Source organism: Coptis chinensis, chromosome 5 (genome assembly GCF_015680905.1).
Source record: "Coptis chinensis isolate HL-2020 chromosome 5, ASM1568090v1, whole genome shotgun sequence".
In the NCBI taxonomy this organism is placed as follows: domain Eukaryota; kingdom Viridiplantae; phylum Streptophyta; class Magnoliopsida; order Ranunculales; family Ranunculaceae; genus Coptis; species Coptis chinensis.
Genome location: NC_141460.1, coordinates 83917349 through 83989437, shown reverse-complemented (window position 1 = coordinate 83989437; position 72089 = coordinate 83917349). Strand labels below are relative to the sequence as shown.

The following is a 72089-nucleotide window of genomic DNA, read 5'->3' as shown; positions in this document are numbered from 1 at the left end:
GATCCTTCAATTGCTGAGATGATAAAAAGATATTCCATCCTGTAAGCCTTTTTCAATTTTCTTGTGTATTTTTTTTTTTCGGTTATGCTATTATAATTTGTGAGGTGACTATAATCTTATATAAATAGACAAGTTCCCTTTGTGTGTTTCATATTTAGAGGAGCAGGAGTCTTTAAGTATGATAGATACAATAATTAAACGTGACCTAAGTAAGTAATTTAGCCAATTATGTTTCAAGTATCAATATCTTCCTTAAGGGCTGCAATAATATGGTCTGTTGTACTTGTCAAGTATGTGGCATTCTCCTCTATGAGACAAAATAAAGTAAATGCCGCAGTAGCGTTACAATTATGTACTTAACAACTATGTGCAATGGATCTTTAGCTTAAATGGAAAAAGCGCTTGAGAATTGGACCATGTCTCCAATGTATCTCAAGAGATGGTGGTTCAAGTCCACCAAGATCCTTCAATGATTTGTAGAAAGATTGTCTAACTAGCCAAGGCGTGGAGCTAGGGACTGTGCTTCTTGATAGCTCGCGTTGAATTGTTAGTGGTTCTGTGTTGCTTTGGGGTCCTCGCAGTGAATCTCGGCGATTGTTGCAAAGCATTTGAGAATCTAAAATACTGCCATACCGCATTCTTCTAGAAAAATTGCAACAAGTTAGATTAGTCTACTCTTCATGTAAACGCGTTGATATGATATGTTTACAATTTTCCCCTCTTCACTTGGAATAGGACCACGATTGGGAAGATGCTTTCGAGAAAACTGGCCGCACGTTTTCTTTGCATTTCTTGCCATCTTAAGTCTCTCTCGCCATTGGCAACCTCGGAAGTTGGAGGATAGCATCAACATACTCATCGACATCTGAAAGCAAGGAAACACGCGTCTGCTACCCATCTTCTTCCAAAGCAATGTCCATTTTAGGGCCTGCAGACTTATGAAGTGGAGAGAACACCAAATAGATAACCGTAAAGTGGAAAAGAAACGTTTGCATTTGATACTCGAAATGTCCCTACCCTCCACTTTTTAGGTAAAAACACTAATTAGCTAGTAGCATCCCAAGGCAATATAATAACATCATCGGCAAGTCATATTTGTCCAAAATACCATTGTTATAATTCAAGAACACAAGAGTTAGAGTGAAAAACTTTCGGTTTACAAGTTCTGAATTTTAAACAAACAACAAATAAAACAAAATGTAAGTACGTAAGTTTTCTCATTTAACTACAAATCAAGACTTCCTACATAAATGAAATATAAAGCAAGCACTATTTTTTTTTTCTTTCCAACAACTAAAACTAATCTAGATAAACATATTGTAGCTTCTGCATATTGGTCGGAACTGATCCAGCCCACTTGTCCAACTTTCCTTTTAGAACAGTTTCCCACATTGTTGCTTCTGGCCATCTAACAGACTGCCAACCTGGGCAAACCGGAGGTAGAGGAGCATTATCCTTTAGCACAATTGGCACAAAATGTGTTCCTTCATTTATGTGGCAAACAGCGATTATCCGGAACATTTCTTCTGGACCTGTCCTCAACGGGAAATACGTAACACATAATTTTGGTGGCGCTATAGTGACAAAAACAACATTAAAAGCACTTGCAACTAAGGAACCTATGTCCGGGAGATCAAGCCATTCTTTCTCATTCATTGTAGAAGACTTGGTACACTCTAAGTTTCTTTTGTGGTTTTCAAACCCGTCATTACCGTACAACTCTATATAGTAATCTGCATACTGCATCAACTCTTCCAGCATAAGACCCCTTACTGTCCGCCATGCTAAATCATCTGTATATCCTAACAGTGTAGCTATGGATCTATAACCACAATGCCCATCCGGGGTTACCTCAGCCAAATCTTTAATCATATCGCAGATCAAAGGATTAAAGTCGGGCAAAATATTTTCCCACTTATGCTCGAGGTCTTCATTTTTTAGAATTATCTCCGACCCAATATTTTTTTTTCTGTTTCTCTTCAATTTTCTTTTGGCCTCTTCTCTTTTCTTGTCGTCATTATTGCTGACAATTTGAGAGTCTTCCAAATCAAATTTTCCGTCAAGGAGTTCTTGAAAGCTAAATGAGTCAAGGTCATCAGGCGATCCACTCAACCCCAATAATACAGATTCATTATTGCTGAAGTCCAACCTTCTACGTGGTGGTAATTGATATTCTTCAAATTTGAAAGCCTATATTAGTAAAGAGATTGATATAAGCTACATTGCTACAAAATGAAAATCTAAATATTGGCACGTAAAAGAGATATCCCAACAACAAATAAAATTATATCGGGATAAACATACCATCGTAGATTGAGTTCCAATAGTATTATCTTCGGGATGAACACATTCATTTAAATCGGATAGTCCCCACATATTGGTTGATTGTGATTGCCCTCCAATTTGGTATAAACTACATTGCTACAAAACCAAAATATAAGTATTGGCACGTAAAATATTTCAGCAACAATAAATAAAATGATATAAAATAAACATACTTGATCAGTATTGAGTTCCAATAGTATTCTCTTGGGATGAACACTTTCATTTAAATCCGGTAGTCCTTGAGCAATATTTATATCACCTTGTTCTTAAAAAAAAAATAAGATGAGACAAGTTAAAATGTTAGGCAAATGTTAGATGAGAAATAAATGAGACAATATATGCAATCACATGGGTAAAATAAAAATGTACGTGAATTATGACAAACCTTTCTTGTTTCTCTTTATCTTTTTTGAAGGCACTTGTGTTGTGCTCGTTTGTTTCTTTTTCTTTTTAAGCTCCAATACGCCTTTCGGTCGAGTCCCGTTCATTGGTCTCCCTTTTTCAGATCCGGATGCAACAACCAATACTTCGTCATCATTTTCTTCAACATTTGTGGCAACACCAGATCTTTTGGACTTCGAACATTGTCTTGGATATATTTCTTTCGTTGGTACAACCTGCTCAACTTCTTCCAATCCCTTTTGGAGTGCATCTTTAGCTTTTAGATATCCATTTTCATTGACTGCGCCCTTTGTTACAAGCTTCATTGCCAAATGACATAACTCATTGTACCGCAAAGATTGAACTGCATTGCAATTTGACAAATATGGTTTGCTACCATTGTCTCTTACAACTCCGACTTTCACTGCTTTAGTCCACCTCTGTAGTATATATTGATTAGGAATCGTATGTATATTATTATGATAAAATACCTTCAATATGTGACGACAAATAAGGCCAAAGGGACTCAAACTTTTTTGCAGCTACACTCACCCGAGAAAGTTAGACATATCAATTCGCGACCTTTCTTAGGACCCTTCTCTAGTAACTTCATATGTGTATGTTGTACCATCAAAATTGCATTCCTTGATGTTATACATAAGATGTTCCTTATACTCAACTTCAAATATTTCAAAAACAGCATGTGTGTACATATCAGACGCTTGCTTTAGCATGGGTGTAGAGACAAATAACCTTTGGGACATCCGAGATGAATTAAAATCGCTTCAATTTCTGCTTTGTCGCCGAGATTGGAAGTAGACACTCAAAGCGATGAACAAACTTAGTCAAACTGTACTTTCTCTTCACATAATTTTTCAAGAGACTATTGGTACTTTCTCCACGCTGAGTAGTGGTCATGTCTGCACAAAAAATGTCTTCCCCATACACTAATGCCCATTTCTTCTTTATTTTGATCAATTCAACCAACCACTTATTTTCCAAAAGATCATAATCATGCAGCATCTTGTCCCATCTTGATAAAAAAATATCCTCTGTCTCACAATTGTATACACACTTATTGAAGTCGTTTAGAAACCCAGGAACTCTGTATCCATGGTGGAGGTGCTTTCCGGCATTTAGATATATATGCCACAAACAAAGAGGCGATCTTTGTGTTGGGGAAAAACAATTGGGATAGCCTTCGCCATTGCTAGACACCGGTCGGTAAGAATAGTCTTTGGTGGTTTTCGACATTGCTTTTTAAAAAGGTTTTAAACAACCATTTAAAAGACTTCGGCACTTTCATCTATCAAAAGCGCACCCCAAATATAATAGATCGCATATGATGATTGACACCAACAAATGGCTTAAAACGGTCGTCCATACTTGTTTGTTCGTAAAGTCGTATAAAAAACAACAACATCTCCAAAGTAATTATAATCCATCACTGACGTTGCATCTGTCCAGAACATATTTGATAGTTGATTTTCATCATCACGCAACTCATCGTAAAAGAAAGATGGATTCTCGGCTTTCTTCCTTTTAAAATATTCTATAATTGCATTCCCATCTCCGTGCTTGCCAAGTTCTTGCTCACGCTTCTTACGGAGATAATTTTTATAATCGATGTACGTAAAACCAACATTTTCTAGTCCTCCAGCTTGATGCGTCATATATTTATAACCATCAATAGGCGCAATTCCTGCAGCATCTAAACTACTAATTTATGCTCCTTGTGGCTCTTTAACACGCCTTTGAGACCTCAACAGATACGTCTTGGATGGGGTTGCCAACTCGTGGTTATGTTCATGTATCACCTCAGTAACAACCCATTCGTTTTTTACATTCGAAACAGCCATGCGAGCTTTGCAACCAATTCTTGTTTCGTTACGATCATTTTTCACATTTTCATTCCGCTTATCCTTTTTACGCACACCTTCCTTGAAACATACAAAGAACCGCCTCCTCACTGTTCTATCTGCTCTATAATATATTTTGTCCTTCCTAATACTAAAACCGATTTTACGAGCGTAGGAATTATAACTTGCATATGCCTCTTCCTCAGATTGAAAAACCAGTCCCTCATATAACAAATCTTCCATTGTTAGTTAAAGAGATTTTTCTTTTCTTTGGAGGGAGTATGAATTTTTTTTTTTTTTTTTTTTTTTTCGGATAGAGAGTTGAAAAAGAGGGCGAGATTGTGGAGATTTGCATTATTTTCCTTATTTGTAGCGATTTTGTTTTGATTTTTTTGGTATCTTCTATCTAACACCGTTAGACCTCTTTGTTATTGGTGTTAAACAAACTAGTTTTCGAACCCGTTCTATGAACGGGTGCCGTTTATACAATTATTATGAAAATTATAATACCTATGTGGAGCTATGAGGTATAAATATTATATTGGTTTTTACTTTATTTTTTATGTGTGTTGTTTTTTGTCTTTTCTAGTTCGGTTGTGTAACTGTTATCCACATATTCTATGTAAAGCTATGAGATATGCATATTATATTTTCTTTTACTTAATTTTTTATGTGGACGGTTCTTTATCTTCTCAAGTTCGGTTGTGTAACTGTTATCTACATGTTATATGTAGAGCTATGAGATATAAATATTATATTGAGTTTCACAATATTTTTGATGTGATTCCTATAAATATCATCAATTAGTATATCTCGTTGTCCGCGTAATATTACTTCAATCTAGTTATTAGATAATGATACTTGGCTACATTATGAATAAATTATGATTGAGCATTTAGTAATGGTTTCTTGCTTTCATAGGAAAAAAGTGTTAATCTTTTCAAGTTTACATCTATTATCAGCTATATTTTGTGTGTTTATGTAAATCAATTAGGAAATAATTGATTATGGATGAGTAAGTAGAGGTGTCAATTAAAGGTGGCTAAAACCGTAGGATTTGAGAAGAAAGGTTATTAAGGTTGCATTATCCCACAACTCTTTCGTTGTACATAGAACTTGTTGTTGATTGGAAATGATGTTATTTTTCAGTTTTTAATGTAAATGGTGTAAATTTATAAAATTTTGTAATGGTTGAAAGTAAGAGCAACTACTTGGCCAGGTTGCACGTGAAGAAATGTTATTAATGCATCTCTGTTGCTATTTCGATTATGTATGATCGACTCTATGGTAGAGTATTTCGTTTTATAACAAATGATATTGGACCACGCCCATGCAATACACGCATGTCCGGATTAACACCAAGACTTGTAAAAGCATTACACGCATTGTATGACCGAATGTCTCAATTTGAAATGACCTCGCATTGGCATTAGATCCTTCATACAATGATTTAAAAGGGGGGCAGTTCATAAAGCAAAGGCAATTTGATCTTTCTTTGTAACAAAAGTACAGAAGAAGTGGATGATTAAAAAAAACGATACCTCAATATTCTCAGCATTTTGAACGCGGAATTGCTCCCAAAGTCTTGCTCTATGAATTTCTACTTCCGTTTGGTGTACTAATCCTTATGAGATGGAATGTTGAGAAAGAGCTGAAGAAGTTGAATTCTGAGAAACATTGTAATCGTTTCTGTTGTTATTTCTTTCCCTTCCTGAATGCTAATAATAATACATTCGTCCAAAAAGTGACAAAAATTGATTTAAACAAACAATATAAGGAATAAGATAAATAATATAAAAAATAACAACTCATAATAAGTTTGTTACAGGTTTAGTAGTGGACCTGCATCAGTAGTAATATTCCAGATTATGGATTTGGAATGAGAAATACTAACTACTGTTTTCTTAGTTTTAAAAAGTTGTTGTTAGTTTTTATGTTTTTTGAGGGCATTTTTTTTATGTTTTGAAATGTAATATGTCTTGATACTTTGCAAGTTTGAAAAAAACTTATACCATGGCATATGCTTATATTATTGGATATAGCTTGGCTACTGGTAAAGTATATGGGAAATGGTTTGCTCACGATCTTTGAATACGAAACAGATAAAAGAGCACTATTCTTGATCTTTAGGCATTCTTTTAGGCCTATATATATTTCTAAATATGTTTTTTTATTTTTTATTGGGAGATGATGTTCGGAATCCTCAAGATTTAATTTTTCATTGCTTCCTCCAATAAATTTGGATTAATGTCCGTCTATTTTTAGGTTTATTCGTTTCAGGCATGAACTTCAGTGAAATCAGAAGACTTCTTTTGTAATGGTGTAGTTCGAATAGCACATTAACTACGAATATATTTCAAAACAACATTATTTTGCTACAAATGAAGTAAATAAATGAAATTAATGCATATCTAAAGTTTAAAATAAGCGTTTAACAGAAAAAAATACTATATGACCAACATAATAAAATTTTGGTATTCAAGTACTAATCCTCATGGTTTTCTTTTATTTATTATGGAACTTTCCATGCCCTTCATTCCTTTAATTTTTTCTTCGAGATAATATATTTTATCTTTGTTGTGTTTATCATCAACCAAACAATCTAGCATAATATTTTTGAGGATGTCAAGTTGATTCTGTTTCTCTTCAACTTCTATTCTTTTCTTCATAAGCTCTTTGAAATTGAAGTCTTTAATTTCCATATCACGTTCATCCTTTATAAACTGTATTGCGTGAAAAGCTCAATCTTCTGCTATTGCAACAGAATATGTGGTGCTTCCATCAATTTCTTTAACTATGATGTCTTCATTGTTAAAGAATAAGTCTTTCGGTACCTTTAATGTTACAGTGGTTTTGAATCGTCTGCTCTCTAATTTTGTGTTGTAGACCGGATCTTGTTGAATGTTAAGTCCTGTTTCTAGAATTTCCTTTAGCATTTTTTTTTTACATAAGCTGTAATTTTCATACGCCATTATCTGCAATAGACATAATAAAATGAAGTCAATAAATAATTGTAAATAATGGAGAAAATGAAGAAAATAGGCTACTTGGTTTTTCGATATGTGTAGTTCAATTATTTTTTTTAGGTTAATAGATTATGTTTTACTAAGTGATTGAAAGTTCACTTTTAGTAGGGTTCTAGTTTTGTATATATCTTATATTTTGATATTTTTGAACAGCGAGCTTCTCCTTTTTTCCAGCTTCCACTCTATTAGGACCCAAGATTATGACACGTGTTGGGTAATTTGAAATGTGGATTTTGAGTTTTATGGTGTGGGCACGTGTAAAACGTGAGTGGTAGTTGTGGCATTTTGAAAGGGCACAACACCAGACACACCACAATAGACGGTCAAACTTGGTAAATGATGGTTAACTAACGATAGGGTTACCTAAAGCTAAAAAATGTAAAAATGTGGATCTAACATAAATACCCATATTATTGGGAGGACCTAAAACTAAATCACCTTATTTTAAATTAGATTTTTTTTTTTTTTTTTTTTTTTAATTAGGTAGAAGTTTTTGGGTTTTAGAAACCTCTATGTTTACTATTACTGTTGGGCCTAGGCCCATCAAATTTCGTAACATATGTTTTAAGCGGGATTGTATTTCCAATTTTATTCAAATTTGACCTGCTACACTACACAGCCACTCTTACTTGAAATCGATAAAAACTTGAGACCAAAGAAATCCTATCCATGAAAATTCATTCTGTATTTTTTAAAACGTTATGACTCTTTAAGTTTCAACATTCATGGCGTTTCAAGCTTAAGCTAATGTATCGTTTCCATCTCCATTCGTTCGACATTCTAGATTCTCAGCTTCTCCATTTAAATTCAATTTTGAGAGGAAAAGCCCCATTGAATTCTAAAGCGAAAAAAGAAGACAAAGAGGTATTGGTTTTCACTCATTTTCATTATTACTGCTGTTGAAACTGAAATTGCTATTGATTTTTTTCCAGGATTATTTGATTGATGCACCTGTTTCTATTGGTGATGACTTTTCTTTCAGTGGATGTATTGCTTATCTTCATGAGGACTGTAAGCATCGTTTTTCTGATTTATAAGTTTTAATTAGTTAACCCAGAAACTTGTGGTGGTTTATACTTTATAATCCATAGGTGGAAGCCTTTACGACCTGATCCTTGGACACTGTTATTTGAACACATTTATGTTCAATTCATTATATCCATACACATTGTACTGACACAAATTAAAAAGATGGAGCATAAGAGTTATACATATGACCCAATCTCAATAAAAAAGTATTTCTTACATATGTTGTTTGAGTATAGAAAATTATATAATGGACGATTTGATCTTGTCAAGTTTTTAAGAAAAATTAATTGTGGTGTTGGATTGATTGACTCAAGTAGCTTCAACTTGAGACTTGTCTTTAATATTTTAATTTTTTGTTTTTATCATCGGTTGAATCATAAAAGAGAAATCAACAAAATTATTAAATAAGATCTCAAAAAAAAAAAATAGTTTACCTTATCCATATTTGTTAACTCTTTCTGAAGCCTTTATTGAATATCTTCTATTGTATGCAATGAAGAAAAGAAAAAGAACTTAGTTATATATGTAAAACTAATGTATCGAATTCAACATGTAAATCAGAATAAAAGAAAAAACTAAAAGTTTACCTGTGTTTTTTGTTTTGTGTTAGGAGGATCGTTGGTTTTTTATATATATAGGTTTGTTTAGGTTAATTGATTAGGTTTTCTTATGTCATTAGAAGTTTAGTATTAATAGGATTCTTATTTTTTATATATCCCTAATTAGTGTTTTTGTTTTGTGTTTATATAGATAGGTTTGTTTAGGAAGTTAAGTATTAATAGGATTCTTTTTGGTAGAGTTAGATTATTTTGTGGGAACAGAACAACTCGGTAGGCAAGGGTTTTTATTATACAATATTAAATACCGCTTTGTTGTCACAGGAACCTTGCGGTTAGCAAAACTGCTAGTTTCCCTTTGCCCAACCTCTTCTATTGTTCATAGACTATTTGCTACATAGTTATTATAGTATATTAATTGATAGGAATTGGAGTACTAAAAGCGTTAAGAACTCTCTACTTGGGCACACCCAAGGGGAGTCCTCTACTTTCTCTGAAGCTTTGAGTTAGTCCTTGTGCATCCCATTCAGCGATTGTTAATTATAACAGATCACTATACTTATTGATTGAGCTATATCAAAGTATGAAGTATCCCCATCCAAGTCTGAACCGAAGGCGACATGAATCGGTTCCGATTGAGTATCCCGCTTCAACCAACCAAATGGTAGTGTTCTTTGCATTGTTATGTGCTCTATTGCTGGTCTCGTAACTCAAGGAAGTGTTAGCTCTGTCTGCGTGTGGAAAAAGGTGGATCAATAATCGGCAAGAGCTCACGGCCTCACGCTATGTCACTTTGATAAAATTGGTATTGATAGTTACACTTTAAGCAATCAAGTCTTGGTCAATAGAATATTTAATACGTTGCCAACATTTCTCCAAAACAAAGACAAAAAAAAGAAATGAAAGACACAAAAAGGGGAAATGTACTAATGTATGCTTGGACTTTAGAGTCGAATATTTTTAGTCGATTTTGAAGTTGTGAAAGTGTGAAACCGTTGTTTCCACTTTCCAGGTTTTAAGTCTTTGTTTTATTTTTTCTTTGATGAAATTTACTTTGGCTTCATTGCTTGCAACATTTTCAGCAGCTTGTATCTGTCTATTTTGCCTTTGAAGGATCTTATAGGGTTGCCAAGTTTTATGTTTTCTTTTATGCATCCAGCTCCTGTCCAGTTGTCCGTCCATCTGTGTAAAAATTGTTCTGTTTTGAGGCACTTCCTGCTTCACGCTCGAACATGCCTGAAGAAACGGAAAAAGGGGCTGAGATTAAGGCATGTTTTGTCGCAGGCTCGTTAATTGATTGTCTCTTTGGAAGGAGTAGGCACGGAGTTGACTATTTAAGATAAGGTGCTTGTACCTTTTTTTACTTTTGTTTGTGTTCCCCCCACCCCCTGCAAATGCCAGTTTTATAAATTTCATGGCCTCCATTGAATTTATTAGGAGCACCAACAAACAAAAAAAAGAAGAGGAAAATAGTATCTTTGAAATAAACTGTACAAAGGGGGAGCACCAGTGGAAAAATTAAAATGAGGAAACTAATATTTTATTTCTAGCTCATCCCAAAAGAACACATATATCAAATTACGTCCAGAGTTACTGGTAATTCCAACTTGCGGGGTCACAACGGGCGGCGTTACTTTTGTTGAAAGATGATTCCATTGGAACAGGCAACTATAGTGTACGGCTCGACGATCTTGGGTCACCGGGTGTAAGGATCACCTTTGTGGTAGTCGATGCGAAGTAGATCCGGTGGCGGAGTTGGCTTCAGATAGGAAAGTCCGGAAGCTAATTGGTGAATCTTGTTATTTTCATCAAGACAGAATGTATGCCCCCTGTAAGCTTTTTATCTTAACCCACTCAAACTGAATGTGATTAAGCTTAAAGACTTCGAATTTCAATAGTGAAGTAGTTCTGACTCATCATCTGTCGCTGGTAAGTAACTTCCACCTTGCGATCTAGTGGAGTCCCCGTTTTTGTCAGGACATGAAATAGGCCAATCTTCTATGTCCACCATAGATTGCCCGAGTATAGTGCGAAAAAGAATTCTTTGTTGTGTGTGTATTTTTTGTGTTCCTCCATTAGAAAGTATAGTAGAGATGTGCTTCTTTGACATTGAGGTGGATTAACTTGTCATCTTAGTATTTCTGTCGATGATGTGCACTTATAATGAGGCTTTCCTTTCTGAATACTGAAAGTGAAAAGATTCCATCTGCTGTTCTGAGCTTCTGATTTTTTTTATATGCAAATGTATATTTAGGTTAAGGAGTGTCTAGGGTTCATTTAGAATTTTAGGAGTTGTGATTGGTAGCTCTTGGAGCACATTCTGATCTAATTTTCACTTAACTACATAATGTACGCAAGCAAATGTTGGCCTAGATTTTCTCTTTGATTCGGTTCTGACCTGAGTCATCGTAATCAATATCCTTCAGTGAGCACCAGGGAATGTGAAAGAGTTATCAGAAAGTATATGTGATTCTTAAATTGGTCTATAATCATTTTGTTCCCCATTTTTGTATGTGGTGAACTTTTATCCTACCTAACTGCCTTATATTATTTCTGGTGATTGCTGACTACACAATGATAGCCACAGCAACTTTTGTAAGTTAAAGTTGGCTCAGTAATTCTTTGAAATTACTTAGAATTGTTAATTTTAGTATTATTCTTATTCTTATTAATATTTGTATTTTTATTGTTATTGTTGTTGTTGGTTGTTGTTGTTGTTGTTGTCGTCATTTGAATAGGCTGTCTTGTGTTCCATTCCACCAATGTGCTATTTGCTGGTTAGACTTCCCTCGAGTTTTCTAGACTGACACAGATATCAGATGTTCTCTATTTTCATTGCTTTGCTTTGATTGAAAAAAAGAAAAGAAAAGAAATATTTTGCACAGCATCGAGTTTGTTGTTGGAGAGCAGAAAAGGTATGAATTGATGGAAACCGGGAAATAGATATGAGGTAAAATTTAACATTAGAAACATCCTTTTCGAAGATGAGGCTCCTTGTTAGACATTATACTTCAAGGGTTTAGCCTACTCTATGCTTACGGTCCTATGACAGCGGTTGTGATCTTGTTCAGGGTGATAAGGTTTGATTGTTTCATATTCATTTGGTTGGGATAATGGTTTGGTGGTAGTATAGCGCAGCTGTTTTAGTGGTATTAGCTAGTGTGGTTGTAAGTGCGACCTTTTTTTCTATTAGCAATGAGTTCCGATTGTGCCATTGTAAAAAGGGAACAAAAAATCTAAAGCTTGAGAATACAATATTTGAAAAAAAGGCAATTGAATAAAAAGGCGGGGGTTTAAACAATGATTAGGTAAAGTAGGTCGACACGACTTGAATGATTGTTAATGAAAGGGTGCAGTAGTTTATTCATTGATGCTACTTAGAGTCAATATTGTGTTTTTGTTTATTTTTTTGATCCTTAATAGTTACTAAATTAATATTGTCACACAAATATTACAACAATTCTTGGTAAGTTAGCTAGAAGCTAACAACCTAATACCAAGTATCCCAGTCCCAACTCTCAAGGTACCAAATCGAACCAAAAGAGACGAAAAAATGCAATGCTTACAAAGACAGAATAAGGGCTTAAATACAACATGGTATGTAACGAAGGGCTTCGGTACGTGGGCTGCAACATGCGATGACTCCACGTGAACTTCGGTCTTTCCAGCTTTTGCCCGGGAGGACAGTGATTCCCCAGTCTCAGAAGTGGGCCTTGTAGCCATTTCTGAAGGTTGTAAGAAGTTGTGTTCAATTCTCCATTTTTGCAATAAAATGACCAATGCAGCTGTTGTGGCCATGTCAAAGAACTATCCAGATCTTGTGGTGTTCCGTCTTTGTATAATGGGGCGACACCTACCAGACCATCTGACAGGTGAACCCATGGATATGGGCTTTGGTGCTATTGTAATGAACTGTAAGAAGCTCATAAGGTTAGCATTATCTGGTTTGCTCACCGATAAGGCCTTCTATTACATTGGACAGTATGGGAAGTTAGTTCGTACACTATCAGTTGCTTTTGAAGGAGACACTGACGTGGCACTGACTTATGTGCTTCGGGATTCCCTGAATGCGCGAAGCTTGAGATTAGAGATTGCCCTTTTGGGTATGCAGGTCTGGTCTCCGGTTTGCACCATTTTCATAACATGAGGTTCCTGTGGATGTCTTTTTGTAGATTGATTGTTTGAGGTTGCAAGGAGGTTGCTTTCGACGACAAACAAACACGTGAATTACCGAAAATTGAAGAGGATTTTGGCCAAACAGGTTGAGAAGTTATACATGTATCGATCTCTTGATAGATGGTGGAGTGATGCACCAAACTTTGTGACAATCTTGTAGACTTGCGTTTTAACAGAAGGGAGAGCACATTGCTTGTTTGTTTATATCACAGTTCAGGAGCAAATTCCGGAGGGATTTGAGCAGTGGGGTATTTTTAAAATCCACATGGGATGCCGGTTCCAGACATAATAGCCTTCGATTTTTCTTGGCAGGGCATTTGGAATGGCATTAGAGGCTTAACCATGTTGAGAATGTGCATGTTTTACCATCCGCCTTCCAAAAGTTTGTTAAAGAAAAAATTGATGTGGCTTATGGTTGTTTGAACGAAATTGGTTGGTGACCCCACTATAATCATATTTGATATTTCTCTTGTAGAGTTTCTTGTAGTCTAATGTCCGTGCAAAGGAATAATCATATTTGTGCTCTTTTGGTTTGTTGAACTGTTCTTGTTTCATTTGCTTCTCTAGGAGCAAGTCTTTGTTTTGGGATTGTTCGCCCGACTGCGGTCGCCCTTTGATTACGTTAAAAGTCAAATACAAAAGATGCGACCAAATGCGATTGGAAAGTACTCTTTCTGTGCTCTTTGATTGTGTCCTTAAAACTTGGAAAGCGGGGAGGAGCCTTAAAATTTTACATGAATTTCGTTTATTGTGTTAAGATTGCTCAAGTATGTCAAGGTAAGCTCTTCCTCATAGTATTTAAAGGTCATATAGGATTCTTTGTTGCGAAAAGGATTTCTTTATGATATTCTCCTTTCTCAAAAATTCATTCGACTTAACATCGCCCCTATATCGCCGGTAAGTGCTTTTTATTTTTCTCTTCACATATGTTAAATTTGTTTTTCATTTATAGCTATGGAAATTAAGATTACAGGGACTTCATATTCAATTGTGGTGGACTATCAAGAGCATTTGTTTTGTGACGTCTTGGGATTCTTCTTGCATGTCCTCCATCTTTAGCAGGGTAATATGTTGATTTCTTTTATTCTAACCCTTTTTCCTTGAGCTTGGTCTGAAATCATGATGTTACTTCGAGTACGTGGTGAAAGGGCAATTCAGAAATCTCTATGTGATTATTTGCCTACCGACCCATGAGCAAAATGATTCCTTTGTTCGTTCTTATTTCAAGTGAGTTGCCAATCACCGTGATCAAACCTGGTTTTACATGACAAAATTCTGTTTTGAGGAACTTGGATATGTTGGTTTGGTAAGGTATGGCATGGAGATTGGCAGGCCAACATTTGTTCCAAATCCAAGACTTATCGATTCATGCCTATTAGTCTCAGAAAACATGGGAAAAAAAACAAACATTGCTCCCAATAGTTCATGCAAATGCTCTAATGATTTCAATGTTTTTTTTTTGTAATTTCCTTCAGCACACCCCCTGAATAACATCTCAATGGTTTTAAGCTCTTGAAATATAACTGACGTTTGAATACCTCCACCAAAGCAACAATGTCTAACATTTTTAAAATGGTGTCTAATTGCTCAACGATATCCGTATTCTCTTGCAGTTCTTGCCCCATCAAGATAAGATTTAGACACCCATCATTTGGTGCTTACCTTCGCTTTATTGAGCTTTACCATTAGTTGGTTTGATAGAACACCTAGTTGATGAAAAAAATTGTCGGCTTTTTCCGATTAATCGGGTTTGTTATCTAGAGCGTGTAAAAGTTTTAAACTTTGTCAAATCCTAGTTAGCCGAGAGAGTTATTATTTTCGATATACGATACGGGTGCAGATTTTTGTTTTACTTTACCTTCAGAGATGAGTTCAAAGAATCCTCACATTTTGTCATTTATATTAGTTGCTGAATGAACTCTTTTAAGTGCAAAGACATATCACTTGTCCATTCTCAAGTTTCTTTGAACATCGAAGGAAGCAAGTACACGGTACTTTTCTTATATAGGTTTTAAATGAATTGTTATTTCAGGATTGATTGAAACTATTTTCTTTACGGTTTATTTTGGTACTTCACTGAGTTTATAAAATTTTGTCTTTTAGATTGACATCGTAAAGGGAGGACCAAGAAGCTTTAAATTAAGGATGAATCAGTCCGAGGTTGAGGCAGAAATACATACATTGCGTGATGGGGGTCTACTGATGCAGGTAGGATTTTTCTACTTAATAAATTTCATCATGAGTATAAGCCGTTTAAAAAGCAGCTTTTTGAATTCATTAATTTTCCAGCTGGATGGAAACAGCCATGTGATCTATGCGGAGATGTGATTCTAAGGTATAGCATACACGAACTGCATCAATGGCTTGTGAGATCCTGTGGAATATTGCTTTCCGAAGCTCCCGCGGACTCTGCTAGCACCCTAGCAGACAAAACTTGCCCTTCAGTGATTTCAAGAAATGCCTATATGCTCTATGTACTTTGTGCTAGTGATACATATCTCATTTGACAGCAATATAGAAAAGACTGCTTGCAAAATATGTAGTATAGCACTTAGCAGAATCACATACTCTAATATTAGATTAACCATAATACAACAATTTAACTTGACAAAACAGGTCATAAACCAAAGAAATATAACTACATGCAAATTTGAAACAAAGTCTTACTTTTATGGAGACACCGGTGTCAAACAATTGCTTGGCTTCAAGTCGATATTCATGCATAACCCAATTTGTCCTATCTCCTCGCGGTGCCCTTCCTAAATGGAAAATCAGTGTCTTCTTCATCCCCACGATTGTGCGGGCCATTACAGATGGGTCTATCTCTACCGATCGTTCCAATATCCAATTTGGTTGCACGACGATTAGTCGTGTCTCTTGGACAAAAGAAGTACCATTCCATCCCCCGCAAGATTTTCTGCATAAACAAAAAAAAATGAGTTCAACACAAAGTCGAGGACTACTAACTAAAATAAAAGTACCAAGAAGTTTCATAATGGTTTCAGAGATTAAACATTTAAGTGTCCAATGGACCAAGACCACAAATTCTTATCAAAGCATTGTTAAAACTATGGAACCCATCACAGTCTCATCCCCATCCGCCATCCCCATTGACATATCAAGTACCTTCTAGTTAAGCCCTTCAACAATAAATGACATTACAACTACCTATTGTAACACTAAGACATTTCTCAAAGTTATGTTTGAGATACACTTAAGATCCTCAATGAGATTAATTAGTCACTACTATCCTCACTACTTTTTGAAGGCAAGAGGCGGATACCACCTGTTGATACTTCATAGAAACAAGCATCGCAAGCCGATACCCCTACACACGCGTGTGTTCATTCTCGCACCAACAAAATAAACTCCCTCGGTTTTTATTTCAAAAGGCGCATCATTTACACATACAGTGGCTATTTTCTTCTTTCTTCTCAAAATATATTCATTAGACATATTTGATGTAGCTTGAAATATTTATGAGAAGCTAAACTTAAACTATAAACATTGTTATCAACAATATATTCATCCCCACGATTAATGCGGGCCATTACAGATGGGTCTATCTCTACCGCGTTCCAATATCCAATTTCGGTGTAGACGATTAGTCGTGTCTCTTGGACAAAAGAAGTACCATTCCAGATCCCCGCAAGATTTGTCTGCATAAACAAAACAAAAAATGAGTTCAACACAAAGTCGAGACTACTAACTAAAATAAAAGTACCAAGAAGTTTCATAATGGTTTCAGAGATTAAACATTTAAGTGTCCAACAGACCAAGACCACAAATTCTTATCAAAGCATTGTTAAAACTATCTGGAACCCATCACAGGTCTCATCCCCATCCGGCCATCCCCATTGACATATCAAGTACCTTCTAGTTAAGCCCTTCAACAATAAATGACATTACAACTACCTATTGTAACACTAAGACATTTCTCAAAGTTATGTTTGAGATACACTTAAGATCCTCAATGAGATTAATTAGTCACTACTATCCTCACTACTTTTGAAGGCAAGAGACGGATACCACCTGTTGATACTTCATAGAAACAGTTACTGCAAGCTGATACCCCCCTACACACGTGTGTTCATTCTCGCACCACACACCACAAAATAAACTCCCTCGGTTTTTTATTTCAAAAGACGCCATCATTTACACATACGGTGGCTATTTTTTCTTTCTTCTCAAAATATATTCATTAGACATATTTGATGTAGCTTGAAATATTTATGAGAAGCTAAACTTAAACTATAAACATTGTTATCAACAGCTCTTCATCTAAAAGCTAGACTTAGAGCTTCTATACACTCAAAGCTGATCAATATACTTCTCATAAACCTATAGTATGTATGTAACATGAGTGCCACAAACCATGAATCCCTATTTAAATTTATTCACAGAAAGTGCATAGTGAAAGAACCTAGGACCTTTCTCCGATAGTCTTAAAATAACTTGGTGAAAATATCTAACACATCATTGTGGATTATATATATAATGTAGAAATGTGGTTTTAAAGCTCTAAAGTTTAAACTAAAATGGCTAACTATAGAATTTCCCAAACATATTCATGTAAAATGGTATACTCTACGTAAATATAAAACTAAATTGAAAGCATAATTTTAGATCTAGAAACAGGCAATTAGCATTACTTGCTATTTCTAAATAGCATAACTATATGGAAGAGATGGAATTGACTTACTCTATTGCAATATTTCCACCAGGGCCTCCATATTTGCAATGCACATGGACTGCACTTCAGCCTCTCCTCTATGCATAACATAAATCAATAGAAATCAAGTTACACAAAATCCAGCAAATCAAAATTTACAAACTCAAAGAATTAATTTCGTATTTGAAAAAAATAATGTTATGGTAGAACCAATGAAAATCAGAAGAGTGCATATCCAACATGCACAATGGCGCTTATCATCAAGTGACGAAACAGAAGATCTCCATGAACGAAAAATTACACTATATCATTCTAAGGAGTTCCTTTCAGGTAGTTGGTTAGGCCGATTTCAGATACACATCTCTTCCTAAAAAAGAATTGTGAGAAAAAATAGACGAATCGCCTAGAAAAGAGAATATAAAAGCATAGCAATCAAATAAAGCACATTTTCTTGGCTTAGTAGCTACACAATACAATATCACCTCTTTTGCTTAAAAAGAACGTTAGCAAACCACAAATAATTAAATATCTTAAATCATTTCTTGAAATCTTATTTAATTTTCTAATTGGATATATCACGATAAAATGTTGTTAACCTTGACAATATCTTGGTAGTTATTATTGTTTGTTCTAGTGGACAACTCAGATAGTGGAAAACACAATTTCTTCATTTTTGGTATATAGTTTGTTGATTACATGTGTTCAGTTACCCTAACATCCCTGAATTAATAGCATCTTTTGAAGCATTCAACACTAACATGATCGAACGGACCTAAGAGAAAAAAAAAAAGGGAAAAAAGAAATAGGAAAGCACACAATCAGTCCCCGCGATTGAGTCCATAATAGTGCGATTGCCTAGGATTGTGTTATTCAAATGATAACATAATTTATGGTTGTATGAAGGTTTTGAATATAACTAAGACAAAGGACTACACAGACCATAGCATGTTTTGATATATTTCCATGTAAACATGTTGTACAAACTTAAACACTTTGGTCTATCCTATCATTCCTATGCTATATGAAGCGTGAAATCATATCGAACAAGGGAGTCCGGGACCATGGCTAGTGTACCGATGTTCTTGATCTAATTAAAATGGTCCATCCATATATAAGGAGGGTTTGCCATAGATGGGACAGTCTTAACTACTACTAAGAGTATGCTAAAAAATCTAAAGGGGTTCCCGGATCTAAAGGAATCCAAAAAGGATAGAATAGCCGATTTGTGATCATGCAACCAAGCAACTCCTCAAATATGACATGTTAAAGGTTATAAGATGCATACCTATTCGAATTACGATAACAAATTGGATTCATTGAAAGAACCTTTAGTGTCATACTATCCCTGGCACGTACAAAAGTTGTTTTTTTTAGTTTTTCAAGTTCTTTCTCTAAGCTAAGTTGCTACAATGCATGAAGTTTCATTCACAAAAAAATGTGCTTAAGTTTCCATTCTATAATAATTGACCAAGCCTGCTTTCGTCCTATCTCTTTCTAAGATACTGTTAGAGCTTATGTCTGTAAGAGGGGCCTCCACAATGGTTCCCATGTCTAATGGATATGACTTCCATTGCATGATCCCACCCTTATAGTTTCTTTCTTGCTCTGACAATAATTTTTTTTTTTTTTTTTTTTTTTTTTAAACGGCGAAGATCTAATACCTAGTAATAAAATTTCAACTTGAGTTGTGCATATTAGGAATAATAACCGATGACCAAACATTAACATTCAGTAAAATAAAAATTGCCACATTATAAACAGAGTATCAGAGAAAAAGGGGTAAAATTTCATAAGGTGAAAACACATAACTACTTGTATACCTGGAACTACATGAACAAAGTGGTGGATATATGAACATGAACTACAACAATGTATGCAGAGAAATAAAAGAACGTAGATAGAAAAACATATATACATGACTAATTACGATCAAGGGATTTCACCTTTCAATTGTGGCAAGTTCAACGAAGTGCAAACGATTCCAAGCAATATGACACTGCAGATAGCAAAATTAAATGTCGATCAATTTCAACTGATGATTTACCATAAATACTGTATTGAGATATCAAACAATGCACTTTTCCGGAACTGAAAATCATGGACAGAGATAATAAAACTTGGAGACAAAAACCAAAATTAATGCGGCTAAATTGAAACTCTTTTCGGTGTCAAAAGGTAATTAATCTTTTGCAAGAACGTGAAAAATGAGATCATCCCAATACCAAAAGCAAACCAAACCCAGTATCTCGGTGTCAAAAGGTAATTAATCTTTTGCAAGAACGTGAAAAATGAGATCATCCCAATACCAAAAGCAAACCAAACCCAGCATTCAAAAATACAACAACAACAACGACAACAAACGCTGTTTAAGAAAGAAGGCTTACCAATAAGAAGGGGTGTGATCGAAGTCTGAGATGTTCAAAGGAGACTGTTTCGGCTTCACAGCAGCAGCTTTCTTACTCTTCTTCACAGGTGTTCCAACTTTCTTCACCTTCTTCTCAGTTTTCTTCACAGGTTGTTTCTTCACCACCTTCTTCTCGAAGAATAGGAGCGAAGCCTTTGCCTTTGAAACAAACTCTTCTTCTTAACAAGTTCTTTGGTTTCACATCGCTTTGAAACTTTCTTAGCAAAGATCGGATAACTTGAATGAAGCTTTGACGTTTACGGTGTTCCTTTCACAACATTGTTCTTCAACCAAATGTGAGCCAACATCTTCTTGAAATTTCTTTGGTAGAACTTCCTTGTGCTTCTCTTCCATGTACTTTGCAATTGCATAGGGACTTGAACCACCCTTTTCTTTCAAAGCCAACGATGCTTCCTTAATCATCTACACAAATCAAACATACCCAATCAATAACTCCACAACCAAACACTAAAATTGAAGAAATTGGTAAGAAATAAACAAAGTGTACCTGGAAATAAGGTGGATGAGAAGGAGTAGATTTCTTCTCCTTTGGTGCTGCTGCTTTTGCTACCTTCTTTTCCTTCACTTGCTTTGCCATAGTTGTAGACTTAACTTCACCCCTTCATGCCCATATTGAATTCGAGACGTGATAAAAAATAGAGTAATTTAACAGTTAAGAAAGAAGAACAAATTTGAGAGAGAAAATGTTTTGGAATGGAGTTGATTAAAGATAACCGATATTGGGGTGACATCCTCTTAGCTGATCTTTGTAGAGAGAAAGATGGGTAAACTTACTTTCATTTGTTGGTCCTCACTTTTAATTAAGTGTGACTCTTAGTTTTCGTTTTTTTTTTTCTCTATTTTTTTTTTCTCCACTTTACTTTTTTAAGTGGTTCGCCAGAGTTTTTCTCCACTTTTTCTCAATCCATCCCGATTTTGAAGTGAGTAAAAGAGACTTAAAATTTGCCTACGTGGACACCCTCAGAGAGCAGGAAAAGGGACTGCTATTATATATATATAAAGATGAACAGGTGTCACTATATTTTTGTAAGGTGTAAAAGGGTCACTTTTACACCCGGGCGGAGAAGATCTGGCCTCATCTTGAAATTAGTCAGAGTCGGTGAGATAGGGTTTGGTTAGAAAATGAGAGTATAAATGTAATAGTGTCCTTGGTAAGGGTTTCATACGAAAATTAATGAGAAAATTCTCTTAAGCTCCGTTCTTCAAGTTGAAGCAGAGAGTTCTCTTCTTATTTATCTGATTCTAGTTTATTTATCGGATTCTAGTTTGTTTGAACTCCTCAAGATTCTTGTAAAACAGTACAATTGGTATCAAGAGCCTTCGAACCTTGGATTGAGATGGCTATGGAAATTGTGCAAAAGAATGAAACCCAAATCTTAGAGCTTCGGGAAGAAATAAAAAAAATTCATGCAATCACGAGAAGAAATCGATCAAAGAACTGAATCGAGGTTTGAGAAGATGTTCAAATTGTTGAACGATGGATTTCAGCAAGCCAAAGGAATGGCGATCGACGACAGTGAGAATTCAAACAATGGGGAGTATGCATAAGTTGTTATTGATACAACAAATCCCAGAATGCCAGCGGAGTTGTGACTCGAAACGCAGAGAAAGGCACAAGGTAATTTTCTAAATTCTCCTAAGCTTGATTTCCCACACTTTGATAGTACCAATCCGAGGGGGTGGATAAGAAAGTGTAGGAATTTTTTTCAAATTTATCATGTGAAAGAACACCAAAAAGTCAATATAGCTTCCCTTTATTTTGTGGGTAAAGCTGATTCATGGTTCTTAGATTATCAAGAGATACCATGGGAGCTAGGAATTTATCCTTGAATTGAGTGATAAGTTTGGTGATGTATGTCGTGACAATTATGTGGGGGAGTTTAATAAGTTGGTACAAATGTCGACGGTTAATGAGTATCAAGAGAAATTTGAAGAGCTTAAGTCCTTAATGGTCAGTAAGAATAGGCACTTAACAGATGAATACATTGTGCTGAGTTTTCTTAGCGGTCTTAAAGAGGAATTACGAGCTTCAGTACAAATGTTCAAACCCACCACTCTCAATCAAGCCATTTACCTTTCAAAATTACAAGAAGCAGCCCTTGAAGCACAGTCTAAAAAGCCGAAGACACTACGTACCACCTCTAGCTATAGACCCAACACCACTGGAACTTCTTACTTCCCACACACCTATTCAACTTCTAATACGAATCAACCCACAAGCCAAACTTTAAAAAATACACCGCCAATTAAAACCTTAACCAACGTTCTTCCCACCACCATTACACCGCCTATAAGAAGACTGACATCTACTCAGATGAGAGCCCGAAGGGAGAAAGCCTTATGTTACAATTGTGATGAACAATATAGACCGGTGTATTTTTGTAAAACTCAGCAATTTTACATGTTAGTATCCAATGAAGAAGGTCAAGAAGAGGTGGAACAAGAAAGTGAAAGCGAAAAGGAAACATTGCTACAAGAGATAGAGATGAATATGGAAATTTCCGTTAATGCCATAGCTGGAAATGTTAGTCAAAACACCATTATAATTCAAGGGATGCTCAAGAAGAGGCCCATAACTATCTTAATTGATAGTGGGAGTACTCACAGCTTCATTGATCCTGAAACCACTAAACAAGGGGGTTGTTTGGTAGTACCCACAACTCACATGTTAGTAACGGTTGCTAACGGTGACAAGATCGTAAGCCTTATGCTCTAACTTAAAGTGGACAATGCAGGGTCATCACTTTGAAGAGGAGATCAGAGTACTACCTTTGGGAGGTTGTGACATGGTTTTAGGTGGGGATTGGCTTAAGACGTGTGGAGATATTTTGCTCAATTTGAATAAGCTACAAATTAGCTTTAAGAAGGATGGGAAGATAATTACACTTACTGGAGGAGAGGAGACTGCCACCTTGACGATGATGTCAGGAAATGCTCTCAAAAGGTTTATTCAGAAGAACACCCATAGCCTAATGGGCCAACTATTCTCAGTGACAGCCACTCCCATAGAGTCCACACCCCCTACATCTGTATCCAATCTCTTGCATGAGTTCTCATATGTCTTTTTCGAGCCCAAAAAGCTTCCACCAACAAGAAACTTAGACCATCATATCCCACTTAAGCCTAACGCAGGTCCTACTAACCAAAGACCATACAAATACCCCTATGTGCAGAAAGCGGTAATCAAAAAAATTGTGCATGAAATGATGGAATCAGGCCTAATACAGCCTAGCCATAGTCCCTTTGCTTCCCCAATATTGCTTGTTAAGAAGAAAGATGGCAGTTGGAGATTTTGTGTAGACTACCGAAAGCTTAACGACATCACAATTAAGGACAAGTTTCTCATTCCGGTGATAGATGAACTACTTGATGAACTGCATGGCGCGAAAGTATTCTCTAAAATTGATCTATGGTCAAGTTATCACTAGATTCGGGTAAATGAAGCTGATATCTACAAGACGACATTCCGGATACATCATGGACACTACGAATTCAAAGTCATGTCATTTGGTTTGACAAACGCCCCTGCCACTTTTCAAGCCCTGATGAATGAGGTATTTCAACCCTATTTGAGGATGTATATACTTGTGTTCTTTGATGGCATCCTAGTATATAGCCCTAACATGGACGTTCATGTGGAACACTTGAGGGAAGCTCTAACAGTACTAAGGAAACAAAGCTTATTTGCTAAATTGTCTAAGTGTTCATTTGCACAGTCGCAATTGGAATATCTTGGACATTTAATTACACCAAAGGGAGTAGCTGCTGATCCAGCCAAGGTAGAGAGTATGGTAAACTGGACGAAACCCGCTACACAGAAGGGACTTCGGGGATTTTTGGGGCTTACCAGGTATTACAGGCGGTTCATCCAAGGCTATGGAACTATAAGTAAACCTCTTACTAATATCCTCAAGAAAAACAACTTTAAGTGGAGTGTTGAGGCAGAAAAAGCTTTTGAGCAACTTAAACGAGCGATGACCTCCACCCCCGTGTTAGCATTACCTGATTTCAAACTGCCTTTTCTGGTCGAAATAGATGCGTGTTCCATAGGAGTTGGGGTTGTCTTGATGCAAGGAGGAAGGCCTATATCCTTTTTTAGTATGGCCTTGGGTCCCAAAACCTTAGGTTTGTCCACCTATGAGAAGGAGTTGCTTGCAATAGTTATGGCGGTGACCAAATGGAGACCATATCTCTCCGGATATCACTTCATTATACATACCGACCACCAAAGTATCAAATACGTTTTAGAACAGAGAATGACCACTATGATGCAACAGAGGTGGCTGACCAAGTTACTTCGTTTTGACAATGAAATCAAGTATAAAAGAGGAACTGAAAATACTGTTGTTGATGCCCTGTCTAGAGTAGTGGAAGAACATGCTAGTTGTCAAACAATGTCGACGGTGCACCCACTGTGGCTCAAAGAAGTAATGCAAAGCTATGAGCGTGATGGCTCGATGCAAACTCTTATATCTCAGTTGGCACTCAATCCCACTGGAGTGCATAATTATTCTTACGCCTCTGGTATTGTGAGATACAAAGACAAGATATACATCGGGAATAATGGTGACTTGAGACAGAAATTGATTGCCACTATACACTCTTCTTCCGTGGGTGGTCACTATGGAATGCAGGGTAGTTATCAGTGGGCGAAGTCTTATTTCTTTTGGCCAGGTCTAAAGAAGGATGTGATGGAGTTTGTAATTGCTTGTGATGTCTGCCAAAGAAACAAAAATGAGCATGTGTTCCCTGCTAGTTTATTGCGGCCCTAACCTGTCCCAGAGCATGCGTGGCAGCACATCGCCATGGATTTCATTACATGTTTGCCAAAGTCAGAAGGAAAAGAAGTAATAATGGTGGTTGTCTATAGGCTTACAAAGTACAGCCATTTCATAGCATTGGCTCATCCATATACTGCTGCAACAGTAGCTAAGGAGTACGTTCATGAACCACATTTACAAGTTGCATGGATTGCCAACCTCGATCACTTCAGACAGAGATAGGGTGTTTATAAGCTCGTTCTGGAAGGATTTGTTTAAGGAAATGGGAACTGAGATTCATCTAAGTACCGCCTACCATCCACAAACAGATGGACAGACAGAGAGAACCAACTCTTGTCTAGAAAACTACCTTCGGTGCATGGTGGGACATAACCCGCAAAGTTGTTATAAATGGCTTCCTTTGGCTGAATGGTGGTTCAACACTAACCACCACTCCAGCTTGAAGATGTCGCCTTTTAAGGCTCTTTACGGGTATACACCGCCTCAACTCGCACTACCAACATCAGCAACAACATCAGTGGCTGCAGTTCAAAAATACCTACAGCAAAGGGCAGTCATGATTGAAGCAGTTAAGGATGGCTTGCACAAGGCATATGAGAGGATGAAATGGTATGCTGACAAAATGAGAACCGAGAGGTCTTTTGAAGTGGGAGACTTGGTTTATCTCAGATTACAACCTTACAGGCAAACTTCTGTGGCTGTTCGAAAGAACCTTAAGCTTGGTGCTAAGTTCAATGGACCCTTTGAGGTGATTGCGCTGCCAAGGTAGGACAGGTAGCATATAAATTGCGATTACCACATGGATAAAAAATTCATCCTGTTTTTCATGTGTCACAATTGAAAAAGAAATTGGGCAATGTAGTAACACCAATGCCTCACTTACCTATGGTTATTCTGAAGGACAGATGCTAGTGGAACCGATCGCCGTATTGGCTAGGAGGATGATACCGAGACACAATAAGGCAGTTGCACCAGTGCTTATCCATTGGTCTAACACAGTTCCTGAGGACGCCACCTGGGAAGATTGGACTCATATTGCAACCAACTTCCCAAATTTTAATCCTTGAGGACAAGGATGTTTAAAGGGGAAGGTATTGTCATGTCCCAAGTTAAACAAATGGAGTTATAGAAGGCAGTCTCTGTAATTATAGTATCAAGTAATGGTAGTATGGTCATTACAGTCAAATTTATTTGTATTAGTTAATCTAGCCCTTAAGGCATATTTGTTAGTCTGCTTTTAGCTTAATCTTGAAATTAGTCAGAGTCGGTGAGATAGGGTTTGGTTAGAAAATGAGAGTATAAATGTAATAGTGTCCCTGGTAAGGGTTCCATGCGAAAATTAATGAGAAAATTCTCTTAGGCTCTGTTCTTCAAGTTGAAGCAGAGAGTTCTCTTCTTATTTATCTGGTTCTAGTTTATTTATCGGATTCTAATTTGTTTGAATTCCTCAAGATTCTTGTAGAACAGTACAGTTTGTTTGTGTAGCTTTTCATCAATGTTCCATGGTGGTACCTTGCTTTCAATAGGATGATTAGCCCCTTCTTGACTTTGAGGACTAAGACCAAGTTTGTTTCAAAATATGTCGACACCCTTTTCAAGTTAGTCCTGAATTTTGAGTTGGATTTCTAATTTGATTTTTATTTGGTGGTGTGTAGAATTTGAAAATTATGATTGATGCTCATGTGTTTGTTTATTTGGGTGTTTACAGATATATTGTTCCTGAGCAAGTACCAGTACAATATGGTGGTTTGCACAAGGAGGGTGATACACAATTTAGCACTGCTGATGCAGTTACTGAGGTTATTATCAAGCCAGTAAGTAGGCAAACTGTAGAAATTCCTGTTACTGAGGTTAAATAATTTCTTAGCCCTTTTACTTATCTAATTACTTGTTCATTTAATTGCTGATGTTGTAAGTCGGTCGTTGTTCGATTCGGTTGATTGCTTTTATCGTTGTGTTTGGATCTTAGCATTTGGTATTGCTCTTGAATTCAAATGATAATTGTGCCAGTGGTAAGAGGCAGAGTTCATCAAAGGAGGTGGAATGTAAGATTGCATGTTACCATAGTTATTTGGTCTTAGACTCTTAGATGAAATTAGTAAAGCTTATTGTCGGATAAATATCAACTATGAAACCATTCGATTTGAAGTCATCCGCGTGACGCTAGGGTAATTTTCAGCCACCGGCTGTCTACTTCATTATACCCTTTTGTTAGGCTGGGATGTGTATTAGAAGGTAATGGTGCTTCTACTACTTATACTTGTACTTGAAAGTTCTGAAACAAAACTATTTTTTTTTTCCTTTTCGCTGGTTTTGATGAAGTTCTAGTGATACTAGAGCTTTGCTCACGCCCCAGTGCAATGTTGTATATTAGTAAGGCCTGGGCTACCACGAGAATATCCCTATAGGGATGAGTGTTCCGAGATCCAACGGTCCGAAAATCAAAAACAAAAAGGAAGAGAGAGAATGTGAGTTTGTTTTTGATTTTCGGACCTTTGGATCTCGGATCCAACGGTCTCGGCTGTCGTCCCTATGAGGATATCCTCGGGGTAGACAAACTCTATTAGTAATCTCTATTCGATGGGGATTCTTCCTACACCTATGAATTCCATTGGACTCAGAAACGATACATTGGAAGAATTTTTTGGGTCTTTCCAATATCAATAGGTTTATTGTTTCGCTCACACGTCCTTCATCTTCTCATTCACCTGTGACCAAAAGAACAAAGGGCCTTTAATCGTCAATAACAACCTCCTCCAAATACCCCTATACTCATGCAAAACATCTTCTATTACTTTCCACCCACAAACCCCTCGAGATTTCCAAGAATGAACATTAATGTTCCAAGGGGCTAAGAGTGTCTTCACCGAGCCTAGGCAGACATATCAAGAATTGAAGGCATTAAATTGCTTCTCCTATGTTTATAAATATCACACAGGGTAAAATACAAGGTCCAAAGAGACTCATTATTACAAAACATTATACAACGAACAAGTTGATGTACAATATCTTGTAATTTAAATTTCGATAACTCGATTGGTTGACATTCAGATCTTTCAAATTCCTTGATAAGAGCAGCATATCTAGAGTTGAACGAGTTAATAGATTTGGGAGGTTGATCTCCGCCACGCCTGTGAATTTCATGGAGGACAACCCCTACTGCATGGATTAGAATATTATTCGAAGAATGTGGCTCCCTCCTGACCCTACACTCCAGTGCCAGTGGTTGTCGTTGGAGTGGTGGAGATTTTTTCGTACTACTAGTGTTTCTATCAACAAAGGTGACGGATAAACGTGGCTTCTTGAAAAAACCTGATGAACAATGATTCTATTGCTCTTTCCAGCATGTCATCCAACCATTTACCAATCATTGTGGAATAAAAAAATAAAAAATCAGAAATTCGAAACAGTGACTTAAATAATTAGCTGAAGGATTCACCGGGAGTTGGGGCTTGGGACTGACGGACCACTAACCCGAGTGTGTAGTCCATGTCTCCATGATCCATGAAGGTTTTGGACCTAAAATCAAGGTCTTGGCAATTGCGTGTCTACACTTCTGAGAAGTTTTAGCAAATTATTTCCCCAATTATTTTTTAGCCAAAAAGACTTGATTTTCATTTTTGGAAATATTGTTTTCCTTTAATCAAGAAAAAAACAGCCCAATAACACTTATAATGGTTTCGATCAGCAAGGATATAAACCTTTCCTGTGGGCGAAAACAGAGACTCCATTAAACCTCTCAACCCTTCCTACAAACTCTATCTTTCTTTCTGTCGACAGCTCCCTAGCCCATACCCAGGGCTCTCGAGTGCGGTGACTAGCTCCTTATCCCGCTTCTCCCCTTGAAGGAAAAAGTGTCATATCAAGATAACAGGTTGGTTCCAATGAGGTGGCTCCGGTAGGAGTAACATACAAGCATGGAAGTGATAATAGAAAGAGAAAAGACTATAGAAGACCTCCAAAAAGACATGTATAAGCTATTCTTTACTAAGAAGCAGAGGGTGGTAGAGCTAGAGTGCCTGAACATAGAGGAACAAGTCAATGGGAACCTCACACTGATAGGGAAGCTATATGGAGGTCACACCATAGACTTGGAAGAGCTAAGTGAGGAAGTTCACCGGACATAGCAAACGGAGAAAGCAGTATGCTTGGAATTGATGGACAGAGAACATGTTCGGATCACTTTTGAGGAAGCAAAGGAATGGGAACATGTGCTGGAACATGGTCCATGGATGGGATCAAGAAATATGGAGGAGTACAACTTCGATTATGTAAAGTTTTGGGTTCAAATCTGGGATCTTCCAAAGATGCGGATCAACAAAGCAAATGTGTGGAAGATAGGAGAGAATATTGGAACAGTTTGGGAAGCAAATCTATCCTGCCCCCCAGAGTTTAGCAAGCCTATAGCTAGAGTTAGGGTGGAAATGGACATAAGGGAAAGACTGCTAAAGGACTTAAAGATCAAGAAATTTTGGGGAGAAATGCCGACATTAGGTTCAAATATGAGAAACCGGATATTTTCTCGCTATTATTTTGTGGCGCCATAGGCCATGACCAAGATAAATTTGCGGATAAGAGCCCAACACAGATATGAACTATCAAAACTTGGGGGCTCACCAAAAGACATCAAACCCTTCTTCTCAAGTCAAATAATAGCGAACAAGTTCTTCAATGGCATCGCGATATATTAAAGCAAAACGGACTATCACTATAGCGGGATCCCCAAAAACTTCGGGTATGAGGAGACACCGCACCGACCGGCTGTATTTCGTGAAGGAAGGGGGTACAAGATATAATGCTAGGCGTGAAAGGTGGCGACAAAATGGGTCAGATGAACCAGATGGCAATAGAGTCAAGGGTCGAGAGTCAGAGGAAGACCACAGAAAGCAACTAACGGCTACCTCAACGGATACAAATGGTTTGGAAGTATCTAAAACTCTTTTGGAAAACAGATGTGGAGGCCCAACAACTTGCGAAAAACATGGACCCGAACAAAGAAACAGTTTTAGAGAAGGGCTGGACAGAGAGACTTGTAGTCGCTGGGCTGGGCTGGATAGAGAAAGAACTCTGCTAAGAGGCCAACAGGTCTGGACCAAGAGAGGGATCAAAATATGGGCTAGGTTGAGGAGAAGGGCAGCCCAAAGAATGAATGGATCCTATCCATTATAGACCAAAAAAAGGACGGTGTGTTGGGGGCTCAGTTGAACAGGAAGGATCTAGGTGAGGGTCTTATCACGAGGAGTAAAGAGAATAGGGTTACCTGCTCCCCAGACCTACACTCAGCTGGTTCCAAGGCAAATGTCTCTAGCATCGAGGAAATCCAGCCAGATACAGCGGCTGTGGCAACTCTACTGCATCAATCAACCGGCTATCAATTCCAAAGCAAGGCCACGCGTGGCAGGGGTTTTAAGACAATGGCATCTCGAGGTCTTAAAAAGAAGAAAAAAGTTTTTCATCATGATAACACAAAGGGAGCAGGTCTAATTGAGGCTTAAGAAGGAAACACAACTGAGAGGGTAAGCATAGGAGATAAAAGGAAGAGGTACTCAGAGCCAGTAGGTAGTGTGACCATGGCGGATGAAGGTGGAAATGGATGGCTAAGAAGAAGTATCAGAGGAGTGGTTAAGCATTCAAAGAGGGTAAAAAGGGAAGCTGATGAGATGAGACGAAGGGGGGAAGGACATTTACTGATCCCAACAGAGGCCAACATAATTTCTGTCTCAAGTGGATCTGAAGAGTCTCAAGGTATGGAAAGGGGGGATAACATGGCTACATCTTCGGAACCATCATCTACTGATTCCGATAACTTGGACAGTGAATCAGATGAGGATGAGGGAACAGAAGAGTCTGAGGATTGAGAGGAAGACATTCAGATAGATGATGAACATCCAGAACAAGAATTCATCAACAATGAACCTCAGGATATGGTGGAGTTTGAATATGAGAGTGAGGTATCTGAGGACCAGCCAGTTCCCTTGGCTATGGATGATTCCACAATTGTTAAACTGATCAAATACGAAGGATATCATGAGGAAGGTCCAGGGAAAACAAGTATGGGGATTGGTAAGGAAGAGAGCTTGGAACAAGTTCATGAAGATGAAGTCAAACTTGGGGAAACAAACAGTGGAGGTCTGTCACCATCTCCTCCAGGGCTCGCTGTAGCTGTCCCTTCACAGCTGCCTTGGTATCCATGACGATACACGCCTGGAATTGCCGGGGTATTGGTACCACCACGGCAGTTCAATAACTAATGGACCTAATTGGTAAGTTTAACGTAGATATAGTGTGTTTGGCTGAAACTAAGGCAAGTAAGGAAGGGATAGAAAAGCTAGGCAAGAAACTCAAGTTTAGCAGACATTTTGCGGTTCCAGCTAAAGGGCTAAGTGGTGGTCTGGCCGTTTTGTGGAAGGAGGATGTGGAACTGGAGATTCTAGGGTCTTCTCGCAACCAAGTGACAGGTAAGATTTTAAATTACTTTCATAAGGATCCTTGGTTCTTTACGTTTGTCTATGGGGATCCAGTGGCTCACAATAAGAATAAAGTGTGGTTAGAGCTGAAGGATGTTGCCCCCTTTGTTCCTGGCCCTTAGTGCCTTTTTGGTGATTTCAATGCTATCTCGAGCTTAGATGAGAAGATAGGTGGGAGAAGTAGACTTACTAAAAGCATGCATGATTTTAATAGTTTTATTAATGAGCTAGGTCTGGTGGATTTGGGGTTTAAAGGCCCCAAATATACCTGGAGCAATAACAGAAAACCTAATGATCATATTCTAGAAAGGCTGGACAGAGCTCTGGCTACGCCTGAGTGGCTGGCTTCCTTCCCTAATGCTCAAATAAGGACTTGGGCCAATGCTACATCTGACCACGTCTCTTTGTTCATTAACCTGGACAAAAAAGATGAGAAGCTTCCGAGACCTTTTAAATTCTTTGATATGTGGTTGAAACATGCTACGTGTATGGAAGTCATAGAAAAAGCTTGGCACTCGATTTCTCATGAGTTACCTGATAGAAATTTCATAAATAAGTTGGAAAAGACTAAAAAAGATTTGGCTCTGTGGAACAAGCATGTGTTTGGTAATATTTTTACCAATATCAAAGCCACTCAAGCCAAGCTTGATGCTGTGTTGAGCAAGCCTTTTAGCATTGGTAATTACAACAAGGCTAAAGGGCTTAAAGATGAGCTGCTTGAGTGGTATGATAAAGAAGAGGATTTCTGGAAACAGAAATCCTCTAACTCCTGGCTTAGGGATGGTGCTAGAAACACCAAGTTCTTTCACCTCTCCACTATATTAAGAAGAAGAAAGAACATTATAGAAAAGATTAGGAATAATTATGGTGACTGGAAGGAGGGTAGGACTGAGGTGGGGGTCTCCTTAAATCAATATTTTAAGGGGATCTTTACCTCTGACTACCCTGAAAGGAATGATGAGATCTTAAATTTGTTTCACCCTTGTGTTACTGCCAGAGAAAATGATATCATCACTGCCATCCCCACAAGTGAGGAGATATGGGCTGTTGTGAAAAAGATGGGGGGATACAAGTCCCCAGGGCCTGATGGTTTCCAAGGCATCTTCTATCAGAAATGCTGGGATATCATTGGGCCTGCTGTGATTGACCTTGTCAAGGATTTTTTCCATCAAGGAGATCTGAATCCTAGTCTGAATGAAACTCATATCACCTTGATTCCCAAAATTGCCAATCCTGATCATGCTTCTAAGTTCAGACCCATTAGCTTGTGCAATTTTGGGTACAAGATTATCTCCAAGATTCTTGCTAACAGACTTAAAGGTCTGATTAATAAAATTGTCTCCCCACTCCAAGGGGCTTTTATTAAAGGCAGGAGTATTGGGGATAATGTGGGGCTAGCTTGTGAAGTTTTTCATAATATGAAAAATATGAAATCTAAGAATGAGGGATGGATTGCTCTTAAGCTGGATATGGCTAAGGCTTATGATAGGGTGGAGTGGACCTTTCTAGATAGCATCTTTGAAAAACTGGGCTTCAATCTAAAATGGAGACACATGATTCACCAATATGTTTCTACAGTATCTTTCCAAGTGATGCTAAATGGGTCCCCTCTGGAAAAGTTTGCCCCTGAAAGAGGAGTGAGGCAAGGGGATCCATTATCACCTTACTTGTTCATCCTTGTCTCTGAGGCCCTTTCTAGAATGATTGCAAAATCAGAACAGGAAGAGGAGTTGCATGGTATAAAGATAAAAAAGAACTCCCCTGCTTTAACACACTTGCTTTATACAGATAACCTCATCCTTTTCACAAAAGCAAATGTGGTAGAGTCAGGGAATCTAAAGAGGATACTGGATGGGTATTGTGAGGCCTCTGGCCAAAAAATAAACTTTGATAAATCCAGTGTGTTCTTTAGTAGGAATGTGTCTTATAGACAAAAGTTCAGATTGAAAAGATTCTGGAAAGTCAGGAACTTTGCTCCTAAGGAACAGTATCTTGGTGTTCCCATCATGCTATCAAGAAAGAAGTCGGAGGACTTTGATTACTTGGTAGATAAGATTCATAACAAGATTAAGGGATGGAGAGCAAAGGTCCTATCCCAAGCTGGTAGGACTACTCTTATCCAAGCTGTAGTTCAGTCTACCCCCCTATATGCCATGTCAACCTATGTGCTACCTGTCTCCATATGCACTAAGATTGATAAGGCATGTAGAAATTTCTGGTGGGCAGATAAGACAGAAACCAAAAGTGTCCACACCATAGGGTGGGAGCACATATGTCAACCCAAAGATATTGGAAGGTTGGGCTTAAGGAAAGCAAGGGACATGAATGTTGTTATGTTGGCCAAATTACCATGGAAAGCTGCTACAGATATCCAGTCTCTATGGACTAGGACTATGTTCAGTATCTATGGTAAGCATTGGATAGGGGATGTTAAAAAACCCCCAAACAAAGCATCCTACTTCTGGAAAGGTATCCATAAGACCTTCAATGAAATAAGTGGGGGTTTGATCTGGGCTATAGGCAATGGGAAGTCTATCTTAGCCTTAAAAGATCCTTGGCTGAATTGTAATGGAAATCCCATTACTCTGGAGGAGTTGGGGGTGGTTGCACCCAACTTGGAAAATTGTGTGGTCTCAGACTTGTTTCTGCCAGATAAAAGTGGTTGGGATGAGGCTAAACTTAGTCTTCATCTTAACCCTTTCATCTGCAGCAAGGTGCTTGAGATCAAAGTTAGACCTAAAGACAATAATGCTGACAAAATGAAATGGGAAAAAGACAAATATGGAAGCATGACTGTTAAAACAGCCTACCAATTTCTCAAGCCTAAGCAGGAGGTGGGGCAAAGCTTAAGCTGTAACCCCCTCACCCTTAAGCATATCTGGAAGGCTCCTATCTCAGCATACATACAAGTGTTCCTCTGGAAACTATACATGTAGATCCTACCTATGGGAGATGTCCTAGCAGCTAGAAGAATTAAGGGGGATTTCTCCTGCCCTTTCTGCTTCAAAGATATGGAGTCTGCGGAACATTTGTCCTTTACCTGTGACTGGGTAAGGACACTTTGGTTTGGATCTCATGTTGGTTTGAGAGTGCACAAGGATCAACAGACCACATTAAGGGAGAGGTTAGATCTGTTCTTGGCTTGGTGTTGCAGCCCTAATGAAGAGCTTAGGCTAGTTGGAACCCACATTGTTGTCCTGATCCAAAAGATTTGGCAAGCTAGGAATAACATTAAATTTGAGAATAGGAAAGCAAATTGTGAAAGGCTGGTCAGAGAGAGCAGCATTCTGGCAGAGAAATGCTTTCTGGCGCATAGTGAAGAATATCCTAACTCAAAACCTGTTTTAGTTGATGTTGATAATTATTTTGAGAATGTTTTTCCTATTATGCCAAATGATAGTATAATCGTTAGATTTGATGCCTCCTTCCACAGGTAGTATGGGTGGAAATTTGGAGAGGGGCTATAGCGTGACGATGAAGGAGCCATTGTAGGCATTTGTCGGGGAGATTTAAGGCTTGAGCAAACAGAAAATGAGTGGAAGCGTTTGAAGTCACAATGTTGCTGGCAAAGCATCTTGGAAGACATCATTTTGTGTTAGAAGGGGATAATAGTGAAGTGATTGGAGCGTCACAAGGCAGCTCTTGTAGATGGCAATGGGAAAGTGTAAAGAACCATGTTATTAGTTTAGGATCAGGGCTCAGATCTTTTGCTTTTAGATGGATCAGTAGGATCTCTAATGGGGATGCAGACTCACTAACTGCTTGGTCCTATCAGCAATTAGGGAGGTCTGATCTCCCAGGATGTATGTTAGTCTCAAACTGCATCCCTCTGTCTGTGTGACTTTTTGCTAGTTTTATATATTAGAGTATGATTTACATAAAAAAAAAAAAAAAAAAAAAAAGATCAGCAAGGATATGAAGTTATGAACTCTGAGTGGCCACATTATGATTGACTAAGTTGTTTGACTGGCTTAAAACTAGAAGACTTTTTCAAAAATAAAATAGGGCAAAATTAGTAAATTAGATTACGAAAAGAATGTTCCAAAGTATACTCAGAGTCACGTACACGGGGAACTCCTAAATTCCGTACAAGCCCTGAAATAACAAAATTTTGGTATTTTATTTATTGCTTGCCCTTGTTTAAAGTGTGTAAATTGTAGATTACTTGGTCTAGACTCTAAAAAAGAGACATCCTAGTGAGTAGTGACCTAGTGCAACTAACATGCCTATTTTCCTACTCACCTCTCAACTGTTGAAGTTCAAGTCCTCCTGCATAGTGCATCCTGCTCAACCCAACGACTCCAGGTGGTTAAGCATTTAGCTTTATGGAGAAGGATATTAAGACAAGCTAAAATTGACACATTAAATGCTACAAGCTTTTACAGAAGAGATATGGAGAAGACTTAGATGACTTGATGGTTGATTTTGTGTGTATGTTGACTATTGTAGGGGAGCGATACCCTCATAGGGCATCGCACTCGCGTGGAGCATAAGCGAACTGAAGATAGCGAACTCCAAGACAGACCTGAGAACAGCGCCTCTAGCAGGCACTCATAGATTAATCCAAGGCGACCTCCAAGACCGACCTGCGAGTAGCTCGAGTAGGTGGTGCGAACGAAGACATCTCAGTACGAACACTTCATCGAATATAGAACGCTTCGGATAGAAACACATCCCACCTGGGGTAATGATTGCCAATATCTTAGTGGTAATCTCAACACCGGGAAATAGGGACTACCGCATCTACCCCCAATCATAACAGATCCAACCCAACACTCATCCGCGATCTCCACCCTACATTTGTACAAAAGAATACACGTGTCAGAAGGATCTCCTCTCTCAAAACTCTATAAATACCACCTACTGGAACTACGTCAGACCTGATTCTTCTCTCCCCAGAAAAAGGAAAAACGAGAGAAGATACGTAGGCAGTTCGCTCACAGCGACCTCGGTCACATCAAAAATCCTAACCCTTCCCGTTCATCCTAGTAGTAATTAGGAGAAAACCAAAACGCTCCTTTACATTGGCGCCGTCTGTGGTCTCGATTACTTGAGAAATCACTTTCACACAACTCAAAAGCTCAAAAACTCAAAAACCAACGGTTCTCAAGCCCACGAAGCATGGAAAGCCTCGAAGCTCAAGTCCAGAGTTTAGTCGGTCACCTAGGCATAATGAACGGGCACATTACCCTGCTCCAGCAAGAAAATTCGATCTAGTGCAGGTCAATCAAGCTCCAATGCACACGAGGGGCTAGCCATAGCCATCTCCGAACTGGGGCTAGTCATTATCATCTCAATAGGCTCAATTCAGTTACAGTTATTATGATCCATGCATCTCCAAAATTACCATTGTTAGTTCGTACTAACTCTTTGGTGCTAGCTCGCATTTTTATTTTTACAGGTCAATGAAGCTCCAAAACTGGGGCTAACTATAGTCACGCACTCACGCCAATTCAAGGCTAGCTATTAACGACGATCTCCAAAGCAGGATGCCCACGGACTCACTCGGGTCACAACACCCAGCTGAATATAACGCTCATTCGAGCTCAAACGCTACATAGCGTCACCACTTCTCTCCTCTTGTCAAGACCCCAGAGATCGCACCAACTCCTGTTGCCAAGATCTCCATCCCTCCGATCGAGAAACAATCACCTGAGACCAGCTCCGCTGAGGTCGCTTCATCTTCTCTGCCAGTTCAAAGATGAGGAAACCACTCACGGCTCGTTCTCTACGAACAAAACACTCGGGGAGTTCAAACGTTTTCAAACGTAACGCCTCGGGGAGCTTTACGGGCTCATCGCCTCTCCGAAGTCTCGCTTAGTTGAAGACCTATACTCCTAGGATCAACTCTGCGAGAGCGGCTCCCCCGGCGAGCAAAGACGCCGAGGGGGCAACATACATTCTCCATGAAGCAAAACGCCCAGCGAAAGCAAAAGACGCCGGGGGCAACATACGCTCTCCGCAAGCAAAACGCCCTAAGCGAAAGACGCCCTCGGGGCTACACGCTCTCCCCATAAGCAAAACGCCCTAGCGAAAGCAAAGACGCGGGGGGGGCTATACGCTCTCCGAGCAAAAACGCTCGAGCGGCAAAGACGGGGGCTACATACGCTCTATAAGTTAAAACGCCCCGGCGAGCAAAGACGAGCTCGGGGGCTACATCGCTCTCAGGAAGCAAAGCGGCTCCCGCCGAAAGACGCCCTCGGGGGCTACATCATCTCCATGAAAGCAAAACGCTCCAGCGGCAAAGACGCCTTTGGGGCTACATCGCTCTCCGCCGCGAAGCATTAACGCGAGGAGCTTACAGGCTCCATAGCCTCTCCAAATCTCGCTCAGTTGAGGACTATACTTCTAGCATCAACTCAGTGAGAATGCTCTTCGTGAGCAATACACTTTCATAAGCTCAAACGCTGGTAGGACCTATATTTCTCACCGCACAGCAGCTCTACGAAGCTCTCTGCGGCTACATAGCCTCTACAATTCTTGTTACGCCGAGGGCCTATATTTCTAGGGTCGACCATACGAGAACGCTCTCCGAAAGCAAACGCTCTCCGAGCTCACGGGCACCATAACCCATCCAGTTCCTGTCACATCAACGACCTATATTTCTAGGGTTGACTACTTAACAGGACGCATATTTCTAAGATCAAGATATTAGTTACACACAAACACACAGCAGCATGCATACACATCCAAAACAACGTTACATGACAATACGTCATCACAACTACGTCCACCGATCTGCTGGGATTACCCAGGAAATCCAGATCGATGATCATTACAAAAATTCAACAAGTCTTGAACTGCCACTTTCGTGGAAACCAGTTCGCCGAATGAAAATGTCGAACTGCTCAGGCAAGCCTGAAAACACAGCTCTATTGTTTGCTCTCGTATAAGAGAGAGAAATGTAAACTACAATCACAACTTCAGCTTAACAGAGTCACAGGACGATCACCTTATCAATTCTCAGTAATGACGTGCTTGTCTTCAGGGGCTGCGCTAGTCGAAGCAGTATGCCGAGCCGACCTCAGCATCACACGCATCTCAGGCTTTTCTTCCTCGCCTGCACTCGTTCTCCTCAGCGCGTCATACTTTTCGTCCAGGGCGGCATAGGCGACACGAGCTTGAAGATATCGCCTTCTTCGCTTCAGCGCCACCTTCCGACATTTCTTCGCGATAAGCAAATCCGCGGCCGTCAATTCCTTTTCCAAATTCAAATCCGTCACCAAGACAAATCTGGCGTTCTCTATACGATTCTCGTTTACGGTACTTGGTGGACATCACTTCCAGTTTTCTTCTTGTCCACCCCCACGCGGCTTCGATCAACCCGGCTCCACGCGCGGGTTATCACCCGATCTCGAGAGCACTTGCCGCGGCCTCTTTCAGCTTATCATACCCTGCAAGAAACTGCATGAACATCCTTAGAACACCAGCCTCCCCGGAGGTCGGTACAACAGGTTTAAGCTCTCAGGAACTCACCAAACAAGCGGCCATATCCATCGTCCCCAGTAGTGTCCCCATGTCCTCGTCCTCAACTTCTGCTTTATCTCCATCTAGCACAATCCCCTTCAGAACGCTAGTCGCTATGGGAGCCGAGTGGAAGCTACAGTCCGAGCGTTTCACCATCCGCTTCTTCCCCGTCTTTCCCAGGTAGTAGAATTCGCTCCCCACATCCTTACATGGCGGGGCCGAACTCTCACCAGAATCGGGCCCCGGCGTTCGTTCAAATTGCCGGTCGGCGACCGGCGAAGCCGGGCCCCTTTCGGCTGTGGCGACACGAAGACAATTATTCCGCCGGCCAGGCGACTATCTCTCCTTGCTCGCTTATGACCCTTCGTTTCTCCATCAGCAACCTTCCTCTTCCCTCGATCGCCATGAACATGAGGCTCAAACTCCATTTCCTCCATTGATAGAGGGGACGTTTCTCTCACAAACGCACGACATCTAGCCATCTTACCCTAGCAGCAAAGTTGCAACAGCAAAGTTAATACTTACTCTAGGTATTTCTCAAACTGAATAACACGCATAGAGAAGAAGCCACATACCTGATGAACAAGTGGCGACAGAAAAGCACAGTGCAAGAGCAGAGCAACGATGAGGAAGGAAAGCTTAGGCGAAACAATGACAGAACCTCTTGATGATATGTGCGAAGCGGTTTATATTCCTTAGGAAACGTCTTTTCCTAAGTGCCTCATTATCACCTTGAGACGCCAAACGCCATCTGCCCGCCATCATTATGTCCCATGAACCGCTCGTCTCCCTACACGTGTCACGCACGCAACGGAACACTGCAGTTGGCGGCACTGAATCCAGAGCAATTCGACCTGCATCTCGAGCCAGACTCCAGCGATCTGATGCTCACGTTTGCTGGCGTCGCGCCGCAATCTCAAGCACTCCAACAACGGGGCGCTCCCCATTTTACCAATCATAAGTAAGGAGGTCGTCACCACAATGGGCCTACCACGTTCCATTCTAAGCCGTGTCATCCTACATCACTATGAGTGGGCAGACGACTCAGACATACACACAACACAACTATTTACCATCGCATATAAACAAGGGAAGTTCTGGTTTAATAGCTTTATCGTACAGCTCAGTGTTGAGCCGAGTTGCTGAGATTACTCAGGAAATCCAACCCGGCCCCACACGAGTTCGCCACATTCGGCTACCCCGAATCAGCAAGAAACACCTACTTGTTCAGGATTACAGTACACAAACATAAGAAAGGCGAACTGCCCAGGTTACCCCAGGAAACCAGTTCTATTGTATCACAGCACATAAGCTGATAAACAGACAAAGAACAAATTTTACAACTCGTCATCCCCAGCCACATTCACTACTCCTCCACGCTCAAACGCTTCATCGACCTCAGCCTCTCTCCCGTCCACAATGATCGCTATGCCATCCAACTCTAAGCTCATCACTGCATCAGGTGCAACAGCTTCAGCTCGAGCCACCCCGGCTTCTGGCACGCTCATAGAAGAGGCAATCGCCCCACCGGCATCCCCTTGAACCTCCTCCACCGAGGGACGGGACGCACAGCGGGCGTGTTCCTCCTTCAAGGCATTGTAGTCGGGCTCAACGGTTCAAGCGAAGGCTCCGTCCGGTGTCATAGGCGATTAGCGTCGAAAGCAACCTTCTTTGCAGGTAAGGCGAATCGTTCAACCTCCCAATTTCCACGGTAGCGGCTCGCACATTATCTTGACTCCTTCTAGCTTTTTGCCTCGACTCTTCCGGCTCAGTATCTTTCAACATCTTGGCGGATTCAACGCTTACGAAGTTCTCTTCAAATCTTCCCGGTTCCTCGCTCCATCTGCGAGCGTCGCCCCGACATTTTTCAGCTCCTCACCTGGCTTTTCAAAGACCATTTCCCTATCGATTCTCGCAAGCAGGCGATCTCTTTCAACTTGAATCCGCCACCACCGCATCGAACATACACATGGTTAACAACAACAATTTGCATAAGCAAGCAAGTACCTCGGATGAAGTTATAGGCATACCACGATTCTTAATTTCCATTCGTCTCAAGTTGTCACTAACCCCTTCTCATCTAGCTCTCTGCGGTTGCCATCCGAGCTATTTGTTCTAGCAAACAACCCGCTATCTTATCGGATCTGAAGCGGCGATTAGCCGTTTCCGTTTCAAGGCCATTCTCGCCCCATTCGGATAGACAAAATGTCCTTCCAGATCGTCCGCAGACGCCACCGCTTTTTCGATTAAGCCTTTACGTGGGGCCTTGGCCTTCTTCACGGATCGGGATCGGCGTCGCCATGATGATAACTGGACCCCACTCCAAAAGTGGCCAAGTCCATGACTCCGCTTTCAGTCGGGCTCCACTCTGGCGAGATACCGCGTGGCCCCCGGCGCCACCATCGATCCGCCCCCGTGCTAGCACCATCTTCACGAGCATGTCGAGCTACTTTTTCGCTTCGCCCGGCCCCGCTTTCGGAGGCATCGCGTGGCCTCCTCTCCGACCTGCCCCTAGCACGAAAATCAAAACCATCGGCTCCAACTCTACAGAGCCTCGACGAACCCCATTCAGCCGACCGCCCGATCCTCCGGCTCTGCGGTTCCCTAACAGGCCGCCTTTGCCCCCCGCACCAGCTGCCTCTCCTCTCGTGTTATCGATCACTTGTGCGCTTCTCCATCACCCTCGCCGTTCGACTTAGAGCCCGCTCCTTTTGTACCTTCCTCTTCTCCCGGATCGCAGCCCTCCCTTTTCCTCAAAGAAATGACCAACCTCGGGCAACTTCGCTTTTGTTTTTCAAAGACGAGTCACCGGCGAATCTTTCTATCTCCCCCGATCGGTTCAGCGGCTTCACGTAAAACTCGCGCAGCCAAAGCAAAACAAAGACACTGTTAGAGCAGCTATCAAACGCGTTGAAAAATAACAACGAAAAGTATTCCTACCCACCGGATATGTTACAAATCCTAGTTTGCGGATACACCCGCTCACCACAAGAAATTGCCAACTAGCAACAACGGTCTCTTAGTCCAGGCCTCATTGCTTACTCCATCGATCACTGCAGAACGCGTCGTCATGGTTTGCAAGCTAAAGTTCATGTTCCCCGATCGACGTATCACATAGTGCTCCACTATATCAGATACACCTATGTCATATTCCCCACTCGCGTTCAGCAGGTCGAACACCTTAAATAATCGCCAGGTGTTACCCACGAACTGACAGGGCGACTTCCAACAAAGCGCCAAGAAGTCGCATACCAGTTTCGAGAACGGTATGTGCATCTGCGCTCTCAGCTGGCCCTCACAGATTATAACTCCACCGTTCGGCGGGTTATACTCCTCACTACGAACATTTTCACTCAGTCGTGGCTCGTATATCTCCAGGTCAGGGACATTAATCCCATACGCTGCCCTCAGCTCGGGGAAAGAGTTAGCAGCACGACGGTTCACTCTTCTAGGGGGCACATCGCTTGATGCCGACCTCTCCCCTCGACCTGACGTACTAGCCACGTCATCTCCTGACCGAGATCGGGCGTTACCCCCGCCCATCCTATCTTCTTCTTCTAACTCAACCCCCACGCCGACACTTACTGATTCTTCATCCTCGTACTCTCCACAACTCAAAGATATCTCTCGGACCTCCTCCGACCGAGTGTCATCAGAATCAGACATTATAACAACCCTTTTCTATCAAAGATTCAGTTCTAAACCCTATAGCCTTACAATAACCTACTTACTTAAAATAACGAACCGGACGAGAGGAAAGCAAATGGAAATGGGAAAGAAAACAAATGGAGCACTCACCGAAAACCCTAGCTGGCGTTTTTGCGGAAGAAGAAGAAAACACGAAGTAACTTTTTCGTATTCCAAATCTGATTTTGTATAAACCGCCCGTTCAGTTACCAAGGAGTAATCATTACATCCTACGCTATAGCCCGCACACGTGTTCCAAGACACTGTCCTTTCAAAGAGTCCCCGCAGATAACTTGGCGTTGACACGTTTCGCTTCAATCGCTACGATTCATCGCGTACGTGCACGTAAGATACAACTACCTTTTTCCCGCCAGTTCACCAGGCCACAATATTCAAAAGTGGCGCTCCACCAGTCGGTTCATCCACTACTGTTCGCTCACGCTCCACCACGCTCGTCCGACTCTTTCTCTCAGCAGCGCGTTTCCCCTTACACCAACACCCTACTGAGAGGGGGCTGTGTAGGGGAGCGATACCCTCATAGGGCATCGCACTCGCGTGGAGCATAAGTTTAACCGAAGATAGCTTAACTCCAAGACGGATTCGAGAAGCGGCCTCTAGCGTGCACTCATAGATTAATCCAAGGCGACCTCCAAGACCGACCTGCGAGTAGCTCGAGTAGGTGGTGCTTAACTAAGACATCTCGATCATTTAACACTTCATCGAATATAGAACGCGGATAGAAACACATCCCGCTTTGGGGTAATGATTGCCAATATCTTAGTGGTAATCTCAACACCGGAAATAGGGACTACCGTGATCTACCCCCAATCATAACAGATCCAACCCAACACTCATCCGCGATCTCCACCCTACATTTGTACAAAAGAATACACGTGTCGGAAGGATCTCCTCTCTCAAAACTCTATAAATACCACTTTCCTTTGGAACTACGCCGGACCGGATTCTTCTCTCCCGAAAAAGGAAAAAAAAGAGAAGATCGTGAAGGGGATTAAGCGCTTTCACAATGACCTCGGTCACATCAAAAATCCTAACCCTTCCCGTTCATCCTAGTAGTAATTAGGAGAAAACCAAAACGCTCCTTTACAACTATGTTTTCTAAATCATGAAGATCAACCTCACAAAAAAAAATCAGCCCATTTGAACGTGTCTATAGCCTTATCAATTGACATTCAAGTTTAGGATTTCATCTAACAGGTACAGTTGCTCACCTTTGTGTCTTTCTTGTAGGAGAAAGCATCTACTGTAGAGGAGAATATGGGGAAGACATAAGAGTGTTAATGTTTTAACATCACGTAAAACAGTGATTGTTAGAGTTACATAAGGGCATTTCAATGATTGAAGATGGAATAAGACCCTTGGCAAAATTGAATCTCCCCTTTGCAGGAGCACAAAAATAAAAGGGTTTTTCTTTCTTTTAACCCCATTTCCTTTTTGTATTATTACTGTAAGGGCATCTCCAATGGGGGGTGTAAAATTACACCTCCACCTAGGCTCCACGTAGGTGCCATTAGGATTTTACACCTCTAATTGTATAGTATTGTATAGCTCATAAATATCTACACTCTATACTCTCCAATGGAAGAGTGTAAAAAAAATAGATTTTAAACTCGAACGTCACTCTAAATGACGTCCCTCTTTAATTTAAACTGGGACGTCCGAGTTAAAAAATAAAACTTCAAACGTGTGTTGAAGTGACGTCCGAGTTTTTAAGTTAAACAGACGTTATTTTAAGTGACGTCCGGACTTTTTATTAACTAATAGCGAGAGAGGAAATTTTCCACCCTCTCTATTAGCTAATACACTATTACCTACGGTATAACACCCCCATTGGAGAGAGTTTTTTGATATTTCGGGTGTAAAATTTCCACTCTAAGGGTATATATTCATGCTATATTATACTCGAGTATAAGTGCATTTACAACTTAGAATATCCAAACCAAAAGTACATTTGATGAAATAAGTCTCCACCAAATAATGCAATAACCTCCTCCCTACTCAAAAAATATAATAAAAGAGACATCCTCTGGTAGAAGAGCAATCCGCAAAATATAATAAAAGAGACATCCTCTGGTAGAAGAGCAATCCGCATACTGAGAAAATCTTATCTAAGGACAAGAACAATCATCATGCCTACTCACAAAATCCAGTAAAACAGCAATCGTCCTATAATCAGTCAGCAAACCTGGGAAAGATCAACGAAAAATACGTGTTTTTGTTCTATATTGCTAAAATCTAGTACGAGATTACTAATACATATATACTAATGAGCTCTTAAATCTTCAGAAGGCATTTATCAGCTAGCCTAGACCAACAACAAATTATATGACCAAAATTTAGTTATGATGCCAATACAGGTGACTTTATATTACGACGAGTCTAAAATATCTGACGGAAACCAACTAACAGATGACACCTTAGGGTTATCATTTTAGAAATTCCAACTGGAGCCAATACCAAAAAGTATAGATTAGAAGTGTCAAATATGATGAGCAGTCTTTACAGCTCAATCCCATAACATGGAAGGAACAAATTCAAAATGTATATACGCAAAGGTATGAAACTACGAAAGGACTATATGAGCAATCGACAGAGCAGTAAACTAAAGTTCAGTATAAATGTGTGAATCTTATCACTAACAAACACGGGAAATTAGTTCCTCTTTTTCCCAGGCCCTCGTTTTTTTTTTCTACTACTCAGTCACATATCACAATTTCAGAACCAACAAATCATGTTCAGAACTCAAATATACAACCAACTCATCTTCCTTCAACTATACATACCAGATAAAAAAGAGGTACTTCAAAACCAAATTCAAAATATACGCCTTCAAAACCATCTCATTCAAAACATCCTCTGCCACAAGCTCTTCTATCTCAAGTACAAAGTGCACTTACCACACCAACTTGTTATATAAAAGCAATCAAAGATCCAAGATGGAAAGTGGCAATGGATCATGAATTCAAAGCTCTACAGCAGAATGATACATGGGAGTTGGTTCCATACAACTCATATCAGAATCTTGTAGGCAGCAAGTGCGTCAAGTGGGTTTTTCAGGAAAAAATACAAGCCTACTGGTACTATGTTAATTTGGGTCAAACCCTGGCCAGCCTGGTCAACTCTTGTTCTCACTACGGTCAATTTTGAACCTGGGTTTCGGAAAACTTTGATCAAGATTATTGACTAGTGTTGACTGTTGACCACTTGACTGAAACCTTAACTAGAAGTCTAGAACCCGTGCTAACTGACTTATTGGGCCACTGGTTAGGGTCCGATCGACCCTAGTCACTAGTCAACCAAATCGATTACTGGCTACAGTAGAATTTATCCTCTATCTTTCAGCCATGTTGAAACGTGTTCACTCAAACAAGTTAAATACCACGACCATTTATGGGGTCCATAGCTGGTAAAGTCGAATTCAATCTTTCTGCTATGTTCAATTAAACAAGATACATGTGAAATACTCCAACCATTTGGGGAGATAATGCGATATTTGTATTTTGCACAATTGTAGCACAAACCAGACAACATGCATAAAAAAAAAAAACGAAAAAGACAGCCAAGGACCAAAGTATACGTTCATTTTAAGGGACCGGGACAAAGACACCCTTTATAAATTTGAAGGCAAATTAAGCAAACCAGATATAATGAAAACCACATGGCAAAAAACATATTCCCCAGCCAATGATCTCTCCATCAAGGTCACAACACTCCAATACCATCTAATTGGTTTTGAACGAGACAATAAATAAGCTCTCCCATTACCGAAGCAACTTGGAAAGGCAATGCAATTTACTAGTAGTGAACATGTGAACATGTATGGGGTGATGCAACATTAGGTTCACCAAATTCCCTGTTCAGATTGTACGATTCTCCTTTCAATTTTAGGTTTGTGGATCATTTCTACTTCGTGTACTGCCTACTTACCTTGTCTGCTGCTGTTCGCTGTATATAGTTGCTCGTCATTGTATGGCTCAATTTGCTGTACTTGCAGTACCTCCTTCCATTCATGTACTTACTGTTACTGCTTAGTGGACCTAATTATCAAACAGTGACATTTTACTTGAACATCTACACCAAAATAGAGGACATGAGTCCATCACATGCCGATACCTGTTATATTAACAGTCTCCTACTCTACATTGCATCGAGTTTTTATATGCACAACAGACTTGGCATCATAGGACTTAAATGTTGATAAGTTTAATGTAAATAAAACAGACAATTAACATTCACCAAGTTTTCTTTGCAAAGCATCAATCTTCTTTACAGTGCAATAGATAGATAATTCGCCTTTGAAGTTATATATATTACACTATATTCTCTTCCTATACACCTCGATAATTAGAAAACCATAAAACACTCTCTGCGAAGTTCCTCAGATATATTTTCGGAAGCCAATCCAAAGTTCATTAAACTGATCGTTCATCAAAGAATGGCCTAATTTAGTCATATCCGAACTTCAAAGACTTCGTAAGGGGTTTTTTTTTGTTTTTCCGAGCCTATGAATTTGAATCTTTGAATCTTTGAATGGCTCATTCTCTGAATGCTAAATGCTTGATTCTTTGAATTCTAAAAACATGTTTGTTTTCTCGTTAGAATAACCCGGCTCAAGGTGAATATAAATCATTAGGACAATTTTACTCATGCTATCTATTTTAAACACTAACTTGATTTCTTGTTAAACAAAATATATATTATATTTGAGGAGAAGAGATGGATTATCGAAAAAATAAATGATAAATAAATTTATTTAAAATATGTTTTCACAAATATATTTTAACGGTTTATTTTCATATTTTGTTTATTTTCATAATATATATATATAATTCTATTTTTAACAAAGTGGATATCATTCACCCAAAAATGAAAAAACGACGCCAACATCAAATTTTGAAGAACTTATTTTGAAGTCATAAAAGTCAAGGTAGGAAAGTAGATGGGCTCTTAAGATTGGGTTCTTAAGAAAGGGCAAGAAGGGACTTCTTGTTTCAAGTATTAGAATTCAAATTAGGAAGAAATTTTGGTCTTTGAATCTTTGAATCTAAAAAATAAATTTGAATGCTTAAACTACTTAAAAAAAAAACAAACAAGTTTTGAGCCTCTGAATGCTTAAAACTTAAGTTTAAGAGGCTCTGAATGCTGAATTCAAAAAAAACAAACAACCCCTACTGTTTTGCCATCAGGAAGGTCTGAAAGGCACCCATGGAATGGTAGTGACACATCCACGATTCCTTGGACCTCCTCTTGCCTGGCCATTTACGGACAAATAGCACCTTACTTCGTCACGTGGGCTAGCTCGCCATCCACCGCCACCACCACCTATTGTTGCATTCTGACTGTTATCCATCCATTATGTTTGAGGAAAAGAAATAAAACATATGACAGAAAATCGAGTACTAAAAAATAATTAAAAGAAATCTATATCTGGTCTGAAACCGATTAGCTTTCACTTTGCACTCTCTTACATGCGATCTAGATGGTTTTGTTTGGTCTACTACATATTTTCTTCTGGAGGCCATCTCTTAGCGCAGTAGGCTCTCAAACAAAGAGCTTTGAGGCCTCCTCCTGGCAATATTTTGGACCACTGTACTAATTTTAATATCTCTTAATGAAATGTCTATTATCAAAATAAACGAAAGCAAAGAAAAAAAAATGGCCACAAAAATTACAAAATAATCAAGTAAGAAATAACCTGATTTTGATTAGTTCTGTGGACATCTCCCAATCTTTCTTCTGCAACCTATTTTAGAGATATATTATGTAGGTCAGAAAATGGAGAAATACTACGTCTAATATATTTGTGTGTGTCTGGGTGCGTTCTAAAATCCCAACCACCAAGATAAAAATTAATAGAAGGAGAACCAAACCTGTAAATATTCTGCAAGACGAGCACTATCTGGGTCCAACTGCAGAGCTGCACAAATGAGATAGCTAGTCAGCAACCGTTTGCATTAATCATTATGTCTAAGAAGAGAATATAGTAGAATTGCATACATTAAATAAGAAATAGTCTACAAATGCAAGTACGCAAAACTCAACACAATGCAGTGACCACAACATTAGCTCAATCCCTTAACTTCGTCGAACTCAATCTAATGTAGATTTTTTTTCTGTATGAAAGCAGTAAACCCAACCAGTAGCCCAAGTTACTAAACAAATGTAAGTAGTCTTAAACTGACTTTGAGCTAGTAGTACCATGGAATTTGTGTGAATAGAATGTCATCCCACTACAAACCTTTCATAAGTCCTTTGTCAATAGCATCCCGATATTTCCCTTGTGCAAAATAGGCATAACCAAGATATGCGTATGGCCTGCTGCAATTTGGATCAATTTCAATGGACTTCTTACAGTCTCTAAAGTCAAAATGATCGAAAAGGGCTAGGCTATACTGATAAGGTTGTGGAAGGATTGGCAGAATTATTTATCGATTCTAACGCCACGGTGAATTATCTCAGATTGACTCTACCTGATCTAGGGGCAGAGATTGAGGCTATTATTGATTCCAATATATTTTGGGGCGAAGACGATGACCCAGATCCCAACTCAGAAATTACTGTTTTGGAGCCAGATGTTAATTCCTATTCAGGATATCACCAACTTAGGTTGGATCATGAGGCTAGACAGTTTAGTTGGATAAATGAGGTTGGATCGACATCCTCCTCGTCAGGTATGGACTATACTCCATCTTTTACTTTGGCCAGTTCCCCCGGGTTAGGATTTGACCCAGGAGACAAGACTGTCACACCTTATCATGTCCAATTGGACCCTCAGACCATACTTGATTTGGATGATTTGTTGAATATGGAATCTATTGTTGACCCAGTTCCAGTGGATGTTGAGAACATGCCACTTTCTGACTCCCAGACACAATATGAGATTTGGGAAAGGTTTTTATAGGCCTTAGATTTTGATGAGGATCCATTCATTGATGGAGACTATGATGATTGGGGAATGCAAGTCATTATTGATCCAATCCCCAGCCATCATATTGCTCCGGTTGAGCCACCGGATGAATCCGATAGGGCTCAAAGGGCGTGAAACTTTTTGTTCTAACTCCTTTTGTATATAGTTATATTTCAAAAATCCAAAAAAAATCATATATTTCAAAAATCCAAAAAAAATCAAAAAAGTTTTCAAAATCCCATAGAATATGATTTACCCACTTGTCTTAGTGCAAGATGATTGAATGACTTGTGCAGATTATTATGATCCCCTCCCCCCGACAATGAAGCTACTGAGTCCATTCTTTCTCATGAGCAGTCTGAGGATTGGCATACGCTAGTCATTGTGGAGACAAAGACCATCAACCTTGGCACCACAGATGAACCACATTATGTGCAGATTGGTATAACCTTGATCCCCTCTGAGCGTTGAAGCCTGATCAAATTACTGAAGGAATCCATAGAAGTGTTGATCATACATATGACAATCTATTGTCTTAAGGTGGTACATGATTTTTATTGTTCGAAGATGAGAGAATCACTCACCGAGAAGAAGAAACTTAGGAGGAAGAAAGTTCAGCGGTTATGTTTGAGAAGATTTTTCAAATGTCTAAGATCACCAACATCAACATCAGCATTTAGCATTATGCATTTACCCTTGTAGAAAGGGTAAAACTCCACAGCATCATTTGATTAACTACCCTACTGAAGAAGGGGAATATTCTGCATTCCATCAATCAACGGCTACTTAGCCAATCAACCAACCAGCTACCCTACGGTGGAGAGGGCAAATTCCATATTGCATCATTAGCCTCGATCGAAGACATGAGAGCTATCTATTAAAGAAGTCAACTGACTCGAATCTGACTACATCAAAGAGTAGAATGCTGAGAGGAGTTCATCTACGATCAACATTCTTGAGAGCCGAGATATGAAGGAGGACGTTGATTTTCTACTGGGACTTAGATACCAATAGAGACAGATTGTTGCAAGTAAAACTGAGCAAGCGGATCCAGACTATAGTGGAATCAATGAACCAGAACGTTCAAACCCAACAGTGAATGTCCATTCACTATGAAGATTCTACATGAAAAATCCTACCAATGCCGACCAATTAAAGAGGTACTACTTTTTACCCAACTTTGTTTATTTTAAGACGAAGAGTATAGTGGAAATCTTAGAGAGACGATGGAACATGCCATCTTTGATCGTTTTGTTTTTAGCCTCATAAAACCCACCTAATATCATATGTTACCATTAGAAGCCCATTTGAGCCTTAGCCTATTTTTTGTTTTCCCACAATACAAGCCCATATCCTTTAGGAAGCCTAATAAATCCTTGGCCTACCCATAAATTACCCATACCCATTTTTATAGAACTTGTCATATTCCAGGGGCATCATTTCATCCATCTTTGATCACAAAACAATCACCCCCCATGTTATTTATCCCAAGAAGGTGTTGAAGAAAATCCTAGTGTAAAAAAAAAAAAAAAAAAATCTTTCAAAACCCACCCCCCCCCGGTCAGAACTCAAAATGCTTAGAGTTGCACAAAATAATCAACACCGGTCCAAAATGGACTAAACAAAGGGCAGTTTTATTTGAGATTTGGAATCCGTATCATCATCTCACTACCATCATTCCAATTACTCCTCCATTTATATGACAAGTTCTACTCCAAAAATATTTTTTTGATCCTATCCCTTCTTTTTGAGCCCGTCACCTAAGCTTACATTATAGTCCTATGAAAGTCTGCTCTTGATCTCTAAGTCCACTATATCTCCTAGAAGGCATTAGAGAAAAAAAATGTATGAAGAAGTTGTCTCCAGAAGATTGGTCCTATGCTTTATGCTCTATCTGTTTTGGAAGAAAGTTTTTGGGTGTCGTTCAGTACTGTGTGAAGGTCAAGCAATCAAAGGGAAAAGAATATCATCTAATTCATAGGTGCCAAGTTTGATCGTACTTCTATCCTATGGTCGTCCTCATACTCATCTTTTTGTCGGTAATTCATTCCCCCACCTTCACTTGTTATGCAATCATCTGTGATATTTCTTATTCTGTGAAAAAAAAAATTGTTTTGTTTTCCATGGTTTTCAAAATTGTTTTCAAAATGAATTTCAAAAAAAAAAAAAAAATGATTTGTTTTTGAAAACTTGGTTTGCTTTGGATGGCTTATGATGAAAAATCTAGGATTTCAAGCACGTAGACAATTCTGAAGCCAATATTCCTAACTAAACCATGTACTTTTTGTACTAACATATCATTCAAATAAGTTGGTTTATACGTGCATCATCATCTAACCACTCGTGCATATTCTAATAATATAGTTGTATTATAATTTTATGTACATTATGTATATTATACTAACCTGTCATGGAGAGAAATAATGCCCCGTGCCTATTCTTTGCCAAGAAATTGTTTTTCTAGTCTCACAGGCTGTGCAACAAAATTCTAAGACGCGAGATTGAGGGTAAAACTGCCAAGTATGGATAAGGTAAGTGAGATTCCATTATATGTTGCACAAAGAATCACTGTTAGTTCGAAAATAATAGAAAAAGAAATGCATTACCGTTACATGGCATGGTCCGGATCGTGTGGTGGCTTTTTGCACGCCTTCGCACCATCACTTCTCTCCCCCGGACATCTGCTAAGGTACGACTCTCCCATCACTTTATTCTTCCTGGACGTGTGGCAGAAAGGTATGGTATTGATCCCTAACCATGTCTATCGTCTGGCGTAAGGTATGATAGTCCTCCCAGTGTAGTAAAGGCGTTAAAGCACTAATTCCAAGCTAACACCCTCTTGTGCCTTAGGAAAAAGCTTGGCGATGGCATGGCGCTAATTGAAGTGAGACGTAGTAGTAATAAAAAAATAGATATATTAAATAAAAAATAAAATAAATATTAAATATAACATGAATTATCACTGATTTGCTTAGCCAAACTTTAAAATTAATTTTATGTGATTGTAAACATAAAACCATTGTAGTCATTTAAAAGAAAAATCTTAAGCAATAAGTAAAGACAAAAATAAAACTCGTATCTCTCAATACAATCTAGCTCAACTTCAATAAACTAAAATAATGAACCGATCGAATTGAGCCAAATGAGTTATTCATAAAATAGAACACGTGATTCAATTTTAGAATCCCGTAAAACTTCATTTAAAATTTAATCCATCTTTGTATCTTCTCTCAATCCATACAACTTAACAAAAATTAGTCAAAATTAAATTTAAAGTGTACTCTACAATGAAACTTACTAAATTTATACAATTTCTTATATCATACAACAATTGGATCGAGTGTAAATGTGTCACGTATAGCAAAAATTGTAAAAAAACGAAAAAACTGTAAAAGTTGATAAGGCGCGCGCCTTGTGCACCTCGCGTCTCGACAAAAAGCGCAAAAAAACACAAAAAACGCACACCTTATACTACCTCTCGCACTTTGGTTAAGGCGAGGCACTAAAATTGCGCCTACGCGCGCGCCTTGACTACACTGAGTCCTCCTTAACTTTGTTTATATATAGCTTTCACAGCATGATTAGTTTAGAAGTTGTATATAAATTAGATATTGTGACTTTTAAAATAGGAATCTTTGCATGCATTAATCTAGAGTTTGGAAAAAATACAAAGGATCGTCTCGTTGGCGGTACTTGTATTTGGAAAAAGACAATAATAGAAGGGTGCTGTATTGGGCACCACTAAAATTAGATCGGGCAGCCTCCAATCCAAGCCCAAACAACAAAGCCCAAACAAAAGCCCAATACACCCCCCACCAAATCGCGAAACCGGGAAAACCCAAACTAACCGGTCATCTCTATCGCCATCGCGAGTCTAAACCAAAAAAAAAAAAAAAAAATTTGAGTTGCCCGATGGTTTCATGAAGCGGATTCTAGATTGAGGCTTGTTGTTGAGGAAAATGTGAGAAAAGTTCGTTTTTTTTTTTTTGGAATTTGGTGGTTTTGGGAATTGAGTTTTTCTGATGTTGGGTTGGTTTTTTTGTAGGTTAAATTGTCAAAAGAACCGAGATTGAACCGAGATTCGTTGAATGTTACTGTGATTCCGAGTTTTTCTGATGTTGGATTCGTTGAATGTTACTGTGAAGAAATTGAACCGAGATTTGTCAAAGGTAATCGTGCTTTGCTTTAAGTTTTATTTTGAATATGTTGGTTTAGAATACATGAAGAGCTGTTATTGTAAGGCTCACCATAAGGATGTCAGGAGGGATACTACGAAATGATTTTTCATATCCATTCTTGTACTGCTTCATACCCCGATACAATGTTTTTGCCTACTTGAACTGCTTCATATGTTAGCTTCTTGTTGGAGTGGAAAAGGCGAGGTAAGTGGAGATAGCGGATGTTTTGAATCCGTTGAAGTTGGATCCCGCTGCAGCTGTGTAGGCTCCCATGTTGGGAAACACTAACCAGTCGTTCACCTGGAGTTCCGGCAGCTGAAATCCAGTGAGCAATGTGTCTAGTGCATCACATGTTGGTCCAAAAACTGTTGATTCATATGTCCTCAGTCCTCGACATGTTGGGTTAGCACGACTAGATGAGCATGCTAAAGGAGTAGCCTTCACAGTTGCATGCTAAAATACCCATCCTTAATGTTTTTAGTATTAAGGATGAACTACTTTCCAACAGTAGGCCATGTTTACTTACTGTCCAATAAACACTTGGAACAAGTCATAGCATGTGGCGTTGGGATCTAAACTTTCCAGGTTTAACACACTTCAAGAATTCGTGGTGCAAACCATCGCCGCCACGGTGAAAAGTTCTGTGGAAACGTTCTCAGTTCTTATTTTCCAATTTTTTTTGCAAGTGCCTATAGCGGAAGCAAAGTAATAATTTAGGACTTCGGGTTTTTCTGCCCCTTGTGAATTTATCACAGCAGTGTTTTTCGTCTTTTTTCCATCTTTTTTTGGTGAGAATCACAGCAAATCAGCAATTACTTCACTAGTTGTAAACGGATAGAGAAATTTTATAATGCACAATGGAGCCATATTCAGTAATTGTTAAAAGGGAATTAAATGCACATGGACACATGGTAATCGTCACACAAGAGAGCTGTGGCTATGGTGGTATCTTAAGAGATATGGAGGGTAATACTCTAATAGCCGATCACCGGTTCTACCGGGAATAAAGTTTATTCTCTACCTACAAGTTAGAGCTATAGAGCAAGGACTGCCGCTTTGCTAAAAAGTTGGAACCAAAAGAGTTGCGTTGGCTGGCCTCGATCGCTCTCGGATCAATTCGATCTGGTGAAACTCCAAGTGCTTAGACGGCTTCAATTTCAGCGCGGCTAGCACAATCAAAGCCCGCCCTAGAGCCGCAAGTGCACCTAGGAAGGCAGGCTCGAGGATTGCATTTGACAAAGATAAAAGGGACGGACAATGGGCATGGTACGCGTCCATTTCTCCATTAGGCTCACTAGAATTCCCAAGTCCAATACATAGAAAGGGTCTTTCACCTCTTGCTTGTCGGAGATGTTGGACGTAATAAAATCTGTCATCCATCCTTTGATAGGTTGGTAACCTTCCTACCCTTCTTCTTTGCCGCACCCAAGACCGTCACGGAGGCTTGTGGTACCGAACCCATAGCTCAAAACTAGATAAGAGTATAGGACCAGGTAAAGAATACCTAAAAAAGAGGGATGAAGAAAGGTGGATAGCCCTAGGTAAGCTTTGGATTTTGGAAGTTATTTTCCTTACCTCAACGAGTATTTATAGAAAACGCTAAGGGGTCGCCTTCACCACCATTTGGTGGAAAAAGGATAAAAAGAGGTCTATAATTGAAATGCCTTTTTGCGATCTTGGAGAATCAGCACAAAGGTTTGCACTAGGGTAGGTCTCAGAATGCAAATCCAATACTTTGAGAAGTCTAAAAGGAAGGGCTCGTTAATAGCACGGGTTCCAGGAAATAGGGATTGTTTTGTTTTACAGTTTTACTCTTTATTAAATATGGAGTTTATTTAGTACACACGGAAGATGTCGAGATCCCGAATCTCTTTTTCAATATCTCTATTGTGGGAATATTTTGATACCTAATTAACGCCATTTTAGCGTTGGGTCTATATATAACATCGAACAAGTAGTTGTCGACAATTGGAGTAGGGTTGTTATATACTTACTAGGGGTTGCCCGTTCCCTGCCCTAACGATTAACAGTCAAGACACTTACCTTTTAAACCGTCACACACACCAACCGAGTCTTTGTATTGGCGCCAAGCCACCGAATTATTGGGCAGCCTCCAAGCCCAAATCGTGCATTTCCTATATATTATGGGAATGTGATGAGTTATGGGAATGTGATGTTTGTCTTGTTCATCTTTATATAGTATGAGAAAATGAGCTCGAATTTCCTATATATTTTCTTCGATATAAACTGAAAAAGAGAATCAATGCATTGAAAGTGAACAACAAATTTTTTTTTTAAGGGTACAAAGTGTACTAAGTGTCGATGTGTGAACTAAAGTGAACTGAAGTGTACTAGGTTTTAGTTCCATAGATATCGGGTCTCTCAGTAAAATTGTCGATTCGAGAGGGTGTACAAAGTGTCTTGGTAACCAATAATGGAACATCGAAAAAACACGATTTATCTGCAGCGACTATAAGAGTTTAATCGCTTGACCCTTAGATGGACCGGCAAGTATTGACAAAGGATATGTCTCGAGAAATAAAGCCATCACCGCCAGCACCTAAGTAGAACATATACACAATAAGCTAGTTAACAATGTGGAAAATTAATACTAAACCAAAACAATATTGTAAAACAAATACAAGAAACATGTATATTTGATCATATAGAAGAGACCCGGTTTTAAAAGCCCGCTTTTTCCTTTATGATATGGTACTTTATCTAACTTGTGAGTTCAATCCATTGTCCGCCTATGAATCCATATTATAATTGGATATTGTTGAATTTTGGTGTTTATTAGTTATAAGCCCATTCATATCATGTCATGTGGGATGGGCAACAAAAATGTCTGCTCATTCCTTAGTCACCGACATAAAAAAAATATAGTAGTTCTAGTATTTGAGAATCTTTATATTGTAATATGTGTTTATATTATAGTGTAGGTATCAAGCTTTCTCTTAAATGGACGTGTTAAATTTAAAACTTATATAATATCTTCATAAGCTTAAGTGTAGTCTCAAAACCTTTTAGTTTACAGTCTTATTAATTTGTTTAACGAACGACACTATATAAGCTAATAATCAAATACACTATATAATGACCTTCTGTACATTCTGTTACTCACCTTTTATATTGCTTATGTTCTTGAGTCTTGACTAATGAGTAATGACCTTGATTACATGCAGCTTTTACGAGTACTTGCTTAAGGTCCGGATCTGAGGGAACAAAACCGGCTGTAAAGCATTATAGGTGAGAAGCTTTTTCTTTGGTTATCAAATTTACTGAATGTACAATCAAGGTGGTTTTTTTGGGTGGTTTCCCCTATGCTTGACGAGGGACAGAAATTGTATTGTGGGTTGAATATTTTATAGGGTGGTATGTACATATGGTTGTTGGAAGGATGTCATTATTGATTTCCAGGTTATGACAGGTTTAAGTATACGAAATGTTGACCAAACAAAGGAAACTCTGCCCAAAATTCGATAGAATTTGGATAGCGTAACGCCTCATTCTATTTCTTCATATATACTTGGAGTTATCATAGCAAGCTTATAAGTCTATTAGTTTTACGACTGGGATGATCTCTTTTTTCTAGTGGTTTTCTTTGTACATTGTTTATTTAAATATGGTTTACTAATACTTGTTTTATTTTTCTTTGTAGCGATGGGTCCTCGATCAAAGAATGTGAAGAATGTAGCGAAAACTACATTAAAGGGTGTTAAGAAATTGTTTGGTGGCGGTTCCTCTAGCGGTGATGCAGTTGGAAGAAAAAGACATAGGGCAGACGGCTTAACGGCATCAGCGCGTAGAGGGGACCATTTGGAAAAAGAGGTTCTTGAGGTTCCTGAGGTTGATTCGTTTAGTGAAGATAGTGTAGATAGTGTAGATAGTGATACTAATGTAGGTTTAGATGTAGGTTTAGATGTAGGTTTAGACAAAGGGAAGAGTATAGTAGAAGAGGAGAGTGAGAGTGAGGAGGAGAGTGAGGAGGAGGATGAGCAGGATGATGATGTTGAAGAATATGTGGTAGAAGACGTACCACCAGTGGAAGAAGCACCTCCGGTATTGGATTTCGTAAGAAAATCCAATGATGATTTGGAGTTTCAAAGAGGTGTGTATGGGGAGGCCATTATGAGTCGAGTTGTTGTATGACTATCGCGGTGCATGTCGCTTCGCGATGTTTGGGGGAGAGAAGGGTAATATTTTGTTTTTCTTGTGTACTTTGATTTTCTTTTACAAAATATTTTGTTTCGTTCATATATATCTATCGTGCTTTCGGTTGTTTTCAGGAGGATCGCTGGGGCGTTGAAGTGTGTTTCACACTTAGCGAAGTTATCCCAATGGAATTTCAAAATGAATGTGAAAGGTCTCCGAGATTTGCCGCCGCGTTGAGAAGGATCGGGTTGTTTGATCTCGTGGAAGGTTATCACGAGCATATGGATCCACCATTGATCTCGGCGTTTGTGGAGAGATGGCATCCGGAGACCAACACCTTCCATATGCCGGTTAAGGGGAGATGATCGTGACTTTGGGACGATGTTGTCCAAATGTGGAGTCACATTAGAGGGAAGAGCGTGCAAAGGGACGAGTGAAATGAACTTACAACAATCGATAAATCTCTTACATCTTGGTCTGGGGCTCCCTATTGATTTGATTAGGGCGGAGATGGAAGCTAGCAGGTTCACTTCAAAAGTAAGGCTAGAATTCATCCGGAAGCATTTTGCGAACAAGATTCACGATAGCCCTATATGTGATTTTTTGGGAATGTGGTAGAGAAGGCCTCGAAGTTTCCGGGATGTTCAAACGGACCGTTAGAGCTTTTATTCGCTTTTTCTTTGGATGTGCCGCTTTTTACCGACAAGTCCGGGATTTGGAGTGCATATATGTTATATCCGAGGCCGTTGTTGAAATTCAATTGAGATAGAAGAGTATGCATGGGGTGCGGCAATTTTGGCGTTTTTATATAGAGGTCTCGGGGCGCCACATGCGAAGGTGAAAGGGGGTTACAGGCTATATGACTCTTCTACGAGGTAAAATTTGAGTATTTTAGAGTTTATTTTTTTTTTAATGTTAATTTTATTACTCTATCAATATGTTAACTATTTGTGTATATCTAGGCATGGATCTATGAGTATTTTCGGTATTCATGACAGTCCCAAATTTCAACTATATCTCGTCTCACCGGCGTGCTCATAGACACATCCAGCCGCTCCACACTATTACTTAATAACAATTATGCATTGCAGTTTTATCGGCGATAATTGATGATTTGAATGAGTTCAATGTAAGTATTAAATTCAATGACAATTTGGTATTTAAGTTTGTTTATATTTATTTTTAGTAATTGATCATTAGAGTTGTTAATGACACATTTGATTTTGTTTCAAGGTTGTTTGGCATCCCTACAAAAATATCGAGATACAAACCCGATCGATGACATTGCATTTTTGAGGGATTGCTATGTTTTTCAACATTGTCGAGAGCTTCTGTGTCGCAAGGGTGGTGCGTCGGTTAGGTCACGTGCAACTTGTACCTAAAGATCCTCCAATGCCAAATTGGAGAACAAGAACTGTGGCAGGACGCGGGTATGAGGTGAGCTGGACCAATATTGGGCCACTTTACTGGGAGTCGTGGCAGAATCACGTGATCCAACTCTGCAACCGAGGACCTATTTCATCTTATCCATGGGAGTGTCATCAAAACCACATGACTTGGTATGCGAGGAATTCTCATGTAGTTTTGGTGAACCCTGAGCTTCTTCCGATTCATCCCTCCTCGAGACACTTTAACTAACTGTTCACCGATTGTAAGTATTGTGATTTTTTAATTGAGTTTTCTCTAAGCGTGATTTTTGCATTCGATTGGTAACTTATCTTGATTTTTCTTTTTACGTAACGACGCGTCATCGATGAAACCGGTCGTTTGCTAGAGAGAGGGTCTGCAATTGGTGGGAATGATATGCCGTGAGGAAGTAAGGTCCTCATTCGAACAGCGCATACAACTTGACTAGGTGCAAGTACATTGGTGGCACTATAGTTGATTTGTTTCGGTTTAGGATTTGTAACTTTGTAATTTAGTTTGATGGATGTAATTTGTTTAGGTTTAGGGTTTGTAATTTTGTTAACTTCGAATGAATTGATGGATATGATGTTTGCATGAATGTTTGAATGGAATTTAATGTTTAGGGTTTAGGGTTTAATGTTTGAATGTAATTTGTTTAAGTTTAGGGTTTAATGTTTGAATGGGATTTTATGTATGGATGAATTTGATGAATGAGAGTGTTTGATATCTAATGTTTGAATGAAAAAGTGGAATTTGATGAATGAGAGTGTTTGATATTTGATGTTTGAATGGAAAAGTGGAATTTGATGAATATGAAAGTGTTGTAAAAACAAAACGAATTTTGAAAATTTTTTTCTTCCAAACGACCCAGCCAAGCATCGTTTGGCATAAAGGCCAAACGACCTCAGCAGATCGTTTTTCCTTTATACGAAACGACCACGGCAGATCGTTTGCTTTTAATCCCAAACGACCCGGCCCGGATCGTTTGGTCTAAAGGCCAAACGACATGGCGATCGTTTGGTCTAAAGGCCAAACGACATTACAGCGTTTGTCTAAAGCGGCAAACGACATGGCCACATCGTTTTCCTTTTTAGACCAAACGATCTGGCGGGTCGCTTTTGTATTAAAGCCAAACGACCTCACCGTGTAGTTTCGGTCATTATTGACAACATCTGAACGTTATTTCAAATCACTTTCGATTGCGGTCGAATCAACTAGTCGATCACTCGATTGCCTTCCGAATCAACTTAGTCGATCATTCGATTTCAAAATCACTTTCGATTGACGTCCGAATCAACTTAGTCGACGCTCTATTTCCAAATCACTTTCGATTGCCGTCCGAATCAACTTAATCGATCTTTCGATTTCCAAATCAAATCAAATAAAAGCCCTAACATTATTTCCAAATAACAAAAAATAAAATAAAATTACATTTGTTCCAAATTACATCAAAATATCAAATTACATCAATATATCACTTAGTCGATCGCTCGATTTCAAAATTTGTCGTCCGAATCAACTTAGTCGACTTTCGATTTCCAAATCAAATCAAATAAAAGCCCTAACATTGATAACATAAAAATCAAATCAAATTACACTTGTTCCAAATTACATCAAAATACAAATTACATCAAAATATCATATCGACAACATACAAACAACTTAGTCGATAACATGTAATGTGTTGGTCTTCAACGAGCTCATTTTCCCATATTAAATTGGGAATGTTCAATGCCATAAATTGCAATTGCCTTTATTGTCAAGGCCAAATTCCAACTTTCAGCAATATCATATCGAGCTCTAAGCCATTGCGACATGGAGGAACCGGACAATCTTCAACAAGTTCAACATTGACAAAATGATTTCCACCAACATGTATGCGCTACCCAACACTTGGGTCACTCTCTCGAGGATTTGCTTGGGTTCGGCGGCATGAGAAGGAAGCATCGACGAGCTCTAAATGCATAAGGACAACATTAAATCTTGAAGCAAATAAGTATCCGGCAAAAGGCATGCTCATCCACTTATTTAAGGGTGCGTAACCTTCTTCATGTAGGATTTCCTTCATCGAATACAAAACCTCACTTTGATTGTACAAAGTACAATAAAGGGGAGGTTGTCGATAAGCTCTTCGCATAACTCCCTTCTCATCGTGGCCATTCTTCTTGACTTCTTCCTAATGCAATGCAGAAAGCTCTATAACCGCTAGTTGCCATCGCCAACAGGGTCATGGACTCTAACAATGTATTTATGCATTTCTTGGGGGAATATCCAACCCGTAATCCTTAGGACCCTCGTCTTTCCAAAGTCTAAGCCATCTCTCACATTTCGTGGGTGCGATTTTTGGAGAAGGCTTATTTCGTGGTGTGGTTGTTTTGGTATTTTGGGAGAAGGTTTATTTCTTGGTGTGGTTGTTTTTGGTGTTTTTGGAGAAGGCTTATTTGTTGGTGTGGTGTGGATGTTTTGGGTTGGTAGTTTTGGAGAAGACTTCTTTCTTGGTGTAGTGTGGTTGTTTTGGGTGGGCGTAGTGTTTGGTTGTGACGAGACCCACTCTTCATGGTCACGTTGAGAATGTTCAAAATGAGATGGATCTCGCTTTGAAGAGTTATCATCTCGGTTTGAAGCTTTCTCGCTGCGGCTACCTTCGGCCGACCTTTGGTTTTGCTTTCCTCACAAGGCGGTACTAGCCATGTACTTTCTCTGCAATGCGGCAATCTCCATAAGCTTCCTAATCATAACCCTCGCTCTTCTTAAAACCATTGCAAACCTATTCATGAACAAGTCCATCGAAGGTGCAACATCGGGACCAACACCCATCGACACATTGGGAGAAGCGGACATAATGTTTTCCAAAAGGGTCGATAGCGCAGACAAAGGGATGGACCGCTCTTGCTCTTCAAACTCAATTAATTCATGAGCACATGGCAGTCCATGACTTCGGCGCGCAAATAGCACCAACACCTTATCTCTCCATCTTTAACACGCTTTACGCGGGTATCTATTTCTTCAAATAACAAGTCTAAACACTTCGTGAGACAAGGCCTCTCGAAGTTCCGCGAAACAAAGGAATCCGGTGGTGGTCTTTGAAGTTACAATCATACTTCTCGAAGGTAGCTCTAATCTCGGACATCCGGATCTCTAGAATCGGGTGGATTAAGCTAAACATACTCAAAAAATCATGACGGTTTGCATTTCCTAGTACACGCTTCACCGAAGCATGAGACCCTTCAACTCTATTGGTCGTTGTACTCCCCAAAGTGAATGTGTTGGTCAGTCCAACAACATACGAATCGATCCCCGTGAGGGAAACCAAGTCTCGCGAAATAACAAACAAAATTGGAGTACTCAACCCCGTAATATTTTTCCAAAGCATCCCATCTACTGGAAAATAACCTCGTCTTCGATTTGACTCTGGTGTTCCACGAACTGGGCCTTCTACAAGTTTCAGTAGTTGGAAAAATATCGTAACATTTTGAAAGGACGCACGTAGCGATATGCCATCTACATAGATGCTTGTGTGCGTTAGGAAAAACTCTGTCAGCGGCACTCATCAGGGCTAAGTCCCTGTCAGACACGATCACAGATGGACTTATGTCACCAAGCAAGCCACTAAAATGATGCGGGGGCCCACTCATAGTCATTTGTTGTTTCAGGTGAGCAAAGACGCGACACCACGGTGAAAGATTTCCATGTTGAAGTCACCCCAACAAACTGTACGAAAGGCCACCGATACCTATTAGTTTTGTAGGTAGCGTCTAACATGAAAACTGTTGGAAAAGTCCGAGCCAACTTAACACCTTCTGGATGGGCCCATAACAATCCCGTTATCTCCTCGGTATTCTCATCCCGTCTCAACTCCTCAAAATAATGTTCTTTTTGCTAACAACTCACGCAATCTACGTAATTGTGTGAGACCGTTCATATCGATTTCACCTTCGCCTTGCGGTGTAGACTTGGGATATACTAGAGATGTTATCATGATACCTATTCTTGATGGAATCCAATATTTGTTTAGGTTTTATTCCACACTTACTCATCTCGACAAATAATTTCGAACTCTGGAACGGTTAGTCGAGTAGCAAATGCATGTTCTTCAAGGGTCTTCGCCAATGGATGGTTGTGAACACCATTAAGAACGATAATTTTCCAACTATCGACAGTGCCGCATTGGAAAATACCTTTTAACTTAAATGGACATCCCGATTTCTTGGTTCCCGACCTTCTCTTATTAGCCTTCTCTTAGCCTTCCTTCTTGTGTGACCGATACACACCCGAAAGCACTCGCAAGCCAAATTCAATCTTGCTACTTTCGGTTTCCTTTGGCACACTCCGACTTTTCAATGACCACAACAACATTAACTTGTCTTCCTCTAGCGGTTGCCCAATCGATTTGCTCGCCACGTGTATGAAAGACCTAAACACATAAAAAACAACAACTATTATTAATACACTAATAAAATTATATTTAGAAAATTTTAAAAAAAAATGAAATCAATGCCTACTCAATCATACCTCTTCTGTAGTAAAAATTTCTGTTGTATCACTTAAAATCGGTTGACAATCCACATCATTCGAGTTTGCAGAAGATCGGTTCCCGGATAGCGGCAAAGAATTCTACATATAGAAGAATAAAACAAGAGTCTCAAACAATGCATTTAGTTTCAAACGACCCAACCATGTAGTTTCATCAAGAGTCCAAACGACCCGGCCATGTAGTTCTATAGTGTAATGAAACGACCTGGCCATGTAGTTCTGTAGTGTAATGAAACGACCCAGCCATGTCGTTCCGTAGTGTTCTCAAACTACACCGCCATGTCGTTCCGTAGTGTTCTCAAACTACACCGCCATGTCGTTCCGTAGTGTTCTCAAACCACAGGGCCCATGTGGTTTTGATAGTGTTACCAAACGACCCAGCCATGTCGTTTGGGCTCGGGTTTTGCATTCATTCATTTTGCATCCATTCATTCATTCATTCAATCAATCAAGTGTTTTGTATTCATTTTAATCAAGTGTTACCTCATTATTTAGGTTTGCATTTTGTCGTCGACGATTTTCGAATTTCATTTGCTCGACTTGTCGCATCTTCAAATTCTTCACCTTGACCTTCAACATTTTGTTCCACTTCTTCACTTTCAACATATCTTCTATTTTCTCCTTCTCTAATTTGTTGTTCTTCTCTAATTTGTTGTTGTACATCAAACATTACCTCAAATACTTCTTCTTCATCTTCATGTTCCATTTAGAGAAACTTGAGTGTGTAGAGAAACTTGAGTATGTAGAGAAACTTGAGTATTCTATGTAAACCCTAAACTCTAAACTGAGTGAATGAGTATTCTATATATATTTGAAATTTTGATATATTTCGAATAATTGAGTGAAATATATTTGTAAACCCCCCAAACTAGTTTATTATTTACAATTGAATAAAAAATGGAAAATAACAAGTTTAGATATAAAACAGGTTATTATTTTAGATTTGGATAATTTAGTGAAATATGTTTGAAATTAAATTTTTTTTTATGTCGGTACGAAATTTGTAAACCCTAAACCCTAAACCCAAACCCCAAACACCCAAACTAGATTATGATTCAAAATTTGAAAAGAAAAAAAAAAATAATAAGTTTATAAATAAAACAAATTATTATTTTGAATAATTAAGTAAAATTTGTTAGCACGAAATTTGTAAACAACTCTAAACCCTAAACCCTAAATCTCAACCTAGTTTATGATTCACAATTTTAAAAATAAAATAAAAATAACAAGTTTAGATATAAAACAAATTATTATTTCAAATAATTAAGTGAAATATGTTGGTATGCGAAATTTCTAAACCTTGAACTCACGAACTCACGAACTCTAAACCCCAAACTAGTTTATGATTCACAATTGAAAAAATAATAATAATAACAAGTTTAGATATAAAACAAATTATTATTTTAGATTTTATAGCATGTTTGATTACATGTTTTAACTTGGTTATAAAGATACTATGTCATAACAGATAAAGAGTGTAGAGTGCATGTAGTTTTATTGATGTAATTGTGTTGTTTCTAACCCAATTTTTTAAATCGGATTTCAATTTTTCTAATTCAATTGAAATCGTTTGAGTGCATTTGGAATCGTTTGAGTCGCGTGTCCGCGTCGTTTGAGTGTACACTCAAACAGTGACAAGTCGTTTGAGTGTAAACTCAAATTACATGTCCAAGTCGTTTGAGTGTACACTCAGACGACATGACCATTTCGTTTGAGTGTTACTTTGAGTTTGAGTTACACTCAAACAAGATGGCCAAGTCGTTTGAGTAAACGATATGGACAAGTCGTGTACACTCAAACGATATGGACAAGTCGTTTGAGTGGCACTAACACTGAAACTACGCGGCCATGTAGTTTGAGTGTACACTCAAACTACGCGGCCATGTCGTTTGAGTGTACACTCAAACTACGCGGTCATGTAGTACATGATGTAGCGTGGTTTGAGTGTTAGTAGTAACACTTGAAACTCTGCAGCGGCCATGTCGTTTGAGTATACACTCAAAGCGACTTGGTCATGTGGTTTGAGTGCACACTCAAACGACATGGCAGCGTAGTTTGAGTGTACACTCAAACTACATGGCGTAAGTTTCGATGTTAGTGTGAGTAACACTCAAACGACTTGTCCATATCGTTTGAGTATACACTCAAACGACATGGCCATGTCGTCGAGTGTACACTCAAACGACTTGGTAAGTCGTTTTCGTTTTCACTTAAACGACATGGTCATGTCGTTTCGTTTACACTCAAAACCAGCGACCGACCATGTCGTTTGAGTGTAAAACGTAAAACGACTTTCGCCAAGTCGTTTGAGTGTACACTTCGAGCGACACGTATGGTCGCGGTGTCGTTTGAGTAAAAGCGTAAAACGACCGGAGGGTTCGTTTTGGCAATACGGTTGAATTGGTTCTTTGGGCTTGGGCTTTATGGCAAATTTGTAAAATTTCTTTTTTTTTGAGGGGTTGCCCAATCCAATTTGATGAGTGCCCAATGGAATCACCTAATAGAAAAGGCACCGAAAAGAGATAAAGAAGTTTGAGTGGACGTTGACCGTTCAAAGATTCCTTTCTCTCAAAATAAAAGATCTGTTTTTGTAAAGTGATACGGTGCAAGCACCAGAAATGGAATTTCGGTGCACCTTACATGCTCTCACCCGGTTTGGTCTAGTTCAACATGTTTGGCTCAGATTGACCCGGTTGGTCCAGTTGACCCGGTTTTCACCTGTTGGACCTGGTTCTCACCAGTTGACCCGGTTTTGACCAGTTTTGACAGTTGACCAAGTTTGACTAAAAAAAAAAAAACTTTCCAAAAAAAAAAACTTTTCAAAAAATAAATAAAAAAATTAATGAATACTAGTATCATGGGGTTCTTACCCTCCAGTATGAGAAAATATTCATCAAGTTTTGTCTTCACCATCGCACTATTGACAACTACTTGATCATTAATATCATTTCGGTAACTCCATTTGTGCAACATTAAAATTGTTCGCGAGAACAATGTCGGCTTTTATTGATGACCTCGCGGATGGATCACCGAACTCATAGTAGTGAGATCTTTTCAATCCGAAAGTACTTGAACGTAATTGATTGATTGATTGATTGAACTTGAATATCATCATCCCCAACATCCATCTTTCATCTCCAAAGACATCTCTTATCTTCGGCGGTGTGTTAGATGCCGTAATCTTCTTCCTTCTTCTTTAGAATCTCCTATCCCCAGTGGATCTTCTTGCTCTCCCCGGTGAATTTTTCGTTAGTGTTTGGCTATCACCATTATATGAGAATCTTTAATCTAAGTCAAAATCATGAATGAATTGATCTATCAATTTAATTTCACCAGTTTTCCAAAATGAATTTGAAAATATTAGATTTAAAAAAAAAAAAAAAAAAAATTGTCCCTTGATTTCAAAAAAGTTGTTCATCTTTTTCAGAAAATATTTTTCAATCAACCAATATCATGTTACGCGGTGTAAGTCCGTCCGATGCTTCCGCTAGCATTGATATTTTGTCTTGTGGTATAAGTCTGTCCGATGCTTCCACAGTTAATCCAGTTACCATGTTGCGTGGTATAAGTCCGTTCGATGCATCCACCAACATTCAATCATTTTTAAGCCCTCACAAACAACTTGAAAAAAAATTGAGGATTTCAAATATCTAGGGAAAAGCCCTATTTCAAAAAATATTTTTCAAATGAATTTTCAAAAATTGCATGAGATCTTTTGGCTGGAGCTTGGCAAAAATGGTTTGTCTCCATGACTTTGACGTTCAGTTGCAAGCAACCTCCGCCAAAGAGGGGCAACTGTAGACACCCCATTTTTGCACCCCGGGCATAATTCATTCACGATTTTACCTTGAATTAAATATGATCATATAAGGTGATATGCTTTCTAGAGTCTTCTTTTCTATATCAAACTTCTTTCTTTTCATCTTCTTTTAGCGTCTTTAGAATCTCCTCATCATGTTCTAGCTATGGCTGAAGTTTCGTTGCTTTTTGAGTTTTGAGCTAAAAATTACCAAAATGCCCCTATAACCCTTTGGAGCCCTAATCTCGTTTTTTCCACTCTTTCTTTGGATGAGATTATTTCATATTTGAATTCTCTTTGAAAAATCCTTCAAAATGCGTACAAGCATGCCTAGGTTCCTTTTGGATTTTAGAAACCCTAATCTTGCCTTATCCCGTTTCAGCCCGTTGTGCGCACTGTTGAGTGCAACAATTTTTTGGAGTAAGATTTCGACCCAAGGGCATTTTTAAGAGTTCATGGACCTTCCTAATGGATTAATTAACATTTTTTGTGAAGAAGAGATTGCCTAATTTTGACCCGATCAAAGTGAATTTGCAGCATTGAAAATATGGTCAAAATGGGCCTTTTTGTGGATTTTGGACTTGTGCTCGTGGGCTGTGGATCCAGCTCGAGTTGGACCTTTTCATTAGGGTTTCTAGCCCATTTTTCAAGCCTCCAAAAACCTAGAGAACCTTCCTTATCTGTTTGATTTGATTTGATCCCTAAAATCAAGAATATTCTAGAGAATATGCCATTTTGGAGCCATGTTTGGAAACCCTGGATTATGGGCTCATTGAGGACGTGTAGGGCTTGATTTTTTGCCCTAATCCATCTAAAATATCCAAAGATCAAGGGCCAAGATCGCACCCCTTATCCCACCTCTTGAATCAAGGGCTAGATTTAGGAGGTGCAACCAAAAAGAGATCAAACCATTGGATTTTTCTTCATCAATACTCAGCCATTGGATCAAACTCATTACCATATTTGAATCCACGCCCAAAAGCTATAAATTTGGGTCTCATTCACCCACAAAAAACATCTAGAGCTAAGGATCTGGAGCTAGGAATTCGAAGTTAATAATTTGGACCTAGCTATTCATAGCTAATAGCCTAGTAGTTTTCTTATCTTGAGTGTTTTTTTTTTTTTTTTTTTTTTTTTTTTCTTTTCTAGTTCATCATTCTAGAGTAGAATTTCTTTAGTTTAATCTGGAGTTGAAGGTAAAATTTCGACTTTGAGGTTTTTCTAATGAAGTTCTTTGTATTCTTCGTCTTTAGTCTTCTTTTCCCCTCTTTCGATCTTGAGTAGAAGCTCCTTTTCACCAAAAGTTGTTTTTTTTTTCTCAAATCACCTGTTTCAATCCAAAAATCATAGTTGTCAATTCCAAATCAAGTTTATCATCATCATTTATCAACAATCAATCAATATCATCAATCAATCAATCAATCTACAATCAAGTATGAGGCAACATTCCAAACAAGGTGAAATCTCTATTTTCTCTTTAATTTTAATTAGTATTGCATATTAGGATTTTTTTTTAGTTTTATTATAGCATATAGTTATTAGTTTTTAATAATTTAGTGAAGATCATCCAACTTGGTAGATTAATGTTTCAAGCTTTCTTCGTTTGCCTATCTTAATACATTACACCTCAATAGAATTAAGGCTGGTTTTACCAGGCGAGCGTGGGTGCCTAACACCTTCCCACATCGTACCTTGACTCCTGAACCCAATAATCATCTAGTTTTGAGGGCTAGTCCTTCACATAGGTTTTACTCAACTTTTCCTTAATAAAGTTAGTGGCGACTCTAAAATCAATTGCATAGACCTAGGTACACATTTTTGTGCGTACAGTACTCTACTACAAAGAACCTGGACACGCCTCTGCAATCCTGATCATATTATAAGCTCGTGAATTACTAGCTATATATACGAGATCAGCACTCACATTATGCTATCGTGAACTACATGTTCAAGAATCCGAAGATTTTTAGCAACCTAATCAAGGGCATGTTAGATCTCGGTTAACAGATTTAACTAATTACTTTTCATACAACACTCTCTTTGGCAGGTCACTTGTACTAGGAATTGGTGCTACGTACCATAATACTGCAGCATGGAGATATACTTCAGTATAACAATGCAAGTTTCAAATCTCTGAATCAACACCACCCAGACATTGCGAACTGCCGAATTAAGAGGTCATTCACTTCTCTACCCATTAAGTGCAAGTCGCTTACACAGTCGCGAGTGATCGACCTCCGACATAATTTATTAAAGTCAAACTTGATTGATCGAAAATTATTGCCATCAAGTTTGCATACAGGTTACTCAAATTACAAACTAGGAGCTCGCAATAGCCATATGCTCAGTATAATTCGGCTACGACTTGAGCTCGACGCTCAATTTATCTCCAAATTATCATTTATTTTGTTCTAATTCCTTTTGGATATTAGTTCAATTTAGTGCAGGTCAATAAAGCTCCAAACTGGGGGCTAGCCACAACCATCTCTGGACTGGGGCTTATTATTGCCACCTAAACATATTCAATTATGTTATTATGCATCTCCAGAATTATTATGTACTGTTAGTTCGTACTAACTCTTTGGTGCTAGCTCGCATTTTTTACAGGTCAATCAGGCTCCAAAACTTGGGCTAGCTACAGTCACGCTAATTCAAGGCCAACTGTCAACCATAGTAATGCCCCCTAAAAGGCTAGCTATCAACCAATCAACTTGATGCCCTGCTAAGGATCAAGTTTGGTTCAACTATAGTCATGCAATTCAAGGCTAGCTATCAACTGTGATCTCCAAATCACACGCTCCATCGAGCTCAAACGCTACATAGCACCACCACTTCTCACTAGTTGGGGACCTATACTTCTAGGACTGACTTGGTGCAGAACGCTTTATAAGAGCATCAGGCTCCCATGGGCCACATCGCTCACTTGAGCAAAATGCTCACTCAAACTTGAATGCTACTGGAGTAGAACGCTTACATAAGCGCTAAAAGGTCCCTTGACCTACGCTCACTCGAGCAGAACGCTTCCATAAGCGCTAAAGGGTCCTTTGACCTACTGGAGCAGAACACTTACATAAGCGCTACAAGGTCCCTTGACCTATGCTTACTCGAGCAGAACGCTTCCATAAGCGCTAAAAGGTCCCTTGACCTACTGGAGCAGAATGCTTACATAAGCGCTAAAAGGTCCTTTGACCTACGCTCACTCGAGCAGAAGTCTTCCATAAGCGCTAAAAGGTCCCTTGACCTACTGGAGCAGAATGCTTACATAAACGCTAAAAGGTCCCTTGACTTACGATCACTTGAGCAGAACGCTTCCATAAGTGCTAAAAGGTCTCTTGACCTACGCTCACTCGAGCAGAACACTTCCATAAGTGCTAAAAGGTCCCTTGACCTATTGGAGCAGAACGCTTACATAAGCGCTAAATGGTCCCTGGACCTACACTCACTCAAGCATAACAATTACTTAAGCACTTTAGACCTACGCTCACTAGATCAGAACGCTCACACGAGCTCCAACACGCTCACTGTTCCACTTGGACATGTGTTAAATTATTTCTCTAGTTAGATCGTTCTTAAGAAATCACGACCTAACAAGAGGGGGCTGTGTGAGGGACATATACTGTCATCAATATATTTGCGATACGTGTCATTGCCATTGATCATATCTTAAGACTAACTTATTGGATCATCACAATTGGTCATGAGATACCAAATGGTTACAAAATGAACATGAATACATACATAGGGCAATAATAACTACCAATGCAATACTAAATGTCATTAACCAATGGAGCATAAAAGGGGGGAGAGAATTCTATATATTTCTTCTCCACTCTCTAACAGAGGAGAGAATTCTATGCTTCTTCTCCATTCTCCATCTTCTCCATTCGCCATCGATTATTCGATTACAGAATCCAAATAATGAACTACGTTCGACTTGATTCCAGTTCGTCAAAGAACTGGATACGTAGGCAGTTCGATCATTTGAACTCAGTCACAACATCATTCTCCCCAAATTTTCTACACATGTAAGGTTCGACCAAATATAACCTTTACACAAAACTAGAAGAGAAATGTGGAATAGTTATCAAGGATAACTCATGTAGCTAACCTTTTTTTTCCTCCCACATTTTGAAAAGAAAAACCCTACTAAAAAAGAAGGAGAAAATAAAAGAGAAGAAAAAAAGAGAAAAAGGGAACGCAAAGTATTTGGCTCATCGCACTATTGATATTCCTAGTTGTT

The 72089-nt window shown here is 39.1% G+C and overlaps 3 protein-coding genes, 6 long non-coding RNA genes and 1 pseudogene across 9 annotated transcripts; 4 read left to right on the top strand and 6 right to left on the bottom strand.

The window, feature by feature from the left end:
• Positions 1–4430: 4430 nt before the first annotated feature.
• Positions 4431–4808, bottom strand: LOC147499457 (protein FAR1-RELATED SEQUENCE 5-like). The gene has a single exon (XM_086563480.1). The coding sequence runs from the start codon at positions 4806–4808 to the stop codon at positions 4431–4433; it is 378 nt and encodes a 125-aa protein (XP_086419606.1).
• An 8141-nt stretch (positions 4809–12949) lies between these two features.
• LOC147499456 (transport inhibitor response 1-like protein pseudogene) lies at positions 12950–13324 on the top strand (annotated as a pseudogene).
• Positions 13325–15283: 1959 nt separating this feature from the next.
• Positions 15284–15751, top strand: LOC147499455 (uncharacterized). Its single transcript, XR_015194669.1, has 3 exons — positions 15284–15344; positions 15457–15561; positions 15643–15751. It is a non-coding gene; the product is annotated as an uncharacterized LOC147499455 (long non-coding RNA).
• Positions 15752–16953: 1202 nt separating this feature from the next.
• On the bottom strand, positions 16954–20022 carry LOC147499454 (uncharacterized). Its single transcript, XR_015194481.1, has 3 exons — positions 19969–20022; positions 18056–18123; positions 16954–17012 (listed from the first exon to the last, which is right to left on the bottom strand). It is a non-coding gene; the product is annotated as an uncharacterized LOC147499454 (long non-coding RNA).
• A 383-nt stretch (positions 20023–20405) lies between these two features.
• On the bottom strand, positions 20406–21027 carry LOC147499453 (uncharacterized). The gene is made up of 3 exons (XM_086563479.1): positions 20938–21027; positions 20691–20852; positions 20406–20588 (listed from the first exon to the last, which is right to left on the bottom strand). Exons 1-3 carry the CDS (start codon positions 21025–21027, stop codon positions 20406–20408), a joined length of 435 nt encoding a protein of 144 aa, XP_086419605.1.
• Positions 21028–36141: 15114 nt separating this feature from the next.
• Positions 36142–37365, bottom strand: LOC147499452 (uncharacterized). Its single transcript, XR_015194480.1, has 2 exons — positions 36579–37365; positions 36142–36492 (listed from the first exon to the last, which is right to left on the bottom strand). It is a non-coding gene; the product is annotated as an uncharacterized LOC147499452 (long non-coding RNA).
• A 988-nt stretch (positions 37366–38353) lies between these two features.
• On the bottom strand, positions 38354–43958 carry LOC147499451 (uncharacterized). Its single transcript, XR_015195878.1, has 2 exons — positions 39741–43958; positions 38354–39653 (listed from the first exon to the last, which is right to left on the bottom strand). It is a non-coding gene; the product is annotated as an uncharacterized LOC147499451 (long non-coding RNA).
• A 4060-nt stretch (positions 43959–48018) lies between these two features.
• Positions 48019–49232, bottom strand: LOC147499450 (uncharacterized). Its single transcript, XR_015194479.1, has 4 exons — positions 49109–49232; positions 48741–48787; positions 48566–48613; positions 48019–48192 (listed from the first exon to the last, which is right to left on the bottom strand). It is a non-coding gene; the product is annotated as an uncharacterized LOC147499450 (long non-coding RNA).
• A 4377-nt stretch (positions 49233–53609) lies between these two features.
• Positions 53610–57185, top strand: LOC147499449 (uncharacterized). Its single transcript, XR_015194478.1, has 3 exons — positions 53610–53738; positions 53823–53946; positions 57141–57185. It is a non-coding gene; the product is annotated as an uncharacterized LOC147499449 (long non-coding RNA).
• Positions 57186–57196: 11 nt separating this feature from the next.
• LOC147499448 (uncharacterized) lies at positions 57197–58107 on the top strand. The gene is made up of 2 exons (XM_086563478.1): positions 57197–57204; positions 57617–58107. Exon 2 carries the CDS (start codon positions 57619–57621, stop codon positions 58105–58107), a length of 489 nt encoding a protein of 162 aa, XP_086419604.1. The 5' UTR covers positions 57197–57204; positions 57617–57618.
• Positions 58108–72089: the final 13982 nt, after the last annotated feature.

What these genes read in the sequence shown, in the direction of transcription:
- LOC147499457 (XM_086563480.1), bottom strand. Translation starts at nt 4,808, where the DNA reads ATGGAAGATTTGTTATATGAGGGACTGGTTTTTCAATCTGAGGAAGAG.
- LOC147499453 (XM_086563479.1), bottom strand. Translation starts at nt 21,027, where the DNA reads ATGGCAAAGCAAGTGAAGGAAAAGAAGGTAGCAAAAGCAGCAGCACCA. An exon ending in CTCATCCACCTTATTTCCAG is followed by an intron (nt 20,853 to 20,937) that starts GTACACTTTGTT and finishes TGATTTGTGTAG; the next exon opens with ATGATTAAGGAAGCATCGTT. An exon ending in AATGTTGTGAAAGGAACACC is followed by an intron (nt 20,589 to 20,690) that starts GTAAACGTCAAA and finishes TTTGTTTCAAAG; the next exon opens with GCAAAGGCTTCGCTCCTATT.
- LOC147499448 (XM_086563478.1), top strand. Translation starts at nt 57,619, where the DNA reads ATGGGTCCTCGATCAAAGAATGTGAAGAATGTAGCGAAAACTACATTA.